Source organism: Thermobia domestica, chromosome 12 (assembly GCF_964235325.1).
Source record: "Thermobia domestica chromosome 12, izTheDome1.hap1.1, whole genome shotgun sequence".
In the NCBI taxonomy this organism is placed as follows: domain Eukaryota; kingdom Metazoa; phylum Arthropoda; class Insecta; order Zygentoma; family Lepismatidae; genus Thermobia; species Thermobia domestica.
Genome location: NC_137465.1, coordinates 182,201,442 through 182,273,530, shown reverse-complemented (window position 1 = coordinate 182,273,530; position 72,089 = coordinate 182,201,442).

The following is a 72,089-nucleotide window of genomic DNA, read 5'->3' as shown; positions in this document are numbered from 1 at the left end:
GATGACTTCAATAATGCGACTTTTAAATGTAGGGACATGAAAATTTAGTGTCGATATCAGATCCGAACAATTAAACTCGTTTTGCACTATTTTACGGAGAGGAATAAGATGTATCAGATTTCGCCTTTGTTCAAGTGTCGGGATACAGAAGTTGTTTACTAATGTTAGATAGTTAGATAGATTCCAGTTAAGGACTTATCTTGTATGCCAAGTATTTGATAAATTTAGATTGGACTTTTTCCAGTTTGTGTCGGAATTCACGACATTGCAGTATACAACCCATCAAATTTCAAGCTGAGGCTGTGAAATTATTATTTTTTTTATTAAAAAATAAATAAATAAAATACATTTTTGAATTTGGAAATTTAAGTGAATAAGTATTGGTTGAAACAACGCCAATTAGTTTTTTTTTAAAGGAATTTTCACTTTCCTGCTTTTCAGGATATACCCACCCAACTCAAGTACATGCTAGGTATACGTAAAGAATGTTCCTCGGGGTATATTGGAATATACACGATAGGTAGTGAAATTCACATGAAGGGAATACTGTACTTCCGCCCTAAAGTACGTACCAGAAACATATCGAGGAATGTACTTGCTATGTGCATATCACGTACCGGGTATGAACTTGATACATTTACTGGCATGTGCCAGGACTGTACTATTCATGTGTCATGATATTAGGGACTCTACGAGCTGTTACAAAGGCTACAGCGAAGACAATCTGCAGGCTAATCATATTATAATCCATAACAATTATACATCATTTGATATTTTCTTTTAGTGAATATCTACTGTAATATGCAAACGTTTGAATGGGTAAGTGGTATGGAGAACGTATGAAATAAAAACACGTCACGTACATACACTACTAAATATATAAAACAATAGTCGTAGGACATTCATACGTAATTTACCTCGAAGAAACGGAAATTTTGTAGACAATGTACCTAACTTATTTTATATTAATTAAACACAATCAATACACACATCACAATGAACTACCGCCTTTTTTCAAACTCGCCTTTCTCCTTGACTAATTGCGCCTGCATAGACCAATGAGTGTGGCAATGCAAGGCAACGTACGTACGACCGCGTCGTGGTACATGGGGTATGTGCTATTAACTTTCCTCACATTCCAGTAAAGCACGTAAAATACCTTTCAATTGTTAGAAATTCCTCGAAGAGTACTTACCTAACGACACATGCTGGGAACGTGAAGTGCACATTTCTCAAGTACCAGGTACGTAAAAGTTTGGTATGGACGTTAAATGGAACGTGCTTAGCATATACCTGGTTGAGTGGGTATATGAACTATCAAATGCCCCAACGTGTTACTGTTGGCAATATTTCGAGTTCTTCTTTTTGTTCTTTACATATAATTCGAAATTCAAACATCTCATATCGGCATGTTGGTGAACTACACAAACACAATTCCCCCCTTCTAGGTCAATATCGGTATTAAAGGAGGATGAAACACGTTTAATATTTTTAAATGAATGTTCAGACACCACTTCTATTATCTCTCACCTTGAGAGATTCCGAGATGTGGATATCTTATAATAACTGCAATTTACTCTCTTCTGACTTCTTTTCCTCTCTTCTAGAACAAATAAAAAAATTAATGAAATACGTGTTTCATTATTTTAAATGAAAATTCTAAATACCGAATTTCATAAAATCTTAACGTACTCCAAAGTATATGCATCTTGTTACAATAATCGTAATCCTCGCCCCCTTTTCTTCATTCTAATAATCTTTTTTTCCCTTCCAGATCAAACAAAAGAATGTTGAAATTTGGGTCTAATTATTTTAAATTAAAAGGTCATATACCAAATTTCGTGTCTCTAACCTTCAGAGATTGCAAGATATGGCCATTTTGGTTCCCACTTTTGCCAGCGAAATTTCCAAAAATCCTTCCTTAGTGGTATCTTACGTCACAAATCGTATGACCTGTCCAAATTACAAGTTTCTAGTTTAAGTGGTTTGGCCTGGGCGTTGATCAATCAGTCGTAGTAACTCACTCACTCATTCACTCATTTAGGACTTCTTCTTTTATATAGTACAGGATAGGATTATCAATTAGTATCAAACAGTGTATTCTTCAAAATGGGAATACCGGACATGTTAAGATTAATTTTTGGTTAAAACAGCGTCAGTCATTTCGTGACTTAAGTTGTTATTGCTTTTTTAATGTTGCTAGTTCTAGAAGGATAGGCTGTTTTTGCAGCTAAAATTCGCTGCACTGTTGTCTGATCATTTTCATGAAAAATAATGTGATTTCATATGATTTCATTGCAAGGAAGAAGATAGTGCAAGAAAGTGCAAGGAAATTGCAATATAAGTAATACTGATTGTGATAGAGCATTGATTGAAGAAGGTTTAATAGAAGAAGGCAAAGTGCAGATTTACAAAAATGAAATGCAATGAAACAATTGTGTGGGGTACATAAATTACAATGGAAAATTAATATTAGCAAAAAGACTAGGATTTTATTTTGGGCAAAGAATTTAGAATATATTTATTATTTTTGCATAAATGTGTCATGCATCAGCAGAAATGTTGGACATATTTACCTGGTCTGAGGTGCTTTCACATCAACAGACAATTTGTTTCGGACAAAACAAGAATCAAACATTATTTATAGCTAAAATTTTATTTTTGACATACATAAATTCGACAAAATTACGTTATTTTTTTAAATTTACTAGTGAAGGAACAACTTTATGTCATGCAATCGAGACTTTGAGGTTATAGTAGAAATTTTAGGAGATATTATAGGCATTCGTAATCCATTATATTACAAAACTTATAATCACAAGTGCTAACTCTTGTAAATTTTAGTAAAGGACAAGGGCGCCCATGTTGTGGTTTCCAAGGGGGAGCAAATATAAGCGAGGTTTCAAATCTAGTTTCAAATTTTGCTATAACTAATGTAAAAAATCTATTAGGCTTTCGATATTCCCAAGTACGATTTTCTCTTAAGGGTGCGAGTGCCCCACCTTGCCCCCCTGATGGGCGCCCTTGGTAAAGGAAGTAATAGGATCTGATATAAAATGGATTGAGGAGACTTTGTTTCGATATCCCTGAACTGTTTATAAATGTTTGTAGAAATCATTGGGTGGTATAGGTCTACTTTTAATTTTCTGCTTGAAAGTATATTGTCCTGCTAAAATATATTAAAATAATTCTTCCTCAATTTCAACCAAATTTAAGAGTATTGGAACATGTTGATTTGAAAGTATATATTATATAAAATCTGTAATTTGTTGAAACAATATTAGTCATTTAAAACAAAACAAAAAAATGTTCAAACGGACTATGAAATTAAGCCATAACATTACTATGAAGCAATAAATTATGTAATACTTTTTAAAATTCGAAACATAGTTTGGTTTTAATTTTATGTTTTCTTTAGTTTGCCGACAGTTAGTTTTCATGACTAACATCGTTCTAACAAATATTAATTCGATTTCGTCTTCAGTCAGTAGAAGAAAATGTAATAAAACATAAAAGTTTATTTTTTGGTCTTAAATTATATGTAAAAGAAAAATGATATAAAGTTGTCTCTTAACATACGGTTCTCTGTTCCAAAAATATCATTAGCTTCTTTTGCAATGAGTAAAGATAAATTTTTCAATATATATATATATATATATATATATATATATATATATATATATATATATATATATATATATATATATATATATATATATATATATATACGTGGTATAAAAAGGGAATCAAGAATATCGGGTGATAATATGGAAACAACAAATACCAGAGTATAAAACTCAAAGAACGATGTGCGTCTTTCTCCTCAGCCTCGTGACTAGTATAGAAGTTTCCGGGTTCGATTCCCGTGAGAGAATATCGAACGCACTAAAATGATTCAGATCCTACTTTAAGGTGAGTTTAAACGGCCACTAGTCGTCGAAAGGTAGCAGCAGGTACGCCTCATCTTTCAAATGTATTTTGTAGGGAGCAATAATATAGGATGTTTCAAAAAGAATCATCCGATTTAAAATGAAAATAGTGTTCTTAGTAGAGAGCACAGACATTTCAGATTAACCTTATATACAAAGCTAATCAGGAAGTTCTTTTACACCAGCAGTGCTCAATATGGCCTCCTTAGGCCGCACGCATATGTCCATACTATGATCAAGTTCGTTCCAAAACTTTTGCGATAATTTCCTGATGCACAGCTTCCATGGCTGATGTTATGCATCCCTGCAGTGTACGATCACCTAATGCTCTGAGTGGTACGACCTTTTACATTTGGGCATTGTCGACAAAATTCACACGGAACAGTTGTTATGGATTCAAACACTTCGTTAAGCGTAGAATACAAAACGAATTCTGTCACGCAATCACCATTCTGACAAACGTCGAAGGGAATGATGAATGAAGTGGATTACTGAACATACCACCAACTTGAGAATTTCTTTCCGGCTGTTCATTGTTTGCTCAAAATAGATAAAAAGCTATGTAGTTCAGGGGCGTCATTTAGGGGGGGGGCAGGGAGAGGCATTTGCCCCCCTCATGAGTTTGAGATGTACCGGTATATAGATTTTATTAATAGAATAGTAGTAAATCAGTGAAAAACGCGAAATTTTACTTATATCAAGGGGTCTTGTCCCCCCCCCAAAGCAAAATCTGAAATGACGCTCCTGGTGTAGTTATGATTGAAATCTTATGGTTCTTTTCGAAACACCCTGTATTCATCATAATTGAATGAAATTCAAGAGGTGAATATTCAACCTTTGCCCAAAGTCAAATTGAATCAATATTTAGAAAATAATCCGTGTACTGTTATATAAAGTTTTATTGTAGTAAGAATGCCACTGAAGACTATAGAAAAGTGCTGTGTACAATCAATGAAACGACATAATCAAAAAGTGTAAGATATTCGAATTGTTGATTCAACTTGTCTTAGATCAAAGTTTGAAGGTTTATATATTGAAGTTGATTGAGTTGTTGTGAATATTAAAGATTCTTACAAAATCGATTGGAAAGATAGAAGATACATTTTACCATGTGTTTTCGATAACTGACCCATGAAACTCACCCTTAAATGTAGGTCTTGCACTATATAGCCTCTCTACGTGTATATGCACCACACAAATAACATATTGTTTTCACTTTACTATGAGCATTATGCTCTTCTTTGTGATCACGTAAACAAACAAAACATCCATTTTTTTTTAGGTTGAGAGAGTGCCGATGAGTCCACACAAAGATCATTTTGAAAGACATAGGTATTATAGAGAGCTAGCTTGTTTACCAGCGGGGGCTGAGGTAAAGGGGAAAAAATTTCAAAAATTTTTCTGCCTGACTCTTGCAATACTCCCTTGCCCTCCTTCTATATGTCAGCGTTGCCAGTGTTAAAAATTTGTCACATGAATGTCATTCTGAAGAGTGTGTGAGTTGGTTATTTGTTGTGTGCTGTTGTGGTTGCGATTTTGTTGCTTATTATTCATTTGACAATGGCTTCACAGCGTAAGAGAGGGCAAACTATACACAGCGAAGCTAGAGAAGTAATAAGGAAGGCCATAGTGCGGTGCGACGAAGAAGCGAAGGAAAAAATCTGAAGCATTTGTTATCACAGCCTAATTTGCGTGTGTCCACATATACAGGGATCTTCGATAGGGATTGCATAATTGCATAAACTCTTTGAATTAAGTGAGTATTAGCTGAATTTTTTCACAACGCACTGGCAACCCTGCCCAGAACCGTCGAGTGACCGTTTCTTGGCGACGGGGTGGGGAACCTGCCAATCAACTCTGAATTCCTCAGCCTCGCATTAAAGCTAGCTCCCTATAATAATTGTGTGAGTGGTGATCTAAAGTCATGGTGTCATCGTACTCTATTGTATCGAAGACGAATATAGCAACACAACAACAGTAATAGTTAAACGATACAAAGAACAGGTCATAGTTTGACTTCATGCAGATTTACAGACACTTTGGGATCTGCATGATCTTGATTTGAATTAGCATTTTTTTTTTTCAACAAGATAGAACCACTGCCCGCATGAGCCAGAAAAATAAATTAAAGATACAGAAATTATTTCCAGAGATACTGTGTTTCTTTTCTCTCCTCGAAGTCCAGACCTACCAATAAATACAGGGTGGCGCAAAAGTAGGTGTACACCCCTGTATTGACGAAGTATATCATTCTAGTTTATGAGTTTATTTGCTTCGGCTCTTCCGAGCTTAAGATCTAAGTAAAAACACATTAAGAACAAATAAAAAAGAAACTAAATCTACCTAATGAATAACGATAGGAAATGATATAAAATGCAATGAACTGATCAGTACGGTACTATATACCTACTTTTGAGCCACCCTGTATATGATGCTTTCCTGTAGGAAATGTTAAAAGGGAAATGCTTTACCCTAGTCCCACGAATAGTGGAAGATGTTCTTGACTACATTCAATCAATAATTGAGCATATAATCCCTGAATAGTATTCCCGTGTGTTGTGAGCAATCAAAGAACACATGGAAGTTGCAATTATCCATGACGGACGGCATGTAGTACGTGTCATTGTGCGATAAGCATAATTAAACTAAAAGTACTAGGTTTCGGTTATTTCTTTTTTGCACTCCTTGTACTTTACACGTGAATTAATGTTATTCTCATATAGATGCACTTTGACATCTTAAACAGGAGAGGCCCAACTTTCAATACAGAGAGAATATATTGTAAATGTTGTGAGCTACATAAACTTAATTTTTATGTAAATATTCTCATCCGTATCATACTGAGAAGGAAATAAGTTCACCAAACACTTATCATTAGATGCACCTAAAGGCATGTTTTTATATATGTATATATAAATGTAACATGCATGCATTTTAACAAACGAGCAAAAAAAGTAGATTACCTGCTTCCTCAGAAAAACAAGTCATATTTCTATAAAGTAGTCCACAGTAAAGTATCAGGAACGATTACGTAACCAGTTTTACAACAATTACCATCTCTGGCCAACTTTAAGAGCAAGTCCCACCTGAATTTTTCTGTTAGTTCTTGTGACAATATGATCCTCCCATATCCTGTTTACATTAGCTGCTACAACTATCATTACCTTAGAAAATCGTCCAGACAACGGCAATAGGCATTTGTAAATTTTCTAGAGTACAGATATTAAGATGTATTATTTCTTTTGGCTAAATTTTAGCGAACGAGTCTCAGAAAAAAAAGAACAGCTTCATTTTGTTGTAAGACTCTGACTTGACATACACTTCTGTACAGAGTGGCGTATTTAGGATTTTGTTTCGAAGGAGGCTATGCACAACATGTGAATATGTACATATAATTTTCCCTTTGGGTATCGACAAATTTTAATGGAGTTTTGCATATAACAAATTTATTTCGGAAGGGTTTCAACCCGATAGCCACTGCTGAATACGCCACTATCTACGCATACGATTTTATATAGGTCCTATAAAAAGTTTGAAATATACTATTCTTTTCCAAGCTTATATCTTTCTTTTCCCACAAAATTTAGAAGTTTACGATTTCCCTCCAAAATCTAGAAGTTTACCATTTTTCCACCAAAATTTAGAAATTTACCATCTTTTCCCTCCAAATTTAGAAGCTTACCATTTTTTCCTCAAAACTTAGAACTTTACCATTCTGTTTCTTAAACTTTAGAAGTTTACCATTCTTTTCCCAAAATGTAGAAGTTTATCATCCTTTTCCCCCAAATTTAGAAATTTACCATTCTTTTGCCCAAAATTTAGAAGTTTACCATTCTTTCCCCACAAATTTAAAAGGTTACTATTCTTTTCCTCAAAATTTAAAAATCATTCTTTTCCCCAAAATTTAGGTTCACCATTCGTTTTCCCCAAATTTAGAAATTTACAATTTTTTTGCCAAAAATTTAGAAGTTTACCATTCATACCCCCCAAATTTAGAAGTTTACGATATCCTCCCAAATTTAGAAGTTTACCATTCTTTTCACCAAAATTTAGAAATGTACCATCCTTTTCCTCGAAATTTAGAAGTTATTATTTATTCCACAAAACTTTGAACTCTACCATTCTGTTCCCTAAGATTTAGAAGTTTACCTTTTCAGATCGACTTTTATCTCTGCTTCTCTATATAAATGAATGGTTTCAAAAATCAAGGTGGCGATGGTACGCAATAATTTTAAGCTATTTAATGAGAACAAGAAACGTAAAAAGGAAAAAAGAAATGTGGCAAATTATATTACAACGAAACGACTCACAACAGCTACATGTATGCCCACAGGACGGTACCAGAAACCTGATTATCATTATGACATCACGCAAACAAAATACGGTAAGTGAATTTTAATTGTGCGTGCGTGCGTATGTGTGAGTTTGGGAAATTCATTAAATAACAGAGAAATTCGGGTGAAAAGTAGAATCAAATTACACCAGTTATTTCCTGATATACCAAGCACGTTAACTAACTTTTTAATGACCAAGGAACTTGCAATCTGCCTTTCCTCCGCTATTTAGTTTTGAAAGGCCTCTTAGCTGTCTTGTGTTTATTTAATATTTTATATATTTTCATTAGCTTTGGAGGTACAAATACTGACATGCACACAAAATACAAAGTTAAGTAGACTTGCGGTTATTAAGGGATCATTGGGACCAAGCCAACATCATATACCAGTGTTGCCACAGTGCAAGCTCTGGAGTGGGCTGAAAAATAGTACCAAATTGAAACAAAAGGGGCTGAATTCATTATTTTGTACTAGTGTAATACAGGCTCTATAACACGAAACTAAAAGAGGTAAAGTTCACCCTTTCCCCCTTTTCCAAAAGTCCAAATCAAGAAAGTGTTCTTTTTAAAAATATTCAAAAAGGAGGACCCCGAACAAACTCGGAAGTAGATTAATTTTTTTCACACGTAGGAAGTATAACAGAGGCCGCAAATTAAAAGGGGAAACAGTTATCACCTTCGATATCTATTGTAAGGAAACCAAACGCGCCTCTATTTCAAAGTAACAAATAAACCGAAACGGTGTTATGGCCATATATGAAAAATTTATTTAAAACGAGGAACAAATCAATCATCTCCGAGTTCGTGTGTAAACGGTACGTCAAAAATATTAAAATATAAAGTATTGCACATTATTCTCTCTTATTTGTTAAATGGTACTGAATTGGGTAGAATTGTACCAACTTTTTCGCAAAAGGGTCTGAAAATACCAGCGTGGTACCAACGGGGGCCCATGTTCCGTTAAGGGGGTCCAAAGCTACGCTGGACCCCCTTAAGCTAAGCTAAGCTAAGCTAACCTAACCTAACGTAACGTAACGTAACCTAACCTAACCTACCCTAATATAACGTTATATTATGTAATCAAACGAAAATCAATAGAAAGAAGTGGTGTCAAAGACACTGGACCCCCTTAACGGAACACTGACCCCAACGGGCCAATGAATGACAAAAAGGGTTGAATTTGGTACAATTGTACGAAGTGTAGCAACACTGTCGGATACACAAGAACTTACAAGTTAGACAATAGAGAGATCAAGTGTTTTTAGGTTCTAGTAGACTTTCTGTACTCCAAATGTAAAAGAACATTTCTATACAGCACCGACTTATTCTACGTATAATAACATTTATGAACAGCTCAATAGTTTTTACATGCGTACAGTACGATATAAAAAATTTTAGAAAAGGTAAAAAGAAGGCAGTGATTATTTTCTGGGACATTTTTTTAGCTTCTCTTTGATGTTGCGATGTTACAGTGATACACGATAACAGACAGCTAAGCCCCAAGATTTGGTTCTTCGTGTTTCGGCAACAGCCAATATGCACGCCATCTCTTACAACAATAAATGTAGGGGCCGCGGTGGCTCAGTGGTAGAGCGTCCACCTCTGGTGCTTGGGGTCCCGGGTTCGATCCCAGCCCCCCCAAGTGAACTTTGTGGTGGACAAACACCGTGTGCGTGGGTTTTCCCGGGGTTCTCCCGTTTCCTCCCACTTTCTTCATTCCACCATTTCATTCATTACTCATCATCACCGTCTCCTTTAGTCTAACCGGCATAACCGTGGGACGTAAAACTCAAAGATTTCATTTCAACAATAAATGTAATCTGTATATTTTAAATTTTTAGACTGCCTCGGTTAATACTGAGAGGCACGGACACTTGTGAGCGTACTGTACAGCAGGGGCGGATCCAGGACGGACTTTTGGGAAGGAGGGAGGTGGGTTGTAATACTGCTACTTAAAACTTCTTTTAAGAGCTCTAAACTCTGGGATGGGCTTTATTTACATATAAAATTTAAAAAAATCCTCTTCCGGGGAAGGGGAGCGATAGCCTCGATCGCCCAACTGGATCCGCCCCTGCTGTACAGTCAAAATAACTGATACCTTTAGAAAAAATGGCTTCTAAGTCTTTGCATATATATATATATATTTATATATAGGCTATATATCAAAACATGTTAGTCGGTTCTTTGTCTTTTCTGGTAGCATGGGGATAACTTTAATTCATCAACAATCTATGATGTTTTTATGTTTACTGACTTCGTTTAACGATTCTGGAATCGAACTTGCGCCTTAAAGTCACGAAGACTAATCATTTGTATTGTATATACCATATAACGGTATCTTTCTCTAACGTATTAAATGTCTAAATAAATGATTTATGAACTAACATCATCATGTCAACATTGTTTTCAGGCAATTGAACACCTCTAAAATACTGTCATTTTGAATACCAGCAATAAAGGAAGCATAAGATCTAACCTAACCATGAATCTCACGTAATTGAAAATGATTATAACATTGTAGCTTGTATGGGCTGAGAAGAATTTTTTGGCACAGCCTTTTAGTTCTGAGTCTACAAGGCAAGAATTTGTTCCTCCTCTTGTGACCTCCTATTGACCTCACGCATTTTATCCTGCTCAAGTCGATGAACTTTGAAAATCTGTGTCGCACCGTCTGACATGACCTACGCACTGATACATGAAAAGCTATAAACCCCTCAGAGTATAATTTCAACTCGCGTACATTTTTGCTTCTTAATATTTTGAAAGGACAACATTACGTAGACCCTTTATATTGATGTAGGCAGTATTGGGAGAGAAAGGAGGAGAAAAGTTATTAATAATATAACGATACGATCATAATGATGTAATAATATTATCAATGTGTACCTGTTTTATGAATATGATCAGAGGCGCAATAATTGAGCAGAAATTGAATCGGAGGCGCAATATTGAAAAAGAAAAAGTTTGTTGATTAGGTTGTCAAGAAAAAAAAAAGATTATTATTCATAAGGGTGGTTGTCGTGAAGATATATAGTTGATGCCACGAAGAAATATATTTGACATATATTTGTGATGTAATGGTTTCCAGTAGTCATCTTTTGAAATAAAAGAAGTATAAGCTTTTAATAGCTCACATATTCATGGTAACTTATTATTAATATAATGATTATTACATATAGTTAAATATACATTACGTTATATTAAATGCAAAACAACTCGTTGTAATAATTACAATCTCTATTGGATATTCATAAATAAAGATTAATAAATATAAATAAAACTTTAATGTAATAGGCAAATATATAGCTTCGAAATGATAGTAAAGCTGTTGCTACGTGGTTCTTTGGCGCGGGAGCTTTCAGGTGCGATTCCTGGTGGGAGTTTGTGAATCAGATCTCACTTCGTTTAACGTTTGGAGATTTGATATCTAATATTTCAATATTCGTATCGATATCGATTTTCGATACTCAAATATGAAATATTAATCTAAAATCACTATCAATATATCGAAATCCAATATTTTAATATTTTTAAAACATTTCGTTTTCTACACGTTGTGTCAATTTGAAATCGAGATTGATATTTTTCTCGGTAGATAACGACACTATGCAAGCGTTCTGTGATCCAGGGCGCCGATCCCGGGGGGTCCGAGGGGCCCCGGCTCCCCAAAGCTCATGTGGGCCCCCGTACTATATTTGTAAATTTACAATATTTGGAATAATTTGAATGCAATGTGTTTTAAAATCCTCATATATGCTTTCTGCATCTAAATGCCCCCCCCCCCAAATTACAGAGAAATCGACGCCCTTGTCTGTGATGCTAATAAGTGAGGGCTGTATAACCAACAATCGATGCAGAGTTCGTTGTCCTTGAGCCAGGACCAGAAGGGAAACCGGGAAATTTCTCAGTGGTCCTGGACAGTGGTGAATTTTTTTAGTGGGCCCTTCGCCTCGTATTGTAACAAAAAGGAACACGTCATGCACTCCTTGCATACAAGACTAACGGGCAGTGTTCATAGGTTTCCTTAAGAAAATTTCCCTCGACTGAGGAAAAATGTTCTCTTTCCTTATGAAATTTTCCCTAGTTTGTTTAGTGTCCAATTCCTATGACAGAAGTTACGTAATAAAATCGAAGCAAGTGCCAACCACATGTGTTTTATTTATTTGTTTCTATATTTTACTTTTTCCTTCACTTGTTTTAAACAAAAATGCACACAGACACGTAGCCAACAATAGCTGCAAATTATGCTACTTTGAGCAAATATATTCTCTCTCTCTCTCTTTCTCTCTCTCTCCCTTACACACACACACACACACACACACACACACACACACGCATACACACACACACACAATTACTATTATATTGGTTCATTTCTAAAGAACAAAGAAAAATTTAAGCATGTATATTGGTCAGTCAGTCAGCCCGAGAATTTCCCTGGATTTTCAAGTTTTATCGAAGAAATTCCCTTTTCCCTTTTTGCTAACATTTACCTATGAAATTTCCCTAGATTAGAGAAATTTCCCACAAACTACGAACACTGCTAACGGGGTGAAGGACGATAACATGTCAAGTACCAGCAATACAGTCAGCTAACCCCAGCCCATCGTTGCCAGCCCATGATGTTGCGAAAACATCCTTTCACATTGTTCGTAATTTAACGATTGAAATGTTCCTGATTTCCCACTCTGCTTTATAATTTTGCTAATATTGAAGTATTCAGCTAAATTGAAATCTCAAGTGACGCCATATCTTGAAGTTAAACAATAATTTACATTTTACAGTACCACTGTTTTCCGCATAGAAAATATACAGGGCCAGATTAAAGTCATTGGGGACTCTGCAGCGGGAAAATACAAGGTGGCCCCATCAGAAACTTTTGTGATGGGCCTCTCTCTCAACATGTTCAAAACGATCCATGAATTATACAGGAGTGACTCATGTCATGTCTTTTAAACTTTTACGGTGAAAATATTTTCAGTAATTTTAAAAATTTTTAGGGCCCCCTTGGTTACAGAGTCCTGAAGCAGAAAATAATAATAATAATAAAAAAAAACGATCTGAATAACATTCAGCCTGTCTTTTATTGTCAGAGGAAGGAGAAGTACGTACATATGAGTGAACCAATTAGAAAGCACCTTCCTGGTGGACCCCCGAGTTGCAGTACGGTCCTGCCTTGAACGATGTTGCCGTATTGGCGGTATTACGTATGACCCGTGAAGACCCGTCTAAACTTCAACATAGAATTAAAAAAAATAGTAAGGTTTTGTGCTCGCCTGAGTAAAATTGTTACACGGGTACAATTGTTAATCCCGTACGTCTGTACGTACGATAGGTATTAAAATGGTACAGGCGTTTCAGTAAAGAATGGAAATCAATTAAAGACGACGAGCATTCAGGTGCAATAAGGACGCGAGAACATCCCAATCGGTTGTGAAAGTGAGCACAATCAGTAATGAAGACCGCAATGAAGACCTCTTTAAATCTTTGCTGAAGACATAAATGTGAAAAAAAAAAAATCAATGCGAACAATAGCACGTTAAGATCCAGGTATTAGGGTGAAGGCAATTGGTATTTTGGTCATGACAATGGCCTAGTTACAGGACTTTGATTATGAAGAGTTATTGGCCCGATAGGGAATCTACTGTGTGCTGACATGCCTAACGTATTCATTGAATCTGCCTCCGTAGGATTTTTTTTTTGTTTAATTTCCTAAACTGAAAGTCCTGCGGAAAAAAAAATTCTATTTTGATGATATACCAACAATCAAGAAAGGTATAACAAAGGTTTTAAAAGGATTACAAAATAATAATAATAATAATAATTCTAACAATCCTTCCGTATGATGCGTGGGAGTGTGCAACGGATGTATGGATGCAGGAAGGTTCTTCAAGGATCCAACCTAAACAAGTTTCTATAAACACTTGTTCATTTCTTTTTACAACACCAGTCGAGATTTCAAATTGCCGCACTGAGTATATATTTTAATGATCTTATAGCCTATTTATTACTTTAACATCTTTTTGATATCTTTCGATATTTTGAGTTTGCAATTTATTTTTGAATATTTACAATTGAGTCTTGCATATAATGATACGTTGAGGTATTTCGATATTTTCAATATTTCATTATTCGATACTTCTCGACAATTGATATTGGAGGCAAGGTATTTACCTCTAGTGCGTAGGATCCCTGATTCGATCCCCGGACCAAGTAAGTTTGTGGTGCACAACATCGTGCCCGTGGGTTTTCTCAGGGTAATCCCGTGTCCTCCCACTTTCTCATTCCACCAATTCTTCCATCATCATTCAGTTGCTTTAATCGTCGTCTCCTTTAGTCTAAAAAGATATAACCGTGGGACGTTAAATCGAAATATTTCATTTGATTTCGTTACGGCAGTCGATATTTCTATATCTTTTATGTATCAATTAAGTTTACACATTTTTAAAGGAATACTAGCTGAACCTGAGTTCTCTAGACAGCGCATCATTCACGTATGAGCATGAATCTCTTTGTCATTCCTCACAACGTCTGGACATGTACCTTTACAGACACAAGTGAAAGACATCTTAATGAAAATCGGTAAGGAAGACCATAAAGGGAAGATTTTTTTGGATTATTATTTTTTTTTAATATCTCGCACCGTTTGAAAATTTGAGTCTACTTCCGGTTGGAGTTGCTACTTCATGTAAGATCAGTATTTTCTTTCTTCTTGCATTTAGTGTGTAATAAACAAATACATTACACACACAATTAATTATAATGTTAATGATAGGGTTCATTGGGCAAAACACTCCAAACAATAAAGATTCATTCTACGTTAGACTGGAGAAATGGTTATCTTTCGATTTTCATTATCATTTGGAAATAAAACAAACGCCTGAGAGATATCTAGCCCCGTATATATATATATATATAAGTGGTGCTGGAATGTATAACTTCCTGTGTACCCCTAAAAATGTAATAAAGAAGTAACGACCATGCTTTTTTAAATATTCAACTAGAACTGAACAATGTACACAATATTTACAATCGATCAGTGAAAACGGCATCTTTCTAGAGCCAATGGTTCCCGAGAACTCACTGTCCAACGGATTGAAAAAATGAAAAGAAATTTTTGAGTTTCACGTCCCTCGCATATACCGGTTAGGCTAAAGGAGACGGTGATGATGAGTAATGAATGAAATGATGGAATGATGAAAGTGGGAAGAAACGGAAGAATCCCGAGAAAACCCACTCACACGGTGTTTGTCCACCACAAAATTTACTTGGCGGGGGCTGGGATCGAACCCAGGACAACAAGCACCAGAGATGAACGCTCTACCACTGAGCCTCTCCAAAGGATTGGCCACAAACATATAAACTTCTCTTGACCACAAATATATAAACTTAGCATTTTAATATATAGATCGACTTTTGATGCTATCTTTTTTTAAATATTACATGCTTCTACGTCTATTCTTCTTTACGTTTCCTTCCCTGAGTGGAGACAACTTGAAAAGTTACCAAAGGAAATAGGAAATATCGGGTAATTAATATGTCTATGTCTTGAATACGCAATTAGTCGCAATTATCCAACTGCGGCTCGCATTGTTAAAACTACGCCATTGAAAATGCAATATGAATGTATCATTAAAGGCTTAACTGGAACGGAAGTAGATTTTGCGGGACAGAATGATCACGTGACATCCAAAAGGACGAGACGAAATTGGTAACCACAATCGGAGCTTCTTCTTCTCATGGTAGGTATGTTTGTTGCTTTAATTATCATCTAACAGTGGTCTCCTTTTCTTCTTGTTTTTTATTTATTCTCCTCTTTCCAAGCATCATTATTCTTCGCACACTTTTAAGGGATCCTCAAGATCTTCTCATTGATTGAAGCAAGGTCTGAGCGACTATTACTAACGTCTTGACAGGTTGCCAGACAAGTTTTTTCCTTATTCCTTGTTTTTTGGAGTTTAAAGTCTTTGTAAAGTCCTAAAACTGGCAGCAGACAAAATAAAAAAAAACAGTATATAAAAAAGAACATATAAGAAGGATGTATTCAACTGACCTCCTAACACACCCAATATCATAGGTATTGAATGTAGTGAACGTACTTCTCCCTATCTGAAATAAAATATGTAGGACGTATTGTATTATACATTCACTGATGTTTCCAATCTTCTAAAATACTGTTATATATATATATATATATATATATATATATATAGATAGATAGATAGATAGATAGATAGATAGGAAAAACACCAAAACCGACATATCATTTTGTTTTTGGCTCATAAAGCTGAACTGAAGGGCCAGGATTATGAAGTAAATATATTTCTTTAAACCAGCAATACTGCTCAATAAAATTATGTAACAAGTTTTAAAAATTACCATATATTGCCACGATTATGACAGTTTGTTCAATTTCTCCGAAATCATATTTTTAGAATCATATACCGGGCTTATTAGTTGAAATGGATATTAGTTGAAATGGATATTAGTTGAAATGGATATTAGTTAAATGGATATTAGTTGAAATGGATATTAGTTGAAATTGATATTAGTTAAATGGATATTAGTTGAAATGGATATTAGTTGAAATGGATGTTAGTTGAAATGGATGTTAGTTAAATGGATATTAGTTGAAATGGATATTAGTTAAATGGATACAAAATGGGAGAGCTCCTTGAGTTTCAAACAGGGCAAATTGTTGCGGTGCAGTTAATTGGGGAAAGTGTACCTGAGAAGGCTAGTGTTATATTTTATGAGAAACAGTCTTACAGAACTTAACAATACATCGGCGAAGAGTAATAATAGCTGGAAAAGAAGCCTTAATGACAGAGATTGCCGAGTATTAACACTGAAGGTAATAAAGTGAATGTGGCAAAGTGACTTCAAAACTATTGAATAGGATCAATAGGAATATTGAATAAGAACAGGAATATTAAATAGGAAGATTGGGAATATTGAATGAGAACAATATGAATACTGAAAGGGAACAGTAGAAAATTCAGTAGAAACAATAGTAATGTTGAATGGGAACAATAGAAATATTGAATAGGAACAATACGAATATTGAATAGGAACAATATAGGAATAATCAGTACCTATTCCGAGAATGATAGCCCGACCGCTGGTTTAATCACAGGAATTCATACTTCACTCAATATGTCCATGTTCCCTGTTGAAAATATCTTCAAGAGTTTTTACTTCAATTATTTCTCTTATTATATAGTATATACTTTTACCCGCCGTAATTTTCATGTGAGTTCTCGTTTTTTACATTTTCGAACTGTATTACATGTAGAGCAAGAGCCCAGACACATTTATTTAACCCAACGAGGCCAAAAGGTTTGAAAGTCGATTCTAATGTGAAAAAGTCTCAGGAATTCGAAAATGTAACCCTTAAACCAGTCATGATACGCGCTACAGGGTGTTTAAGAAGTAAAAGTGTTACAATTGTAAGATTTCACCTCATATAATTTAAAAAATAATAATTTCATTATCGTTCAAGATAGAAACTTCTTTCTTGCTTTATTTCCGAGAATATACTCCAGATCTCAATCTCAATAGTAAAAACTTTTTGATATGGCCGCCATTTTAAAATATGGCGCCTGAAAACGGAAAAAAGTCATTTCTGAACTACAATTCTTGTGTTTCAGGACTAATAACTAGGAAACAACTACGTTTTCGAAAACAACTTGAAGTAAATGTAATTAAGCATTTTAAGAGATTGCAAATGACACCTATATCATTGCTATATATTTAAAAATAATTGAGCTAAATAATTTTATGTAGTGTTATGTGTATTTGTTTTTAACTTAAATGTCAAAAGTTTTAGGAGATTTATAGCAAGAGTCCATACACATTTATTTAACCTAAGGAGGCCAAAAGGTTTGAAAATCGAATATAACGTGAAAACGTCTTAGGAATTCAAAAATGTTACTCTTACAACTGTAAACCAGTCATAATTCGCGCTACAGGGTGTTTAAAAAGTTAAAATATTTTTAAAAAATGACGCTCTAGGAACATTTATTTAGCGCAAACTGTTACTTGAAACTGTAAAAGTAATTCCAAATAGAGTCATGTTTCAAAATGCTAATAATATTATTCTTACACAATATTTAACTTTTTGTGTTATACAGGGTGGTTCCAAAGATGCCTCTTAAAAAAGTAGTACTGTACTTTAGTGAACTAAGAAATCTAATGTATACTCCCACAATGCGAAAAATATTTTTAAGATGCATCAAATTTCAAACGTTTTGGCTCATGTGGATAAAACTAATTTGCTTAGGTGTACAGTTTACTTAGCGCAATAATTTGTACAACGAGGTATTAAGAAGAATTTTTATTATTTTTTTTTTCATTTCAGGTCCTGACATCAAGTCTGTACAATGGATGAAAATCCTTCACAAACTCTCTTGTGTGATTCATATTCATGGACAGGTTACAACTGAACCTATTACTCGATTTAACGAGAGGACGTGGGTTAAGGTTAAAGAAGCAGCATATCGTCGACATAAGTGTTTCAGAACAACGAAATATGCAGATGTGATAAAATCGTTATTGCTCGCTAGTGAGGCAAGTGATGTTTGTGGTTACCATCTTTCATGCTACAAAACCTTCACTGCAGTCGGAAAAGAAAAAAATGTTACTAAGGAAGAGCAACCTTCAACATCAATTTACGTTCATGACATCCAAACTTCAAGTACGGGAGTTTTTAAAGAGGTTTGTGTGTTTTGCAAAACAGTACAGAAAAAAAGCGAGGGCAAACTCGAGCTACTGGGAATCTGTGAGGATTTTAATACCGAAAAACGCATTAAAGCAGCCATTAAAGTGTTGCAAGATAACGTTCTAAACACACAACTAACACATGTTGATTTTGTAGCCAATGAACTACGGCATCATCATAGTTGCAGAAAACAGTATTTAAACAAAGCAGAGAGAATAGTAACAAAGCAATCTCCAAGTGTACCAACCAAAGAAACATTTTCAAGACGAGTTCATGAAAAAGCCTTTCTTCAGTTGTCTGAATACGTACAAAGTGAACTTATAGACGGAAAACGAGCAGAATTACTCACATCACATCCCTTCATACTCGTTATATGTTATTGGTTGCTGCAGAAGATGCATCTGACATCGAAAGCTATACAACTCGAAAGCTTGAATGTAAATTAGTGAATCGATTCAAAGATATATTATCATCAACAAAGCTATCAAACAAATATGGAAAAATCTGATATCCAATCGCTTTAGAGAAAGAAGAAACCATAAAACTAGCTCTTGGTGAAGCAGATTCGTCAAAGTGGAAAGTAATGGAAGCAGCAAGAATACTTCGTAATGAAATCCTTAAATTAAGGTCACCAGGATGCGATCTAACATAACCAGTAACTGCAGAGTCTATAGCAGAAGGTACAGCTAAACTTCCAGAAATTCTACTCCAATTCTTCAGAACATTGTATACTGGAAGAGCGACTGGAACGGAGGAGTATGAACATGTAGAGAGATTTGTACAATCATCTTCTGCAGATGCCCTATTTGCAACTACCAGAGGTCATATTAAGCCATCTAAGCATCTGTCTCTAGGATTTGGTCTTAAAAGTATGACTGGAAGCAGAAAGATCATTGATATGTTAAACAGATTTGGTCATTGTGTTAACTATCACATCGTCGAATCCTTGGAAACTGAAATGGGGTTCGCCATATCTGAAAAAAAAATTCTCTACTGCCAGATGGTCTTCAAGCTGAAAACAATCTATCCACCTGTTTAGCATGGGATAATTTTGATGAGAATTCTGAGATACTCTCTGGAAAAGGAACATTACATGATACAACAGGGATTTGCTATTAAAATATTTCAGTCAAACCTGAAGAATCGGAACATACTAGTAGAGAGCACCGACAAAAGATAACCCGACTCAGGAGAACATATACAGCAGAAGAGAAAGATCTCGAGCCTTACAGGAAGAAGCCTAAAATAACTGCATTCAATTATTCAACAAAAAGCATGATTGATTCAATTACGTTTCAACTTGGGTATAAGAAGAATGCTCTTTGAATGATGTTATTTGATTGTGTTTCAACAACACGTATGTGGATAGGTTGGAATTCCAGTTACTCTAGAGACAATCTTCCTAGACAGGCAATTGGATATATGGAAAATATAACGGAACCTCCAACCAGATTAGATGTGGTTGCAGAAACTTTGAAGATAGCCCAGAAAGTTGCCAATGAATGTGGTCAAGAATATGCTGTTGTCACATACGACCTCGCTATTGCTAAACCAGCAATGCAAATATTCAGGCTCAAGAAAAACCTTTGTACGACAACATATTCATATGCTTCGGTGCATTCCATATTCCAATGACTTTCTTTGCATGCCTTGGATATATAATTGATGAATCTGGATTACCGGCTTTGATGACTTCCGTTGATATTCTTGCCCAAGGTTCCCTGAAAGGTTTCATAAACGGAAAGCACTTTAACCGTTGTAAACGTTTGCATGCCATCATAATGCTTACCATGTGGAAACTGCATTTCAAACAGTTTATACAAAGCAATGAGGCTGCTGCCAGCTCAGTTAGACACCAACTGACCCGTCTATCCTCAGATCTAAGTGAGGAATCCATTACCAATATTTTTGAGTCTGAGACAATGAGTAGTTTCCTTGACAAATACGAGGAATACACTGCTAAAACAAGATCTGGTGAACGTGGTGAAACAGCACAGTTCTGGTTTATGTATATTGATTTAGTTCAACTATACTTCAATTTCAGTAGAGCATGTCGAACTTGTGATGTGGACTTGTTCGGGCAAGATGTGCTATGTATTCTTTGCAGTTAACCGTCCAAACTATGCACGATGGATTACAAGATACTTTCTAAATCTGCTTAATATGGACACAACACACCCTGGGTCCGTAAAATGCTAGAAGATGGTGGCTTGTCAGTTAAGAGAACAGCAAAGGGGTTTTCCCGTGTCCCAGTTGATATGGCATTAGAACAAACAGTGAATGCAGATGCCGCTTCTCGCTTCACAGGAATCTCAGCCTTTTCACAGTCCATATCTGCACGTAAAAGATGGATAATTACAAGAGCAATGAGAACTTCTATTGTTTCAGTGTTGATGGATATGGTTGGACTGTAATGCAAGGAAGATGTTTCTCAAGAGTGCAAAAATAATAGAATACAGAGAGACCACCAAGATGTTGATAAACTATCTGATGTTATAAACAATAGTATGAATCCTTTTTCAGAGGATAATGTAAAAACTTTATGCAATATATCAACTGGAAAATTTGTAGCTTCTGATGTCTCGAGAGACCTTCTTGAATGTATGGAAAAAGGACAAAACTGGTTCGATGGCTTTACAACGTAATGTTTTGAAGATCCTTCCTGATTTGAAAAACCCCTGAAAAGAAGGAAAATTAAGAATTTCACAACTGATTCAGCGAAATGTAGATTATCAGTGAAAAATAAAAAAGTCTTAGAACTCAAATGCACTCGTGAACTTCTTGGAAGATTACTTTTCCTTGCCTCAACTGCAAATACTGATCTGGAATATATGTTTACATATCCTCTGACACCAGTGCCTCTTACATTAGATCAATGTGATGGACCATTGAACAAAACAGACAAATCAAAGTTGGTTCATTATCTTGAGAAAAAGTACGAAAGCCAGCCTCCCATCCACATTGATGTGTGTCTTGTAGATGCAATGATTTTTATTCATTCTCAGACTAATTTACCATTAACGTATTCTGAGATTGCCAAGGTATTGTTGATTCGTCTGTGTCAATTAGCACCTTGTGCACACTTCATTTGTGACACATATCAAAGTCCTTCCCCTTAAGGATGTGGAAAGAGTAAATAGAGGCTCGTGCTCTTCATTATTTTCTGTAACTGGTGGACATCAAACACGACCAAAAGATTTATCAGCGAGCTTTAAGATCACCACATTTTAAGAAATCACTGTTTACATTTCTATGTATGGAGTGGGACCGAAAAATCAGTATGCTACAATCCTTGAAAACCATATTCTCTATCTAGCAATACAAGACAAGTTTCCTTCCAACAATGGAATAGTAACTAACATCATTAAGCCAACACTGTTGTGCCAACATGAAGAGGCTGATACAAGGCTTATTTGGCATGCAGTGTATGTGTGCAAAGAACTACAGAAACCCAATATATTTGTGTGCTCGTCAGACGCAGATGTTTGTATCCTGCTGTTGTTTCATCAAAAACATCTTGAAGGTTACATTTGGTTGGATGCGGGAAACAGCAGTAACAACACAAGAAGGTACATAGATATCAGTGCCATTGCCAACATACTTGGACCTGATCTTTGTAATGCTCTTCCATCATTCCATGCTTTTACAGGATGCGACTATACTGCATCTTTTGTGAGAAAAGGTAAAATTCTGCCCTTGCGCATACTGGAAGCTTCAAATTATTTTAAACAAACTTTCGCCACTCTAGGAAATTCGCAGGACATCAGTGATGATGTTATCAGAAATTTAGAATATTTTGTATGCTCCATGTATTCATTACCTAAGTGTACTTCTGTTAACAAAGCACGATTCGATTTATTTGTAAGAAAGTATGGTCCGGACAAAGGTAAAAACCCTCTTGGTAACATAAAAGAAGTTGATCAGAGTTCTATTCCACCATCACTACCAGTCTTAATGCAAAAAATAAAAAGAGCAAATTATGTCGCAAGTTTATGGAAAAAAGCCAACATCCAGAACCCTGTTCTCTTTAGGCCTGAAGACAATGGTTGGTGTATAATTGAAGGAAATTATGAATTTGTGTGGTTTGAGGGCGAACAAATTCCTCAAAACATAATACACCAGTTTTCAGCAGAACATGATGATTGTGACTATGATACAGATGAAGAAGTTCAGAGTGGATCTTCCAGTGAGGAAGATATTAAAAGTGAAAGTGATGAAAATTAAGAAAAAAAAAATTACAAGTCTGTCAATTGCTTTAACACATGTCTGTCAACAGTTTCAATTTGTATACTCTTGTATGATCCTACAGTTAATTTCGGTATTTATCAGAATTTGTATTAAAATGGCCAGTTTCGAACCATCTTGTATAACACAAAAAGTTAAATATTGTATAAAAATAATATTATTAGCATTTTGAAACATGACTCTATTAGGAATTACTTTTACAGTTTCAAGTAACAGTTTGCGCTAAATAAATGTACTTAGAGCGTAATTTTTTAAAAATATTTTAACTTTTTAAACACCCTGTAGCGCGAATTATGACTGGTTTACAGTTGTAAGAGTAACATTTTTGAATTCCTAAGACGTTTTCACATTATATTCGATTTTCAAACCTTTTGGCCTCCTTAGGTTAAATAAATGTGTATGGACTATAAATCTCCTAAAACTTTTGACATTTAAGTTAAAAACAAATACACATAACACTACATAAAATTATTTAGCTCAATTATTTTTAAATATATAGCAATGATATAGGTGTCATTTGCAATCTCTTAAAATGCTTAATTACATTTACTTCAAGTTGTTTTCGAAAACGTAGTTGTTTCCTAGTTATTAGTCCTGAAACACAAGAATTGTAGTTCAGAAATGACTTTTTTCCGTTTTCAGGCGCCATATTTTAAAATGGCGGCCATATCAAAAAGTTTTTACTATTGAGATTGAGATCTGGAGTATATTCTCGGAAATAAAGCAAGATAGAAGTTTTTATCTTGAATGATAATGAAGTTATTATTTTTTAAATTATATGAGGTGAAATCTTACAATTGTAACACTTTTACTTCTTAAACACCCTGTAGCGCGTATCATGACTGGTTTAAGGGTTACATTTTCGAATTCCTGAGACTTTTTCACATTAGAATCGACTTTCAAACCTTTTGGCCTCGTTGGGTTAAATAACTGTGTCTGGGCTCTTGGACTAATGCTCTTCCATGATCGGATTCTCTATTATCACTAACTTTTGAGTTACCCCATTCTCTCACAAACCTTTTCATTTTTTTCTTCTGCATTTTTTCGTCCAATAGAAATTTATTCATATGCTACCCGCTACCCATAATTAACCTTAAGTTAGACCGTTTTTTATAGCCGAAATAAATCAGGGTTGTAAATGAGTGCGCACATTTTTAGTGTTTTATCATAATTGTGAGCATGAGTTGAGCTTAACTCGAAATATACTTGAGTTTGAGCGCAAAAGCACGCTCAACTTTACGCTCAATTCACATTTGTAGCTAGTTTCAAGTTTAATGTTAATCTCTACTTGTGAGGTTGCTGTTTCCTGACCTCTAGGAAGACACTAATAGAAATCTACTTACAATGACGTGATATTTCAACTCTTTTAGGATTTCCACTTTTCGAGATAAATTTTAGACTTTCACTCAAACAGCTACTACATTCTTACTATTTGTCGTAGGATCATGGTTCATACCCCGTTTTTTCAGAGCAGAGCATACTTTCCAACGATACCACTTGCGTGTCCGTATTGTACACCAGAAATGGGAAAATTGGGAAAAACCGGGAGATTTTTCGAAAAAAAAAAATGTTTTTCGAAATTTTACTATTTAACCTAAAGTCATGGTTCAAATGTCATTTTCTTTAGTATAACAAGCCCTTTCCAACTATATGTTCGTGTCATACACCTGATTCGGAAAAATCGGGAAAAACGATTTTTTTCTGAAAAGAAAAAAATCACACCCTCGGAACGCTTACGCCTCTCGGGCCCGGCAAAACTGCAAGAAACTTCTTTTCATTCGCGGCGAATCTTCTTATCGAACTTTATCATGTTAAACTTAGACAAATATAGTTTGAAACAATAATGTAAAGAAGAAACAGTGTTGATGCTTCGTTGTTGTATTTATCATTTAAATTAAAACGAATTCAAGCTCCAGAAAAGAAGTGCGGAGAAGTAAATATATTTTCTAAGAGATCAGAAATGTATTTATTAATAAGAAGGATCATATACACGAGAAAACTTCCAGAAAAAGTATTCAGAAGTACTGAAAATATGGTTTAGCTTGCCAATTCTGAAAACTTCAAAATTCAAAATATTGCACATCAGCATTTGGAACGCGGAAGGACACCGTCATCCAACTTCCAAAAAATATCTATGGCGTCCCACCACTTCTTAAAACAATTACAATTGGTAAAGAGAGGCACGGGGATGGCATGACATCATGCGCCCCCTACCTTTTCAGATCCACTTTTACCCCTGTTGTCAAGGGCGCCGATCCTAGGGGGTGAGGGGGCCTGAGCCCCCCGAAGTTCATGTGTGCCCCTCTATTGTATTTATGAATATACAATATTTGGCATTATTTGAGTGCAATTTGTCTTAAAATCTTTATATATATATATATATATATATATATATATATATATATATATATATATTAGGGATGGCCAAAATTTTCCGGAATCCGGATTCCGGAAATTTTGTTTTCCGGAATCGGAAAATTTACTTTCCGGAATTCGGAAAAATTCCGGAATTCGGAAAAATTCCGGAATTCAGAAAAATTCCGGAATTCAGAAAAATTCCGGATTTCGTTAAAATTCCGGAATTCGGAAAAAAATCCGGAATTCAGAAAAATTCCGGATTTCGGAAAAATTCCGGAATTCAGAAAAATTGCGGATTTCGGAAAAAATCCGGAATTCGGAAAAATTCCGGAATTCGGAAAAATTCCGGAATTCAGAAAAATTCCGGATTTCGGAAAAATTCCGGAATTCGGAAAAATTCCGGATTTCGGAAAAATTCCGACATTCGGAAAAATCCGGAATTTAGAAAAAATCGGAATTTTTCCGAGATCCGGAATTTTTCCGATTTTACTTTCCGGATTCCGGAAAGTAAAAATTCTGTAATTGCCCATCCTTAGCTAGTAGCTGTTAAAAGGAAACACAATAATGAATAGGCTATATTCATATTCATATTCATATTCATCTCGTCTTTATTGCAGAAACTTCAGAGGACATCTAAAGCATTACAATCGTCAGATCTTAAAGTTACAGATTAAAATGCATATACAATATTTACAAAAGGAAAAAATTGGATACATAATATTTACAAATATGGATACAGAAAAGAAAGAAAGAAAAAATATATAAAGATATAACTGTAATACATATCAATTGTAATTCCAATACAAAGAATAACGATCACAACACAATACAATAGATAACTACTCGTACTATACATGTCTATTTATTTCTCTCATAGTTCTTCAATTTTTCACTTTAATTGCTTTGTAATTTCGTAAAACTCTTCTATATCATATATTGGATTATCTAATAAGAGTGATTTGAGTTTACTTTTAAAAGTACCCACTTCGGTATCTCTCAGTGCTTTTGGGAGAGAGTTGAATAATTTTGCGGACGTGCCAATAAAACTCTTTTGTGTTTTGGTATAATTGTAATACACTGCCATTATATTATCTTTGTATCTTGTGTTATATGAATGATACCTGGAATGTTCAGGGAAGTTATCTCTATTCTGTTTTACATACATTAAACATTGAAAAACAAAAATAGCAGGAAGAGTCATTATTTTGAGTAGCTTGAAACTAGGTTTGCAGTGACTACGAGTATTAATTTCTTGTAGTTGGATATGTCTTTATCATTTACGTAGACAATTGCTACTGCAGTTATTTACTACTTTATGAGAAAGGTCTTATTTTCACACACAAAAAAGTCGCCGGTATGTCTCAAACATTATCGCGTTCCCACCTGCAGCTGCTCCAAAGCACTGCAAACTACTTTTTAACCAGGCGAAAGGCAGTGAAGGAAAATAAATCTCAACAAATATTCTAATAACATTCGCTTATTGTCAACATACCTACAGTGAGCGCAGAAAGTGTTCGTACACCGTGCATACTTTATATTGAAAACAGCTAGCATGAGAACGGGAGGTGGAAAATATATATATAACCAGAATTAAGACTACACATTCATACATTTTATTTCTATATACAAGAGAAAGGCCAAACAAAACAATCACTGTTTTGTTCAGAAGAAAAGAGAGAATTCCTTTTTTGTAAACGCAAAAAGTCACCGTACACCTCTGCTTGAATTAATGCTTATAAAGTATATTACGTTATTTAATATTTTGTGGGAATACCCTGTGCGTTAATGATTGTCTGTAGTCTTCGTGGCATTGATTTCACCTGTAGTAGTTCGTAGTTCTGTAGTTTCGGGACTGTTTATGTCCCATTCTTCTTGAATAGCTTTTCTTAGGCCTTCTTTAGTAGACAAGCTGTGCCTTCTGATTCTTGTCTCCAGAACAGATCATAGATGTTCTATGGGGTTCATGTCTGGGGATTGGGGAGGTGTGCGAAGCTGTTTCAAGGTATTATAGAGTCAGGGGCGGATCCAGAGGGGGGCGATCGGGGCGATCGCCCCCCCACAAGAGAAAAATTTCTTATTTTATATATAAATAAACCCATCCATAACAAGTTTGGAGCTCATAAAAGTAGCAGTATTACCGCCGACCGCCCCCCCAGAAGTCCGTCCTGGATCCGCCCCTGGCAAACCTTGCAGACAGGCCTCGTTCAACAGTACAAACAATAATTGCGATGTATAATGTTTCTATCACTGTGCGAAACCATAAAAAAATAATAAAAAAATAATAATAATAAAAAGAACTGGAAGACCAAGAGTGTTGAGTGAACAAGGTAAACGTTACATTATTAGGGAAAGAAAAAAGGTTCCAAAAAGTAGTGCTGTGCAATTGGCAACGGATCTGGAAACACGCGGTGTTAAAGTATCAGCCAGTAATGTGCGGAATATTTGCAGGGTATCATGGTCGGATAGCCAGGAAAATGTTCTGGGTGAACAAGACAAATCGTATAAAGAGACTAAAGTTTGAAATAGAGTATAAAGATAAGGGATCAGGCTTCTTTCTGGAATAGGGTCATATTTTCGGACGAAAGTAAATTTAATTTTATTGAGTCCAATGGGAGGCGTATGGTATGGCGCAAGGTGAATACAGAGATGAATCCACAAAATCTCGTCCCTAAAGTAAGACACGGAGGAGGGTCCGTGCTCGTCTGGGGTTGTATGAGTGCCTCAGGAGTAGGGTCGTTTCCACCTTATCGATGGAGTGATGATCCACAAAGTGTATATTAACATATTAAAGGAATATCTCCATACTAGTGCGCAGAAGATGGTTCTTGAAAACAATTTATTGTTCAGCAAGACAACGACTCCAAACATACAGTGGAAAATACTCAATTGTGGCTACTCTATACAGGGGCGGATCCAGGACGGACTTCTGGGGAAGGGGCGGTCAGCAGTAATACTGCTACTTTTAAGAGCTCCGAACTTGTTATGGATGGGTTTATTTATATATAAAATAAGAAAGTTTCCTCTTGTGGGGGGAGGGAGCGATGGCCCCGATCGCCCCCCTCTGGATCTGCCCCTGAGGTTTGCTATCTTTCTCAAAGACTTACCCTTATTATGCACTTTAATAATTACTTTTCTTGTCTCCTCATTTGTTTCTGTTCGGTTGCTTCCCATTTCGACAGCCCACCGTGCAGTTTTTTCACTCCTATTCACAACTAAAGTTATTCTGTTACTCGTCATGCTATACAGAGGTGTATACTCAGGTGAATACTAGTGAACCCCAGTTGTGGTATCTTTGTTTCGTATTCGTACGTCAGGTGTACGATCACTTTTTGCGTCTACTCTATACATTTTCTACGGAATTTATTTACTTTCTGACCATTAAACTTGTCTTTGTGGTTCTTTATTGATATATTCATAAAGCTTAGTTTTCATTATTCATATTGTGTGTGTTATTACACTTCTTAAATTTTCTGTTTCTTTTTCGCAGGCATTCTCGTTTCAATAGCATAGGTGTACGAACACTTTCTGCGCTCACTGTATGTACAGTAAATAAAATTTATAATTTTTGACTTTACGAAGTATACAATGTCATCATCATAGGTATTCTGCCTTTATTGGCAGGTCACTTGCCGCAGCTGAGAACCTTCCATGCTCCACGGTCCTCCGCTAACCTTTTCGTCTTCGCGTATGATCTTTCTGTTTTAATATCATCCATTAATTGTAGTCTCCTTCGCCCCCTCCCTCTCTTTCCCGCCACCATACCCTCTAGGATGTCCCTCATGATACAATCTCTTCTTAGGCAATGTCCCAACCAGTTTCTCTTCCTCTTCCTAATAATATCTAGAAGTGTTCTTTTCTCACCCACCATTTCTAACACTCTCTCATTCGTTTTCCGCTCGACCCAACTAATTCTTTCCATTCTTCTCCACACCCACATTTCGAAGGCTTCCAGTCGATTTTCGTCACCTTTACGTAATGTCCACGTTTCCGCCCCATACAGTACAACACTCCACACGAAGCATTTTATGAGTCTTTTTCTCAACCCTTTGTTCAAGGTCCCACAAAACAGACTTTTCTTTCTTTTAAAGGCTTCTTTCGCCATTCCTATCCTTGCTTTTATTTCACGTTCGCATTTCATGTCATTACTAAGAATTCTACCCAGGTATCGAAAACTATTCACTTGTTCTATTTTCTCCTCTCCTACTTTTATATTTGACACAGACCCCTTCGTTCCAATTAAAACTGGCTTATGGGGCCGTTGCCACAGCAACCACTGTTGCCATAACAACGAATCCTGTCGCTGCGCGTCAATCTACAACTGATTGAGGAAAAAAAAATCTGCAACAAAGGTGATGCACAGAAATAAGTCGTGAGTGGGAACCCTTCACCCCTGGTGGGGATGTTCATGAAGCTATCAGCTTATGCCTAATTACATTGGAATATAATTTCCATTTCTTAATTTCGAACATACTAGGTTCGATCGAAACGAGAAAACTTTTTTTCGGACTTCTAAAGAAAATAAAGTAAAATAAATAAATACATGACCGTGTTTATTACATATAGAATTCCCAGTCACGACCCCCCTTCCAGTTTTATTAAAAAAAAATAGAAGAAGAAGATGAAGAAAAGAAAGAAGATAGAAGAGGAAAGATGTAAAGTAAGAAGGTGATAAAGGGAAAACTGTTACTAGATATTTTAAGGAATATGGTAAAGGAAAGCGAATAATTATCTAATTGTGATCATTTCCAATAGCTATTAGTTGAATATCTGGTATTAACGTGATCAACGGTAGACACATGTTAACCCATACATCCCCGATCTAGATCCATTTAACCCTAACTACCAAATTATCCCGATCTAGATCTGAGATAGATGAGAAAGTTTAATTCTACAGTTTATTCAATATTTCCACTAATATCCAATATTTGAAAAATAAACGACGAAGTTGATGGCATGTTAGAATCGACCACAAAGAAAAAAAAAAAAGTCAGAGTATTACATATTCGTAGAAGATTTTTGACTCTCACAGTTCTCTCATGATGATCATTCGTTCAGGCTACTTCAGTCCTTTTTACCTCCTTCATAGAGCCAACTTAAGTTAGTATTAACATTCAATGAGTTCAATTGATAACTACCAATAATTATAATAAGTCACATATGTATGACAAGATAATTGGTACACTTAATACTAAACCTACATTTCACTCACACACACATTCATACAGGACAATGTATACTTCGGGTTGTATTTGGTTGAATTAAACTAACCTAACTACAATGCTATAGACATTTATTACATTTCAATAGAAGGAGATGTAGTTTGACATAACAGAGAAAAAAAAATTTAATACATGAAAAGAATGTTTCATAAACATGCACAGAAATTCGCTACTTTCAACAAGATCAAATAACACATTTCTCTTTATATATATATTTTAAAAGTTGGATTACATGAAAAAGAATTAAACCAAAGACGAGACAAGAAAAAAAATTCAAGGGTCAATATATATTTAAAACTCAGTGCAACAAATACATATCATTGCAGGAAAAGAAAAAAATAATTGGTTAATCATTAAAAAAAAACTTTAGTAATATTTTATTGAGTCTTTGTCTCAATAGGAGACGTATCGACTGTTTTATGAGTCTTTGTTCTCACGTCGATAATAGCTCCTTTTTTTTTCTTTCTTTTCAACTCTCTTTATGCACTGTGGTTTGTGTCCGTGAGAGTATTCAATTGTTTTTGTCTTAACTATAGACAACTAATTGCTTCATATCACATATATGTATATCTATATTTCTCATTTCGTCACTCGACGCACTTTATCTAAAATTTCAAAGTTTGTCAATATTAAGGAAAACTTATCAAATCCAGTCACAGATATTGGGAACATATTTCCATATTCCGGTATTCGCATTAACTTATTAAACAGATTTCAGTTCGTTGAATTTAAGATCACTAAATTTTTCCCTAGTATAGATCTTGTAGTCAAAAATTCTAGATACTGAATAGTTTGGTGTCCGATCGTAGGGGAAGGATTTGTTCCATGTTTTACTGATGGAAAAAGTCGTTGGAGGGGCGCACTGTTTCGTAGGTTGCTAATTTCACTCGCAAAGTAAATTTGGGTAAGGATTAGGGTTATTCTTATTTATCTTACGACCCGCTACTTGTTTTATTCACATGCGGTATTTAACATTATATTCCACTTTAATAGTTACAGAAATTAATAACAACTCAACAAAAAGTAATTTATGACAATTTACGCGGTAATACTATATGTCACAAATAGTTGGTAAAGGTCGGGTGTCAAAAACCTATGGCAACCTAAACAAAACCAGGGTAAATACCGAGCCCATTACATACATACTCGTATATATATACATATATGTATTCATATTAATTAATACAATAAATTTCACTTTAATATCTATCTTAATATTTCGTCGACGTTTAACTTCTACATAACCGTTCATATTCGACAAGTATTCATATTTTATAAATATTTATATTTATTTGGCTCAAAGACAAAACAAAACCCTGACTATCAAAATTCACCTTTTTCCTTCATAAGGTTGCAACATTGTACTTTCTATGTATAAACCCGATAATCAATAATCATTTTCAATTTACTAAAGATCCGCATATATATATATAAAAAATAGTTGGTGTTATTTAGTGACATAAGAAGTGGAAAATGCAACAAATAGAGCAGGCACGTAACTTTTAAAACTATGTAAGTACATATATATAGATGTATATACAACAAAAAAAAATCAATGTTATTCGAAACTAGTGGGCCCAAACTATTAATACATACACACTATATGACCAATCAATAGAAATAAAAACCAGAAATCAGTAATCCATTTGATATAAGTTGTATGATCAATGAATAACAAAGGTCTCTAGGAATCTAAAAGCATAGTGTACCTTCCCGTCAATTTCTCCCGTGGTGGATTGAATATCGCGAAAATGGTCCCGAGATGTGCTGCAATACCTCCACGAATTGCATCCCTCGATGTCTCAGTTAGTACATACGATCGAAATAAGTTATATGAATATTGTACGTTTTCATGAGTTTCAGAAATCGGGGGGGGGCAAGGTTGAAAAATTAAAAAAAAAAATCTCTAAGTAATGAAGACAGAGAGAGATAGAGAAGAAGGAAGACGAAGAATAGTGGCGCCAAAGACTTAAGTGAGAAATAACTAACGCTACAAAGACAAAAGTCGAATTTCTATCTCGACAAATCCATAGCCAAAATATTCTTAACATGCCAAAAGGGTGGTCTACTCAAATACGTAGACTCAAGGAACGCCCTGCTGCCAAGGATGCAAGTTCTGTGTCCATCAGATCCCAATCCCACAAGAGTTTGGTTGTAAGATTGAAATCCGATCCCCGTATCCGGCCCAAACCAGCAGGTTCCCGGAAATCGTCCGGAAGGTTAGAGAAGGCGCTAATTTAGAATTTCAAGAAAAGAGAAAAAATCATCCGACCTCTTGGAAACTAGAAGATTCCAGAATAGGGATGAAGTTAGAGTAATAGCTAAGGTATCCCTAATTAGTAATTCGCCAAAATTAAAAAAAATTAAATAAATAAACTGAATTTTGGATCGGTGATTTCAATTACCGAAACATCACCGATGGCTACCCAGCGCAGACATGCCACCGTCTGGGACGTCGTTAATTTCCCTCATCTAATTAAACTAAGAAAAGACATGAAAAATACTTAAGGGGACTAGGGGTCGACGTCCGGGTACGCTAAATTTAGTAGCAGTTAATTTAATCGGATAGTCCGAACTGAGTTATATGAACACTGCACCATAAATAAATAAGGTAAGCAACAAAAAAAAAAAAAAAAATCTCGGAGAGGCTATGAATGTTAAAGGTACAACTGACCGAAACCTGTACTTTTCGATGATCACAGGAAATAGCAGTTGGTTTTCTTAATTATCATTTCTGTCAACCTTTAGAAGTAATTCCCATATGATACTACTCTATCTATTGAAAGGCTTAAGATCTGGGGCTGTTATTATGAGGTACATAAATGCAAAGTAACACACAATTCCCAACTATAATTTACATTCAAGTAGCAAACTCGGTTGGATGAATGCACTGGTGTGGAAGTCAAAACGCGAGAGATTTTTTTTTTTTTTTCGTAAACATATTCATATTTTCACTATATAAAATTCACTAGGCCTATCCATTTAAATATAGGGGTCGTCATCTCGTTCATATTATATATCATATTATTAACATATCATTACGTTCATTCATTATTTACTAATTTTCGCACGAAGTAATATTTTATCAACACCCTATTTCGTACATTTTCACGCAGGCCATACACATATTTACATTACGCAGTAATAAATATATATATATATAACTATCACAATCTATCACGCTCAAACCACCACACGATCACATTCATCGAACCACGTACTCTTTATTTCGAAGCACCCAAATTGTATTTACTTTGCAGGTTTAAAAAAAAAAAAAATCATACATGTATTTACGGAAAGTTAAATTGACAATGATTAATCTATTTCTGATTTGTTGATAAAACTGAAGCAACAATGGAATTTTCTACAGCCACGGGAGAGAAAAAGAATTTAATACTACATTTTTAAACAAACAGTAACAGCATATGGGTTTTACTTCTATTAAGAAAATAGGTGTTCTTTATTTCAGCGGATTATTCATTTACTATTGGACCTAGCAAACTGAAATTTTCAGTACAGTAAGATCTCATGCTATCTTATAGGAAGGTATACTCATCCGAACCGAAAACCATGTCCACGGGAAGTAATTTGAGAATAAATGGCCAAAATCAAACAATCTAGATCACTAAGTTATGCGATGTCGTAATGTCAACAAACAATTGACTACCGAAAACTGACGCTATGGCGCTGTAGTGGAGGCATAATTTACCGTGTACTGAAATATATACTTGTACTCATTAATCGGAAATTTAATATTTACTCTGGTTTATTTATGTTAGAAAAATGGTACTAAATTAAAGCATATTTATACACTGTCCAAATCGAAAATTCACACACTCACACAAACCTACTAACTACATACACCACTGTTAGTATTATACATAAAGACAACTAACTAAACTAAACATGCACCATTTAGTTACATGCACGTTGACGAAAATAACCTAACACATTAGATTTAAAATACATTACTCCCTCGTCGATATATATACAGTCGGCTCTATTTAATTTAAAGGGGGTCAAAAATGAGAAAGGTAACACTAGGTCTAATTGACCTGACCAATTGTTTACATAATGATTGCCAAAAATTGATGCCCGGGGGGCACCTTAACGAGGTTTATGGAGGGACCCTTCCCCTGAAAGGGGAAAAGGCCCTAAAACGAACAATAACTAACCCATTCCCCCGCTAGAAACTGGTTCAATTTGGAAAAGGGGATAGGAGCCCTTTTAAGCTAACTTAAGCTGCCATTATTATTATTCACTTTACAACCATCAAACCTACGTACATGCGATTACTGAATAAATAATAGAAAGTCACATTTACTTAATACACGAACAACATGCACCAAACAGGTCGTAATTTCCCTAATCCCTACTTGAGTTTGAAATAAAAAAAAAGTAAAGTCACTCTTTCACTGTTGTCTATTCTCGATAGGCAGCAAACATGGCTTCCTAGTAAACAGAACTGGAATTTGTTATTTCACTGAATTGCAGCTTCTTTACCAAAATTTGCGGATTTTTCGGGCTCCTATTCTGTTGTAAATCTTTAACTATTGGATTACATTATATGTTACCTTAGTTGTCCTTGTAAATTGGAATTCTTCCCGAAAAATATGTAGCACAAAATTCACAAGCTGCTCCTTGTAGGGTGTCGTCGATTGTTCTGATAACATTGCGCCGAAAAAGCCAGAGGTAAGAGAATTCCTCCAATCAGAAAGAAAACTTTAGCCGCGGAAATTACAAAGCGAATGGAAATTTGGTAAATCCAGATATAACCGGATCTGAAAGTGACTATGGACTAGTGAGAGGGGGTGAGGGAAAGATTAGGTACCTGGCCAAAATCTACATTGGTCTGAAATTAAGAAAATTTATATCCAATGACAGAACTATGTTTCGGTATGACGTCAGAATGGTAAACCTTGAAACTTTTCAACTTATATATCAGAAAATGGGATTTACACTTAATCAAAATGTAAATAAATATATTATACAGTGGGAATATGGTTACTAACAAAACCTTTGGGTTTATTATATTTAATTCGAAGTAAAGAAAGTAAGTAAATTGTGTAACTAAACCGAAATTGAATTAAAAAAAAATTGCTAGGTACAGGGTGCGTAAAAAAAAAATTGCCATTACTTTCAACTGTAATGGTATATTACAGTTTTCCCCGGCCCATTAACAAAATTTTGTTAGAATAACAAAATTTTGCTAATTGGGAATACCAACTAATGATGCTTGTTAAGTTAACACACTCATTCATCCCATTCAAACGTTACCAGTCACTCTAGGACAGTATATTATATCTACTTGGGGTATTGCGCAAGTAATTCACTACGTTTATCTTCTGTACAATTGAAAATCTTTAAATTTCGGAAATTGTGAGTTCCGATACTTTCACCTTTGAGATTATACAAAACAGCGCAGTTTTTTAATAATTTTTTCACGATAAACGGGCCAGTGAAAATTTTCATCCATTTGGCGGATTCCTGCTTTATTATTGACGATAAGTTGTGTAATTTCAGCATTACTAATTGACCTTCTTCCAGAGTAACAGAATGTGTTGACCGTTTACTAGAATTTCGTGAATTTATATCTATCTCCGTAAATTTAAACCTATTTTCAACGGAATCTAATTGTTTTGGCCATGGGAACACCTTCCGGTAGTTGTCAACAGCAGAGTAACTCAGAAAGCGTTCCGCCGGCGTGCAACCAATACTTGAGCAATAAGAATTATTAAGAAGGTCCTGTATTTTTAGAAGATATCTATACCAGGTGGTTTGATCTTCATTACACCATAACCGAACTAACCTATTGAGCTCTTTATGGCTGCGCTCTGTTATGCTGTTACCCTGAGGAGAATAGCTAGCTGTTTTCTTGTGTTTAATTTTATACTTAGCACAGAAATCCTGCCACAGTTTGGACTGGAACTGTGGGCCCCTGTCGCTTAAGAATTCTTGAGGATATGGTAAAAGGTGAAAATATCTTCTCTCTAGTACCGTTATTATTTCTTTAGTATGTGCTTTTCTGAGCGGAAGAAAAGTAACAAAACGAGAGTAAATATCTATTAGTGATAAAATATAATAGTATCCCTGGCTAGGTGGTAATTTCCCAATAAGGTCCACCCCCAGAGTCTCATGGGGTACATTTGCTCTTATGTGATATTCTTGCTGAGCTATGGTTCGGTTTGCGAACTTTGTTTCCGCACATTGGATACAGTTTCGGATGAAATTTTTTATGGTAGCCTTTTGATTTTTCCAATAAAAGATTGCGCGACAAAAGCGATAACATTTTTGAACTCCAAAATGACCTGTGGAGTGAACAATACTGATAATTTGGTGAATACAAGCCTGAGGTATTACTAAAAGCCATTTTTGAACTCGCAACGGTTTTATGTACATTAACCCACAATGCATTGCGATTCTATTCTGATTACCACTATTTTCAAATTGCCTTAAGAACGTTTGACATAATTCATCCGTTTCTTGATTTTTCTTGATATGATTTAAATCAATGTCAGCATATTGTGTTTTCGTTAGGAAATGCACATAATGGGTTTCGGGTTCAAGCAATACCTCGGGCGGATACCTACTAAGTGTATCGGCGATATTGTTCTCGCGGCCTGGACAGTGCTGAAATGTTAACTCAAATTTTTGTAATTTAAGTAGGATCCTGGTGGTTCTTGGTTCAAGGTTCTTCTGAGTGAAAGCATGAGTAACTGCTGCATTGTCGGTATGAACATACGTGATACGACCCATAATATATTGTTCAAAGTGCTCACATAGGAACAGAACGGACAGTAGTTCTAACTGAGAGATCGACAGAGACAACTCGTAAGGCTTTACCCGTCGACTAGCATATCCGATGACATTAGGATCTTCTTGACCTGGGGGATATTGTGCAAGATAGCCAGCCAGATTTTCCATACACGCATCACTGTGTATGTGAAATGGCAAGGAGAAATCTGGCTGACTTAGAGCAGGCGGATTGCTAATAAGCTCTTTTAACTTATGGAAAGTTTCCAATGTTTCATCGTTCCATGTGAATTTTTGATCCTTTTTTAGTAGTTGATATAATTTAGCGGTAAGTCCAGAAAAGTTTGGTACGAACTTTCTCCTCCACTCTATGAGGCCTAGGAACTTTTGTAATGCCTTCTTTGATTTCGGAACCGGGAAACAACGAATGGGTTCGTTTAATTTAGGGTCGACCCTTATCGTTTTGCCACTAATAATATGACCTAAAAATTTTATCTTCCGTGCGAAGAACTTACATTTTTGAAAATTTAAGGAAAAATTTGCCCTCTTGAAAATTTCAAAGGTTCTTTCTAAATGAGATAAGTGTTCTTCTTCCGTGACCGATTTTATCTTTAGTATAGTTGAAAAGCTTAAGATCTTGAAGATTGCGAGTTCACCTTTTAGGTAGCAGGAAAACACGAGGCAACCAATTCGCAATGTTCCCATCAAACGTGGGAAAACGTTCAATATCCCGGAGGGAAACTTTAGAGCTCATACTATACGGGGCAGGAAAAGAATCCAGTGGAATCAACGCGTTATCCTGAGCAGTTGGGGTTGTCACCGGATTTGCCACCGACGGAGTGGTCACTGAACTGAACGCTCCCATATGACCAAGAGAGGTTTTGTAATTTGTGTTGACCATGTAAGGTTCAAACTTACGACCCACCACGGTAGTAACCGACGGTCCGGCACATCTCCTTTCCCCTCCTGGCAGCACGCTGTACGATTGTACCATTCCAAAGGTAGAGTGAGCATTTACGCTAGTGACTGTTGTAGTCACAACACTCGACTGCATCGGTACATCAAAATTACTCAACCATGATTTCGAGGTTGGCTGATGCGGGGGGCAATACATTGCTGTGTCCCGTGCATCAGGCAACACTTGACTCTTACCCGGGAGGACGTTACTTGTTTCTGGGAAAATTTTCCCTGGAGAATCGCCATCAGGAAAAGGATAGGAGATATCAGACTTGGCGATTTGCAATTTAGTAATATTCCCCTTAATACTGTCTACTTCGGTTTGAATTCGACTAATTCTTTGGTCAACCGACTCTAGTTTAGATTCTATTGATAGGTCGGATACTACAACATTCAATCTACTTATTTCAGCCTGCTGCTGTTCAACTTTTTGTTCGATGTCACCAAATCTTTTGTTTGTACTCTCAAACCTTATATCTATTTCGTTGAATTTCTCATTTGTTTCGTCTCTGAGCTGCTCGGTGGACTGTTGGGCCCGGTATCTAACCTGCTCCAGTTCAGTAGATGTTTGCTCTTTCAATTTGCTCATCGAAGAAGCAAAGTCCAAACAGATCTGGTCAATTTTATTGTTTAATACCTCGAATCGAGCGTCGGTCTCTCGTTTCGAGGTATCAAACTTCTCATTTATTTCACGTCTCATTTCTGCATTCTCACGCCTCATTTCTGCATTCTCACGCCTCATTTCTGCATTCTCACGCCTCCTTTCTGCACCGTTCTGTTCTATTTTAACTTCCATGTTAGAAAATTTTTCATGCATCATTTCCATCATCTGGCGAATTAATACAGACGCGTCAGACCCTCCAGATGACATTCCTTCCTTCGGGTTTGCCGTCTGATCCCGAGAATCACTTTGATTTCCACTCTTTTCCTCATCGTCGAGGTCAGATATCTCCGCTGGAGATATTTGGCCTCGGTCCTTTTCACAGTCCTCACAATATTTTTCTATTTCGCCGGTTTGAACTTTTTCTGCATTTTCAGCAGTATCGTCCAAATTGGAACAAGCAAAGTGGATCCATTTTAGTCCACAACCGGTACATCTTATAAGTCTCCGCGGGGCGCGAGATCTTTTCTCTTTTTCGTTTAATATGCATTGAGTGCACGTGACATCACACTCGTCCTGTGACACAACAACCTTTTTTGTTGCCATAGTTTTGAGACACTTTACACTTTACAAAAGACAAGATATATATATCAGAAATACACATATACTATAAAATACTTATTCGCTATCCAGACAAGTATTATTCATAAATTAAAGGACTCCCATTCTCTTTCCTTCCTTGACACCCTTCTAGCGTTTAGTTCTATTTTAGAAAAATTTTGACACTCCTTCTCTTTTTCCCCCTTAGAAAAGGAAACAAAAATGACAAAGTAGCCAACGACTCTACTTGTTTCACTATAAAATTTCTCGTATTAATTTCAATGTTGTAATCAATTCAACATGCCTTCAACCTCACTCTTTAACATTCTTAAAAAATTTCAAATCTATCGGTCGCCATTTAAACGGAGATCCGTTGCCATGGGAACAAGCGTTGCCATGACAACCATTCTTGTCGCGGTTCACCAATTCAAACTGATTGGCATGATAACTGGTATTATTCAATAAGCATTTTCAGATCCGTTACCACAGTAAACATGCGTTACCATGGCAACAGTCCTGTCACGGTCGCCATTCTAAAACTGGCTTATGGGGCCGTTGCCACAGCAACCACTGTTGCCATAACAACGAATCCTGTCGCTGCGCGTCAATCTACAACTGATTGAGAAAAAAAAAATCTGCAACAAAGGTGATGCACAGAAATAAGTCGTGAGTGGGAACCCTTCACCCCTGGTGGGGATGTTCATGAAGCTATCAGCTTATGCCTAATTACATTGGAATATAATTTCCATTTCTTAATTTCGAACATACTAGGTTCGATCGAAACGAGAAAACTTTTTTTCGGACTTCTAAAGAAAATAAAGTAAAATAAATAAATACATGACCGTGTTTATTACATATAGAATTCCCAGTCACGACCCCCCTTCCAGTTTTATTAAAAAAAAATAGAAGAAGAAGATGAAGAAAAGAAAGAAGATAGAAGAGGAAAGATGTAAAGTAAGAAGGTGATAAAGGGAAAACTGTTACTAGATATTTTAAGGAATATGGTAAAGGAAAGCGAATAATTATCTAATTGTGATCATTTCCAATAGCTATTAGTTGAATATCTGGTATTAACGTGATCAACGGTAGACACATGTTAACCCATACATCCCCGATCTAGATCCATTTAACCCTAACTACCAAATTATCCCGATCTAGATCTGAGATAGATGAGAAAGTTTAATTCTACAGTTTATTCAATATTTCCACTAATATCCAATATTTGAAAAATAAACGACGAAGTTGATGGCATGTTAGAATCGACCACAAAGAAAAAAAAAAGTCAGAGTATTACATATTCGTAGAAGATTTTTGACTCTCACAGTTCTCTCATGATGATCATTCGTTCAGGCTACTTCAGTCCTTTTTACCTCCTTCATAGAGCCAACTTAAGTTAGTATTAACATTCAATGAGTTCAATTGATAACTACCAATAATTATAATAAGTCACATATGTATGACAAGATAATTGGTACACTTAATACTAAACCAACATTTCACTCACACACACATTCATACAGGACAATGTATACTTCGGGTTGTATTTGGTTGAATTAAACTAACCTAACTACAATGCTATAGACATTTATTACATTTCAATAGAAGGAGATGTAGTTTGACATAACAGAGAAAAAAAAATTTAATACATGAAAAGAATGTTTCATAAACATGCACAGAAATTCGCTACTTTCAACAAGATCAAATAACACATTTCTCTTTATATATATATTTTAAAAGTTGGATTACATGAAAAAGAATTAAACCAAAGACGAGACAAGAAAAAAAATTCAAGGGTCAATATATATTTAAAACTCAGTGCAATGAATACATATCATTGCAGGAAAAGAAAAAAAATAATTGGTTAATCATTAAAAAAAAACTTTAGTAATATTTTATTGAGTCTTTGTCTCAATAGGAGACGTATCGACTGTTTTATGAGTCTTTGTTCTCACGTCGATAATAGCTCCTTTTTTTTTCTTTCTTTTCAACTCTCTTTATGCACTGTGGTTTGTGTCCGTGAGAGTATTCAATTGTTTTTGTCTTAACTATAGACAACTAATTGCTTCATATCACATATATGTATATCTATATTTCTCATTTCGTCACTCGACGCACTTTATCTAAAATTTCAAAGTTTGTCAATATTAAGGAAAACTTATCAAATCCAGTCACAGATATTGGGAACATATTTCCATATTCCGGTATTCGCATTAACTTATTAAACAGATTTCAGTTCGTTGAATTTAAGATCACTAAATTTTTCCCTAGTATAGATCTTGTAGTCAAAAATTCTAGATACTGAATAGTTTGGTGTCCGATCGTAGGGGAAGGATTTGTTCCATGTTTTACTGATGGAAAAAGTCGTTGGAGGGGCGCACTGTTTCGTAGGTTGCTAATTTCACTCGCAAAGTAAATTTGGGTAAGGATTAGGGTTATTCTTATTTATCTTACGACCCGCTACTTGTTTTATTCACATGCGGTATTTAACATTATATTCCACTTTAATAGTTACAGAAATTAATAACAACTCAACAAAAAGTAATTTATGACAATTTACGCGGTAATACTATATGTCACAAATAGTTGGTAAAGGTCGGGTGTCAAAAACCTATGGCAACCTAAACAAAACCAGGGTAAATACCGAGCCCATTACATACATACTCGTATATATATACATATATGTATTCATATTAATTAATACAATAAATTTCACTTTAATATCTATCTTAATATTTCGTCGACGTTTAACTTCTACATAACCGTTCATATTCGACAAGTATTCATATTTTATAAATATTTATATTTATTTGGCTCAAAGACAAAACAAAACCCTGACTATCAAAATTCACCTTTTTCCTTCATAAGGTTGCAACATTGTACTTTCTATGTATAAACCCGATAATCAATAATCATTTTCAATTTACTAAAGATCCGCATATATATATATAAAAAATAGTTGGTGTTATTTAGTGACATAAGAAGTGGAAAATGCAACAAATAGAGCAGGCACGTAACTTTTAAAACTATGTAAGTACATATATATAGATGTATATACAACAAAAAAAAATCAATGTTATTCGAAACTAGTGGGCCCAAACTATTAATACATACACACTATATGACCAATCAATAGAAATAAAAACCAGAAATCAGTAATCCATTTGATATAAGTTGTATGATCAATGAATAACAAAGGTCTCTAGGAATCTAAAAGCATAGTGTACCTTCCCGTCAATTTCTCCCGTGGTGGATTGAATATCGCGAAAATGGTCCCGAGATGTGCTGCAATACCTCCACGAATTGCATCCCTCGATGTCTCAGTTAGTACATACGATCGAAATAAGTTATATGAATATTGTACGTTTTCATGAGTTTCAGAAATCGGGGGGGGGGGGGCAAGGTTGAAAAATTAAAAAAAAAAAATCTCTAAGTAATGAAGACAGAGAGAGATAGAGAAGAAGGAAGACGAAGAATAGTGGCGCCAAAGACTTAAGTGAGAAATAACTAACGCTACAAAGACAAAAGTCGAATTTCTATCTCGACAAATCCATAGCCAAAATATTCTTAACATGCCAAAAGGGTGGTCTACTCAAATACGTAGACTCAAGGAACGCCCTGCTGCCAAGGATGCAAGTTCTGTGTCCATCAGATCCCAATCCCACAAGAGTTTGGTTGTAAGATTGAAATCCGATCCCCGTATCCGGCCCAAACCAGCAGGTTCCCGGAAATCGTCCGGAAGGTTAGAGAAGGCGCTAATTTAGAATTTCAAGAAAAGAGAAAAAATCATCCGACCTCTTGGAAACTAGAAGATTCCAGAATAGGGATGAAATTAGAGTAATAGCTAAGGTATCCCTAATTAGTAATTCGCCAAAATTAAAAAAAATTAAATAAATAAACTGAATTTTGGATCGGTGATTTCAATTACCGAAACATCACCGATGGCTACCCAGCGCAGACATGCCACCGTCTGGGACGTCGTTAATTTCCCTCATCTAATTAAACTAAGAAAAGACATGAAAAATACTTAAGGGGACTAGGGGTCGACGTCCGGGTACGCTAAATTTAGTAGCAGTTAATTTAATCGGATAGTCCGAACTGAGTTATATGAACACTGCACCATAAATAAATAAGGTAAGCAACAAAAAAAAAAAAAATCTCGGAGAGGCTATGAATGTTAAAGGTACAACTGACCGAAACCTGTACTTTTCGATGATCACAGGAAATAGCAGTTGGTTTTCTTAATTATCATTTCTGTCAACCTTTAGAAGTAATTCCCATATGATACTACTCTATCTATTGAAAGGCTTAAGATCTGGGGCTGTTATTATGAGGTACATAAATGCAAAGTAACACACAATTCCCAACTATAATTTACATTCAAGTAGCAAACTCGGTTGGATGAATGCACTGGTGTGGAAGTCAAAACGCGAGAGATTTTTTTTTTTTTCGTAAACATATTCATATTTTCACTATATAAAATTCACTAGGCCTATCCATTTAAATATAGGGGTCGTCATCTCGTTCATATTATATATCATATTATTAACATATCATTACGTTCATTCATTATTTACTAATTTTCGCACGAAGTAATATTTTATCAACACCCTATTTCGTACATTTTCACGCAGGCCATACACATATTTACATTACGCAGTAATAAATATATATATATATAACTATCACAATCTATCACGCTCAAACCACCACACGATCACATTCATCGAACCACGTACTCTTTATTTCGAAGCACCCAAATTGTATTTACTTTGCAGGTTTAAAAAAAAAAAAATCATACATGTATTTACGGAAAGTTAAATTGACAATGATTAATCTATTTCTGATTTGTTGATAAAACTGAAGCAACAATGGAATTTTCTACAGCCACGGGAGAGAAAAAGAATTTAATACTACATTTTTAAACAAACAGTAACAGCATATGGGTTTTACTTCTATTAAGAAAATAGGTGTTCTTTATTTCAGCGGATTATTCATTTACTATTGGACCTAGCAAACTGAAATTTTCAGTACAGTAAGATCTCATGCTATCTTATAGGAAGGTATACTCATCCGAACCGAAAACCATGTCCACGGGAAGTAATTTGAGAATAAATGGCCAAAATCAAACAATCTAGATCACTAAGTTATGCGATGTCGTAATGTCAACAAACAATTGACTACCGAAAACTGACGCTATGGCGCTGTAGTGGAGGCATAATTTACCGTGTACTGAAATATATACTTGTACTCATTAATCGGAAATTTAATATTTACTCTGGTTTATTTATGTTAGAAAAATGGTACTAAATTAAAGCATATTTATACACTGTCCAAATCGAAAATTCACACACTCACACAAACCTACTAACTACATACACCACTGTTAGTATTATACATAAAGACAACTAACTAAACTAAACATGCACCATTTAGTTACATGCACGTTGACGAAAATAACCTAACACATTAGATTTAAAATACATTACTCCCTCGTCGATATATATACAGTCGGCTCTATTTAATTTAAAGGGGGTCAAAAATGAGAAAGGTAACACTAGGTCTAATTGACCTGACCAATTGTTTACATAATGATTGCCAAAAATTGATGCCCGGGGGGCACCTTAACGAGGTTTATGGAGGGACCCTTCCCCTGAAAGGGGAAAAGGCCCTAAAACGAACAATAACTAACCCATTCCCCCGCTAGAAACTGGTTCAATTTGGAAAAGGGGATAGGAGCCCTTTTAAGCTAACTTAAGCTGCCATTATTATTATTCACTTTACAACCATCAAACCTACGTACATGCGATTACTGAATAAATAATAGAAAGTCACATTTACTTAATACACGAACAACATGCACCAAACAGGTCGTAATTTCCCTAATCCCTACTTGAGTTTGAAATAAAAAAAAAGTAAAGTCACTCTTTCACTGTTGTCTATTCTCGATAGGCAGCAAACATGGCTTCCTAGTAAACAGAACTGGAATTTGTTATTTCACTGAATTGCAGCTTCTTTACCAAAATTTGCGGATTTTTCGGGCTCCTATTCTGTTGTAAATCTTTAACTATTGGATTACATTATATGTTACCTTAGTTGTCCTTGTAAATTGGAATTCTTCCCGAAAAATATGTAGCACAAAATTCACAAGCTGCTCCTTGTAGGGTGTCGTCGATTGTTCTGATAACATTGCGCCGAAAAAGCCAGAGGTAAGAGAATTCCTCCAATCAGAAAGAAAACTTTAGCCGCGGAAATTACAAAGCGAATGGAAATTTGGTAAATCCAGATATAACCGGATCTGAAAGTGACTATGGACTAGTGAGAGGGGGTGAGGGAAAGATTAGGTACCTGGCCAAAATCTACATTGGTCTGAAATTAAGAAAATTTATATCCAATGACAGAACTATGTTTCGGTATGACGTCAGAATGGTAAACCTTGAAACTTTTCAACTTATATATCAGAAAATGGGATTTACACTTAATCAAAATGTAAATAAATATATTATACAGTGGGAATATGGTTACTAACAAAACCTTTGGGTTTATTATATTTAATTCGAAGTAAAGAAAGTAAGTAAATTGTGTAACTAAACCGAAATTGAATTAAAAAAAAAATTGCTAGGTACAGGGTGCGTAAAAAAAAATTGCCATTACTTTCAACTGTAATGGTATATTACACAATCACCATGGCTTTTGTCTTTCTAACATTTATTTTCAAAGCTTTTCAAAGCCATATTCTTCAAAGCTTTTTCTCATTTTTTCTAACATTTTATTGATTTTCTTTTCAGATTCTGCAACAAGCGCCATATCGTCTGCAAATCTTATACATCTAATCATTCTACCTCCTACCGAAATACCATCATCATCATGTAGGCTCTTTTTCACTATCTCTTCTAGATAGACATTAAATAGTGTTGGCGAGAGGCAGCATCCTTGTCGAACTCCCCTTCCAATTGCACTCTCTTCCGTCAGTTCTTCCCCTATCCTAACACTTACTTGTTGGTTCATGTATAAGTTTCTTATTAGTCTTCTATCTTTCCATTCCAACCCTATCTTCGTTAGAACTCCCAACAACAATTCCCAATTCACGCGGTCAAAAGCCTTTTCAAGATCAATAAATATAACATACACCTCTTTCCCTTTTTCTATAAATCTTTCACCGATCGCCCTTAATAATCCAATTGCATCTCTTGTGCCCTTGCCTCTTCTGAGCCCGACCTGCTCCTCCTCAACCTCTTTATTTGTTCTTTCATATAACCTTCTGTTCAGTATTCGGAGCAGAATTTTAGCTGCGTGAGATATGAGACTAATAGTTCTATAATCCTCACATCTCTTTGGGTTCGATTTCTTAGCCATCGGTATCATGATCGTTTTTAGAAAGTCTCTTGGCCATTCTCCTGTTTCATATATTTCATTGCATAGTCGCCACAATTCTTTCTTTCCCTTGTCTCCTATATTTTTAATGAATTCTATTGGTATGTTATCTATTCCTGTTGCCTTTCCATTCCTAATCTCGGATATAGCCTTTTCAAACTCATCCCGAAGAATACTAAATCCTTTATCATTATGTAATTGTTCAATAATTAACATAAGCAGGCATTCATTAATTTATATTAATATAATAATTAACAAAACTAATAAGCGGGTGATTGATGACTCAGTGGTAGAGTTTTTATCTATGGCATTCTAACCCAGGACATGTGGGTTTTCGATGGCTAATTTTGTGTTCGAAAATTTTCCCGGTGGTACTCTTGGTTCCCTTTCTTATATTTGTTCCATCATCACTCATTAACGAATTTAGTTTATCAAAACTCTATAGCCATATATTCATTCTGTCCGTCAGTGAAACAAACAGTCTCAAGAACTATCTGATGGATTACCAATCAATTTTGGCCATGATGTACAGAGTCAATAGTTAAGAATCGAGTTCCTTGATGAATGTAATATTCAAACCGGAAGCGGTACAAATCAACCATTTCCGGTTTTAACGTTAATCATTATATAGTAAATATGGTAATAGATAGCGAGAAGCGGTTTCCAGTAATCGACATATATAACATTCATGTAGATAGAATGTTACCCAGTTTGTGCATCTGCTGAAAATAATGAGCTTAGGTATTTAGAGAGCATTTTCCGCTTTAGAAAATGTGTGCTTGGTAAAGAATGTAGAGAATTAGCTGAGTCAGTCACGTAGCTAGAATATGGTAATAGGAAGGGGGGGGGGTCTGTCACGAAATACTGTGGTTATTTACCAGGGGCTCAATCATTCTAAACTATTTTATTGGCAACATATATTGGTTCGTTTAGCCAAGATTTCTAATGGGGGCATGATATGAAATACTGTGGTTACACACCAGAGGCTCGATCAATCTAAATATTTTACTGACAACATACCCATATTGATTGGTTAGGACAATAAAATGAGGATATATTAGTAAGTATTTTAATAAGAAGCTATGAAGAAATCTCGAGTAAAAGAATATAAAAAAAAAGTATTGAAAAAGATATCGTCTTCCGAAGTCATTCGAACGGTGTCGAGAATTTTGCGTCTGGGAAATTTGCGCCCTACCTCAAGAACAGGGAAAATTGCGCCTGCGATGTACCTCCACCGGGAAGTTTGAGCCCTGCGAAATAAAAGAACCTATTGGAGCTTACGCATTTGCTCGGAGGGGCTGACATTACAGCATAAACAATCCTCCCCCCACAACCATGCCATTTGTGATTTATTTTCATTGTGGCTATATAAGGGGAGAATAAACTTCAATATAAGCCAAAAGAACACAACGGATCAACGCAATCACTGCTTCTTCCAGAGATGATTTTGGGGGAACACTGGCCTCCCCAGAGCTCTCAGAGTGCCCCCTCGGAGGAGACCAAAATAATACGTCTATAATATAATAATAAATAGAATAGTACCAGCAGTGACCCCCCTCCGGAATACTAAATGTGCCCCCCGGAACATTTTTCCTGAAAGAACGACTGAACGCAATTGTGTGTTTGAAGTGTAATTCCAGCAAGTAAACAGACTGTACATAGTTTTCTTGATAATATTACTGAACTGATTTTACATTCACTTTACATTTTCTTTTCTATATTTTGTGTCCTGAAAAGCCAAACAACTCGCAAGGATTGTGAACAGAGATATCTGGGTAGAGCCAAACAGCCTTTTGTAGATTAAATTATACTCTTTGATTATATTAATAAATAATTATATATCAGTCATTTATTGTAAATTGTTTATTGTTTATTGTAAATTTTGTAGTATAATGAAAAATTGTATTTGTATGGATTGCCCTTTAGTGAACTAAAATTGTATTTTTTTCATTTGTTCGGAATATTATAACGGATGGAGTAACTCACTGAGACGATGAGAGGCAAGCCTAGTTCAAGTGCGAGTGGAAGTTACTTTAAACAATACAATAATAAGTTGAATTGTAGGGCGCTAACATCCCAGTGCAAATATATAGCCGGTGCATTTTCCCCTGTTTTTGGGGTAGGGCGCAAACATCCCAGTGCAAACATATTGCGAGCGCATTTTTTCCTATTTTTGTGGTAGGGCGCAAATTTCCCGGGCGCAAAATTCTCGCATTCAAGGAAAATATAATGTCCGTGAAGTTGACAAGCCACTTATGTCAGACTCCAATTTCGACTTTAAACGTCGCTAGTGCTACGTTAGTGTTCGATAGTGACGCAAATCGTTAGTACTCCAACTGCATGCCAACACGCCCACTTCTAAGAATCATCTCAAAAATGAGGTTAACCGTTAGAGCAAGTAAGTGCTCATTGGTGCCATTAACATTAACGTTAATGCCTCCATCGTACGGCCCTTTGAGTAATAATAACACCACGTTTTTTGCTAGTCTCAATGCGTCCCTATATTCTCGCAAACATTCTGACGTGCCCAAGTTAGTTACTTTTTTGGGGGGGAAGACTATTGTTTATCTGTTATTGTTTATTGTTTATTGCTAGTCTGCAGAGTAGTCCTTACATTAATATGCCATTGTCCTTGATAATCATTGCGTATTTACAAGCAATTTGTTATTACTGTTAGAAAATATCAAAAAACAACAGATAAAATCTACTACTTAACGGTTCATATTTTTCTTTTACAGTACATAAATAATTAATAATAATAATAATAATAATAATAATAATAATAATAATAATAATAATAATAATAATAATAATAATAATAATAATAAGACTATTCCAGCATAAAAGTTATCAATTGCATCACACTGGCAACAAGCGACGCATATTTTAACTTCATAAAAAATCGTTTCTCACGATTTTCTGGAAAACTACGTATGATAACATCTTCATTATGTCAAGTTGTTTATCTCAGTGTGATATATGTCTTACCTCTGGACAATATCACAGTAAAACAAAAATTAAATATTAGGAGTACATCGTACTTTTGGACTACAACTCATTAACCATAGGAAGATTGAGTAGTGTATACTTTAGGACAGCCCTGGCCACGGCGAGCAGATAGTGGAAACTCTCCTCGTGAACGCTCACGAGCATTCTACGAGCAAATACCGTTGTTCGTGCTTCGTGAATCTTCGGGTTTTGTCCTTAGAGAAGCGGAAGTGTTGTCAACCTTGGCGGTAATCACTAGCTTACCAAATAAAAAAAAAAGTATGTATAGTAACTGATTGCCATTTAGTGTATAGTGTTTTTTACAATGTGGTAACCGTTAACTATAGACAACACAAACTGGTAACAGCAATCAAATGATAAACTATGTACGTTCCTTTTCTTCTTTTTTCTTTCCTTTTGTTAAAGAAGGATGTGGTGGAACCAAACCATCGCTTACATTTATAAAAATTTGCCAGTTTGCCCAATGGAAAACCAGTTTTCAATATATATATATATATCTATATATATCTATCTATCTATCTATATATATATATATATATATATATATATATATATATATATATATATATATATATTATCAAGTTCTTAATCCGAGTGTGGGTATGTTGTTTCGCTTTTTAGGAAAACAGATAATCTGTTGATACGAAAAAAAATACTGTAGCACTTGTTTGTAATTATCTAAGTATTATCTCCAGAAAATTAGCTTATGCATGTATGTGTGTACGAATAGGCTTAGCAAGGGGTTGGTTGTGGAGATTAGAAGCCACTATCAATAGGAAGAATAGTATTTCTTACTCCACTTTTAAAGTGGGGCCGCGGTGGCTCAGTGGTAGAACGTTCACATCTGGTGCTTGGGGTCCCGGGTTCGATCCCAGCCCCCGCCAAGTGAACTTTGCGGTGGACAAACACCGTGTGCGTGGGTTTTCTCGGGGTTCTCCCATTTCCTCCCACTTTCTTCATTCTATCATTTCATTCATTACTCATCATCACCGTCTCCTTTAGCCTAACCGGTATAACCGTGGGACGTAAAACCCAAAGATTTCATTTCATTTTTTCCACTTTTAATGTTACTTTGATCGCAAAGAATCAAACAAAATATTAAGAGAGCCAAAGAGATTTTCCATTTTTAAGAGTGACCATTAGTGGGTACCATTAGTTTTTTTTTTTTTTTTTTTTTTTTTTTTTAACAAAAAGTGTCTTTTTAATAAGGAAAAATATATTGTCCCTGGCTGGTTGCTTGCCGGTAGCTTGTTAAAAGTGAAAAAGAATGTTACATCATATCAACGACTGAAGCTACACGCTTGTCTTTCTTCGATAGTTACTGACTGGTTTTGAAAGTCACAATGTTGTAGGCCTACTGTAACAGCGTAAACTTGGAAGGGAACGTTCCAACTGAATGATACGAACAATTATTCCCAATGTCTTGAACATGAAACGTGGATTGCACGGATAACGCTTAAAGTGGGCTGGACTGCACTGGAATTTCCTTCCGGCAAATTAGTGTTTGGTCGGAACTCAGTTCTTCTGTGTAATTGTCTCTTAACAACATTTGAACATTTCTTTTAGATAATAATATCTAACTAACTCTATGGCCTATGGAACCCGAAGGTTCAATGCGGCGTTTACAACATATTTCCACTAACTTCTATCCTTAGCCAACTGGATCCTGTTTCTACACTGTACTCTTATTTCTGCAAGATCCATCTTAATATTGTCTTCCCATCTACGTCTAGGTCTTCCCAGTGGTCTTCTTCCAATTGGGTTTTCAGTTAAAATTATGAAAGCGTTTCTAATTTCTTCCATTCTGGCTACACGGAATGGCCACCTGAGCCTTCTACACTTAATGACCCTAACAATGTTAAGTGAGCGGTATAAACTATGCAATTCCTCGTTATGAATTTCCTCCAATCCCCATTTTCATCCGTCTTTGGTCCGAATACTACTACTACTACTACTACTACTACTACTACTACTACTACTACTACTACTAATAATAATAATAATAATAATACGCATTATTATTATTATTATTATTATTATTATTATTATTATTATTATTATTATTATTATTATTATTATTATTATTATTATTATTATTATTATTATTATTTTCAACCTCCCGTCGTTCTGCTATCAATCTAGCAACGAAAGGCGTTCACAACTTAGCAAACGTGAAGCGAGTGACAAGTTACAGACCGAGTGCTAATGTAATACAATGTCACGAATTGTGTAAGCAAGCTAAAAAAGGCCTGAAACAATTCGTTTTCGATTTTTGCAGTCGTTTTTACGTCTGTAAGCTGACATGTTTAATATTAGTTTCTTTCTTTCTTTCTTTCCTTTTCATTTGTTAGTTACTTCAACGCTAACTGTAACCTCTATCATGCGTCTTCCTGAATCAAAAAACGTACCAATTTTATTTCCTGCAGTGTTTTCGCGTCACTGCTTTCGAAATGGGGAGGGGGAGAGCACACCTGCACATTTCACGCTTGCGTCTGCTCAATGCTTCAACATCGTGCGAATTTGTGACCAGGCTTGGCCGTAGGTTTTTTACCATCATGTGTGGTTGGCAACACTTATCGGATGCAGTGGAAGGGGCGGAGCTACCAACACCTGTGCTCACCTGTTCTTATCTCCGCTCGTTGTCGCTCACGCTTCGGCTCCGGGAACCAATTCATGGGCAGGCCTGCTTTAGGATGTGTTTCAGCTTAACTTGCATCATACATTCTTACGATTACAAAAAGGAAATTTGTTCGTTTGCATTTGAACAAAATTCTTAGGATTACAAAAAGAAAAAAATAATTTTTCCGAATTCCGAAATTTTTCCGAAATCCGGATTTTTTCCGAATTCCGGAATTTTTCCGAATTCCGGATTTTTTCCGAATTCCGGAATTTTTCTGAATTCCGGATTTTTTCTGAATTCCGGATTTTTTCTGAATTCCGGATTTTTTCCGAAATCCGGAATTTTTCCGAATTCCGGAATTTTTCTGAATTCCGGATTTTTTCCGAAATCCGGAATTTTTCCGAATTCCGGAATTTTCCGATTTTACTTTCCGGATTCCGGAAAGTAAAAATTCCATAATTGGCCATCCCTAATATATATATATATATATATATATATATATATATATATATATATATATATATATATATCATATACCGGTATATTTTTCTACATCTGAATGCGCCCCCCCAAATTTACAGAGAAATCGGCGCCCTTGCCTGTTGTACATAGAAAAAATATGATTTATTGATGATATAGGGTATACTCTTGTTCAAAACTAGTACTTCCAGTACCTGGGAGATTCGTCTTAAAAATATTATCCTCCAATCTGCGTCTAAGTCTTCCTAATGGAAGTTTTCTGATTGAATTTCCAGTTAAAACCTTGAACGCGTTCCTACTTTCTTCCATTCTGGCCACTTGAGCTGCTCACCTGTGCCTCGTAGACTTGATGACCTTAACAATGCTCGGTAAATGATATAAATTATGCAGTTCCTCGTTATGGAGTTTCCGCCATTCCCCATTCCCATTCTTTTTAGGTCCAAGTATTCATCTCAGGATTTTATTCTCAAGTATTTTCAGTCTGCCTTCTTCTCTCAGAGTAAGTGACCATATTTCGTAACCATACAATACAACAGGCATGATTATCGTTTTATATATTTTAAGCTTCAACCAGGGGTGGATCCAGGACGGACTTCTAATGGCGGGGGGGGGGGCGTTCTAATACTGCTACTTAGAGCTACTTTTAAGAGCTCCAAACTCTGGGATGGGTTTTATTTATATATATAAAACAAGAAAGTTTCCTCTTCTAGGGAGAGATCCCCCTGGATCCGCCCTTGGCTTCAACTACTACTACTACTGCTAGTATTACTACTACTTGTAATAATATCACTAAGTTGAATTTGTTTCTAGCAAGACTTCTACATACCCTTGTACTGCAGTATTATACGTATTTTTAACCAGCTTTATTCTTAATGAAAGCGCACTCCTTACTCAGCAGTTACTTCATGTCTACGGTGTTGAACATTTCTTTGTTACAATGTTTGTAGTCATAGTTGTAATTAAAAATGTAGTTTATTTCTGTCAGTAGCTCACATCCTGCAAATGGGATATTACTGTCCTAAGAAAACAATTGAAAGCTACGAGTAGGCTGAAAGAAGTTCGCCAGTGACAGCTTTCGAGTGTACATCGTATTCCCATAGTACTGTGTAGAGGAAGGGAGTCAAGTGGGACTTTCTTAACACATACATTATTACACTTACACGTATCTTCTTTGTACACTCATTCGTTCATACATCCAATTCTTTCTTTTCCTTTTTCCAATCTTTTTCCTTTTTTGATCATGCATTTCCCCATTTTCCACACATTTTCAGCTTTGTCCTCCTTTGTCTGAGCTTCTCTACCCGATTTTGAAGTTTTCTTTTCCTGATCGTGAGATTTACTTTTCACGTTCTTTTACTTTATCTGTAAATTTTACTTTCTAGATTTTCTATACTTGTAACTGTCCATAAATTCTAAATTTCCACTAATCAAATCTTTATATTATACAGGTTTAATTGTCTTTGGAAATTGCCGACATGTTTTGTTTAAGACAGTGGCAACGTTTTTTGAGTCGTGGCTATAAACAAGAAGAACAGGATGAAGAGGCTGAAGGATTTGGGTGGGGTTAGATTTACAACACCACCCGTCCGTGACGTATTGTCACGTGGTATTATCATTGGGCAAAGGTGGAGTCAGAGTCAAACGAGCCCTGCGGGCTTCTAACCCCTTCGCTCGCTGACGCTCGCAGTCAGCTATATTTCGTAAATTACTGTATATAAATCACATATTTTTTTTAGAATCAATAAAGTTGTGTGTGCAAAGTGAACTAATTATCAAGTGATATTATGTCACGACCGCATGTTGCAACTAAAATTAGTCACTCCTGATCACCCATTAACTATAGATCTGTCTTATGCATTTATTTTTCTTTAGTAGCTTACACATTTTATTATTTACTCTTCCTACCCTAGTAGCAGAGACAACTTGCAAAACACTTGCTGTAAGCTTGAAGTGCAAGTCGTCAAGCTTGCATCCAGCTTGATTGGAAATCGTGCAAGCATGCTGCAAGTTGGATTCCAATAATGAAGTTACATGGGGGCAACCTTGCACTCAATGTTCTATTCAAGCTTGACGCAAGCTTTTTACGCTGGCGGCATGTCAATAGCCAATGAACGGCCAGTGATGCTATGACGCTCGGTAAAGAGTCTAAAGCATCGCTTGCAAGTACAACAAATATCAGATTGTATGAAAGCATGCGTTTCAACAGGCACGAAAACAGGATTTCGTGAAGGGGAGGGGGTCCGTGAGATGAAATGCTGTGGTCATCACTCCAAGGTTTCGATTATTCTAAACTATTTACAGGAACATATATTGATTAGTTTAGCCAAGATTTCGTAACGGGGGGGAAAGGGGGGTGACATGAAATTCTGGAAGCCTCGGAGGTCGATCAATCTAAACTACTTTACTATCAACATATATTGGTTTGTTAGAACAATAAAATTAAAGTATGTTGGAAGTATTTTAATAACAAACTATGAAGAAATCTCGAGTAAAATAATAAAAATAAACGTATTGAAAAAGATTTTACAATATTTACGTCCTTCCCCTCTGTTTATTCAAATATAACAATTTTCCTTTCATTATGACCTCAACTATTATAAAAAGTACAAATCCACTATTATAAAAACTACGTACTCAATAATGTCTTGTAAAATATTTGACAGAATCTGCGTTCCTTTCTCTGTTGAATCAAATGTTAACAGAACTTTCTATCCACATAAATTTTTGTTTTTATTATTCCGTCAACTACTATCTGTTCCAAATGACAGGTTAAAGGAGCAATAGAAAATTCTTTTGAAATAACATGTTTCATACTACAAGGATGCGATGACGAAAAGTTATGATAAAAAGTGTCCATGCTGATACAGAACAGTACTATGCTTTCAGAAACTTGAAATCTCCCTGACTAGCAGCAGAAATTCGGAGAATTCTGTAACCTTTCTAGAAATTTCCAATTCACTGACTCTTCCAGGATATCTCGCACAACTCGACACCCTGTATTGCAAGTAATACAAATCTCCTCAAGGAAGAGTAATTAAAAGTTTTCTATAGTTTTTTTTTTTAAATTTATTTTTAACACTGATCCCTCTTTTTCTCATTTCATTCTGTTTCATCCTTCCTTAACTTTTCCTCATTTCAGGTCTCGAAGAGGGGGGGGGGTCCGGGGGTCCATGCCTGGTTTCAAGTGCAAACGTAGAAAGTCAAAAGCCAAGCACGCGCCAACTGGCCGCAAGCTTTCTTGCTACTAAGTTAGGTATTGTTTCATTCACCTCTTGTTATGCTGATTCTATATATTGCTTCCTCATAGGACTGTTCTCCTGAGAAAACTTGTGCTAAATCAGTGCGGGCTTTGGGATGATTTTTGAGAAGAAATAAATTAATAAGCATAACTTTTGAAATAAATGAAACTTGTTAATGTTGTGAAATGACTGAGACTTCCGAAATATAGAAATTTAATATTGGAACCGGAACTGGTTTCACTTACAATTATTGGTTTTAATAGATGGAAAAAGAGCATATGAAGTTGAATTTACGCCAAAAGATATTTCTCTTTATCTCTTACCGTTTTCTCTCTATTGAGGACTCAGTATTGAAATGGGAGAAAGGTCTCTAACGCTCTTCGTTTCAACACTGGAATAGAACCCAAGATTCAACTTACTCTTAGGAAGTTGAATCCATATCAAGAAAACATTTCTCACTATATACAGGGGTAAAAACGAGGGGGAACGCCATTCCTCCACTTCCAGAAAATATCTATGGCGTTCCTCCACTTCTTAAAAAAATGCAATAACAAAGATATGAACGGGGGACAATGTGATGTCATGTATTCCCCTACCTTTTCAGATCAGCTTCTACCCCTTGATATATATTGCCAGTTTTGTTATTTGTTGCGGGGAATCGAAATTGAAACCGAAAATGGCGTATTTCTAACACCTTCTTGTTTCAATACAGGGATAAGTGCAAGAATGGAATGTTTTCTTGGGACGCTGGATTCATGACGAAAAGGATATCTCTCATCGTTGTTGTACTCATTCCTTTCGACAGTCGGATATGAGTATATACATAGCATAATTTGGAAGTCTGAAAAACTATGTAGTTAATTTAATATGATTAATTATTCAAGATTGCTAACATTATACCAACAAGCATGGACGTATTCAGGGATTGGGGGACATGGGGATCCGAACCTCCCCCTCCGAAATCTCAACTTTTCTGTAAATTTAGTCTATTTTTAGGGGTGATTTTACAAGTTTTAATGTATTTTTCCCCCTCATATTGAATTTCGACCCAAAGATTGCAGAAGATTTCTGAAATATTTTAAAAACTACAAATTAAGGGTTTTTTCTTTAATCAAAAAATGACTGAAAATTGTGATCAACTTGCGAGAAAAACATATATACACAAATCCCGTATGAAAGGTTTAAACCAGGGATGTATATAACCACTCGCCCAGAGCAGGTGGTTCATCTTTGCGGGCGAGTATGTAATATCATAACTAAGTAAGTAAATGATTTCTATTGTGGGATGCGGGCTAGTAAAATTTTGTTGCTTATTTGCATCCCTGGTTTAAACCTAAGTTAGCTAGTTTTGCAATTAACATACAGCTAAGAGTCTTTATTTTGTCATCTGTGCACTTAAGAAGTTTTGTGAGAGTATACAATTTTTTGTTACCATTTTAGGCCACTTTCTGGTTTGTTTTTCTGTAAAAGAATTTATCTATCGCACAGGTGCTTTCACTGTTATAGTCCACTTGGTCAATTCCTTTCCCCCCTGAAAAATTACACCTCTAAACGTACCTCTGAGGTTTCCCAATTACGTACGTATGCATACAGACGGAATTGGGGCCGCATAATATTTTGTAGGGACATTATCAAATTGGTGAATAACAAGTTCAATAATGTCTTTATGTCGCTGTACCCACCCCTAAAATACAAAACAATTAAGATACAATATTTAACATTAAGATTATTTTGTAACAATAACAGTGGAGGATCTAGGCCGGGGCCGGGGGGTCTAGAGCCTCTAGTTTTTTGAGTGTCAAAAATGATTGAAGCTATTGTTTGTATATTTTTGAAAGTTTATAGGCCTAGTAAATTTATGATATACCTATCATAGTCTGGATTCTTGCTGCCCCACAGTTTATCCCTTCTAGAACCGCCACTGGACAATACACATTATATTTATTTTCACATTATCCATCCTTCAAGGTCGAGCTATTCATATATGATTCAAACGCAAAATACTTCCTGCTGGATAGATGCCACTGCAAACTGAATTTTCCGCTGAGAGGATAGTTTGTCTTTAAAACTGAATTACTGCAATGTTGAGGCAGAAGCTTATTTGGGCTATTTTCTTGCTGCAAAGAAATATCTTGTATCACAATTTGACTTAAAATGTAATTAAACTTTTGTTTGCTCTAAAATTAATGTCGCCCTACTAAGTGCAGAAATTGTTAGGTAAAATAAAAATTCCCAATCATTATTTGTAGTAAATGATAATAACTCAGTTAAAAGTAGTGCTTGTTATTTTTCCTAAAATTATGCATGCATTGCTCCACATACTATCATTGTATTCAGTTCTGTGTGATCTATTGACGGGTGTACCTATATTGTATATTTGGGTAATGCAAGTAAACAAACTTGTTTCTCAGCAAAAAGGAAACCGACTTGACCAAATCTCCAGCGTAAATACGAGCTTAAATTTTGGACCTATTATATTAAGAAAATACAAAGGTATGTTATTTAATGAGTTTCATGTTTGTGAATGCTCCTTTTTTTATCTTTTTAAATTTGTGATTGTTCTCAATTTTATGTCATTTTTAAAATTAACTTTATTTGAGTGTTTATTTGAGTAAGTTTATTCTAAGGTGTCAGGCATTCATAATTTAAAATTCAAGTAACAAATTTAAAATAATATGTTTTATGATTCATATTGATAAAGTATTTAGTTCAGAAATAAATGGCTTCTGAATAGCGTGAACAATGCGTTTTTAGTGCAATTTTTAAAATTCAACACTTCATTCACAGTCAAATAATAAAATTGAAAATTTTAGATAGTTTTCTCCTGTATAGATGTATATTCCATAAAATAATATGTTTTTATTCCATGTCCCACCAGAGATATACTTCAAACTTGGCAAAATTGACCAAAGGACTCTGTGTTAATTCTCGTAAAAAATAATAGTTCTATTTGCATCGCTTTTTGCTGTATTCCTATAGATATAAAGGCAACCGTCAGGAAAAAAATATTTCAACGACACTGATAACTATTTCAAGAAAGTAGGGCCAAAATACCGCAAATGTTTATACTGGAGTATATGGGAAACTACATGTTATATTCGGATTTTTGTAGGTACCGTCCACAACTCTGAGATTAATGATTTGCACATATGACGTGCATCAGAGTACGGGACAAATAATAGGTAGAAACGAAAGTGGTGTTATGTTTTCTTTGGCTGATACAGGGTGTTGAAATTGGGCACCATCTGGTAGTTTAATACACTGTATGGGAGACTATTTTGTGGCTGGGAATTGTATTACGTACCATCAGCGCCTCCAAACTGCAGATCAAGATGATGTGGTGTTCCTCTCGAAGGCAGCGCTGTGACCCAAAAGTCCCTGGGCAAGGTGAACCCACGTTGGTTTGCTATTGCCTGCCATGAGATGATGACATCCGAAGGATGGAACCGACGGTTAAACAAGGGATTCGGACTTCCTGTGTCCCCACCGGCAATCGAACCTGGGATCCCTTGAGTACAAGGCGAAGAGCTTATTCATTCATCCATCGGGGACACATTCTTACAAATAAGACCATTGGCATTTTATGATATTTAATATTACGAAATAGGCAGAAAAGAAAGTGTTTGGGTCTGTCTCACACACGGACGCACACAGACACAGACACACAAATAAGGCATCGGGAACATAAAGATCACAAAGTGTTAAATTCTATGGGAATGGACAATATTGTTCGTAGATGTGAATGACAACACGACGATTAGTGGTCAAAATGTGCAGCAGATCTCCTTATAACCAAAGTTAAGTCATGCCTGGATCTTCATTACCGTGTATGTCCTTAGTGTCGAGAAAAATACCACTTAGGTGCGAAGTTGGAACATGAACAGTTTCATAACGTGCAACACCAAGATACCAAAGAACAGAAGCCACATGCGAGCAAAATCCGAGAACACGAGCTCCAGTGGGGCATTTGAAGTACCATCCAAGAATAGCGTCGGCTCCTGATTTTTCTGGATCATATTCAATGAAAAGTGTGTTCCGCAAACTCTGTACATGTCGAGATTGAATTTTAAACCTCAGGATGTGTAGAATGATATGTAAATGGAACAGTGCAAAACTACCATCAGATTTCATGTGCTCTGCTGCATATGCGTGAGGATTTTGGATTTGATAAATTCCAAGCGTGGATTTGAATAAGTCTTCTTCTGTCAATCGAGGGAAGTCAGTATTCTGTCAATCGAGGAAGTCAGTAATTGACGATCCGTCACACGGTTCCTAAATCTTTGCTGAGCGTTTGTCAATATCACCGAATGTCTGTAGTTTCTGTTCCCAGGTTCGATTGCCGGTGAGGACAGAGGAAGTCCGGATCCCTTGTTCAACCGTCGGTTCCATCCTTCGGACGTCATCATATCATGGCAGGCAATAGCAAACCATCGTGGGTTCACCTTGTCCAGGGACTTTCGGGTCACAGCGCTGCCTTCGGGAGGAACACCACATCATCTTGATCTGCATTTCGGAGGCGCTGATGGTACGTAATACAATTCCCAGCCACAAAATAGTCTCCCATACAGTGTATTAAACTACCAGATGGTGCCCAATTTCAACACCCTGTATCAGCCAAAGAAAACATAACACCACTTTCGTTTCTACCTATTATTTGTCCCGTACTCTGGTGCACATCATATGTGCAAATCATTAATCTCAGGGTTGTGGACGGTACCTACAAAAATCCGAATATAACATGTAGTTTCCCATATACTCCAGTATAAACATTTGCGGTATTTTGGCCCTACTTTCTTGAAATCGTTATCAATGTCGTCGAAATATTTTTTTCCTGAAGAGTTGCGTTTATATCTATAGGAATACAGCAAAAAAGCGAGACAAATAGAATTTTTATTTTTGTGGAGAACTTGCACAGGGTCCTTTGAAATTTTAAAGAATCATAAAGAATGTAATAAGCACTTGTCATCACTTGCGCAAATCCCGGGGTGATGAAGGGGACATGTTTTCTCCAATCTTGGAACTGAGGGAACTGTTTCTCCCAATAATCTGATTTGAAATGTGTTTTTTGGGGGGAGAAATATGATGATGTGTGTCCGATTGCAACAAAGGAAATTGAGATGAAATTGATGTCCCCTCCGAATAAGCCTCAAATCTGTCCGCCTCCCAACGTTGAAGACAACTCTTCTCCCCTGATCCTTTACAGCATTGTTTTTCAACTTTTAAAGTATTTTCAGCATCGCTTAACAAAAAAAGAGAAAAGAAAAAAGAAAAGAAACGGTTTTACTTGCCCCCAATGTTGGAGACAGATTTGCGCCGCTCCTTATCAATGTTGTTACTTCAGCTTCAGCTATAGTGAGTATAATACCATATGTACTTATAATTTAAAAAAAATCAACTTTGATATTTCACCCTTTCATTGTAAACTTGAGCTTTAAAAAGCGGAATTTATTAAATTTCGATACTAAACGCAGGGAGTAATTTTCACTTAATAGGGTTCAGTTAAAGCATTTCATGAGGCAGAAATAAACCAATGACAAAATTAAAGAAGAGAAAGTGTTGAAGAAAAGGCTTGTAAAGAAAGTATTAATTGTAAATTTAACAATCTATAGTTCCACGATATAGAAGTTAACGTTCACGTCTGTAAGTCATTCATTGGCACTCACTGCTCAATAAAAAGATACACCACTCACAAACGGGCTGAGATTAAACTTTTTTTTTTTTAAAGTGTTCTCAGTGTATATGGTAGAAGCATTAAAAGAATTTAAAATGATCAAGCAGCCCTCATTGGACCACTTCATATGGATTGACCCAACTTGCATACTCAATATATCTCCAATAAGTTACTTTGTAGTTTTATAATGTCAAGAAGTCAGATTTATCAGACATAGTCAAATTCTGCATTCTTGTCTAAGCCGGGAACGTTTGAAATGCTGGATCCAACTAAATGTGTTTTCTTACAGAAACTCTTCTGTAGCGTAATATGATGAGATCTTAACATTTTCCCGGTACGTCTTTCATTTCTCTGGCAAGTTTTACATTATACGATTTCATTTTCCCTCATTAAACTATTTCTTCTTTTAAAAATAATTAATAGAAATGAGGATACTTTTAAAACTTTTTTTATAAGTTAGTACGATTTTTGCTTAAATTGAAGGAACTTATTTCTCATACATTGTTAACCCAACTCAGCGATATAACTTAGTATTCAGAGAGGAAAAAGAACATGTTACGTTAGTATCTCTTATGTAACCGTCAACTCAACTCAATAATTAAGAATAATTTTGTTTTAAGAACTTAGCCTTTGTTTGTCAACACTGTCTCGATCATATCGCAGTTTCGATCGATCGTGATATACTGACGTGAAAAATAGTAGTTACTATGAACTAATAAAAGCACTAATGTCAGGAACAGAATCTACTGTGAACTAACAAAAGCACCAAAGTCAGGAATAGAAGCTACCGTGAACTAATAAAATGAACTATTGTCAGGAACAGAAGCTACTGTGAACTAATAAAAGCAATAATGTCAGGAATACAAGCTACTGTGAACTAATAAAAATAACTATTGTCAGAAACAGAAGCTACTGTGAACTAATTAAAGCACCAATGTCAGGAATAGAAGCTACTGTGAACTAATAAAAAGAACTATTGTCAGGAACCAGAGTTGGCGTGGGTCAATGAAAACTTGACCCACGACTCACTGACCCACCACCCATCGTGACTATGACCCACTGACCCACCACCCACTCTGAACCACTGTGACCCACCATGACAAACCACGACACACTGTGACCCACCATGACCCACCACCCACTCTGACCCACTACCCACCGTGACCCACTCTGACCCACCGAGACCCATCACCCACCATGAACTACTCTCATCCACTGTGACCTACTCTGACTCACCAAAATCCATCGTCATCAACTCTGAACACGGTTTACAAGCCAACTCACTACAAATTCTCCATATATATATATATATATATATATATATATATATATATATATATATATATATATATATAAAGTGCCCCCTTCCCCCCATAAAGAGGAATTTAAAAAAATGCTAGGATGTTTATTTTCAATAAAGAGTTAATACACTGAATTTCAGCTCCTTAAGTTTAACGGCTTGCGAGATACTCATTTTTTTCCGAAAAAATTCGGATTCTTACTACCTCCTTAGGATATTATGCATTATGATGAAAGCAATATAACATTCCGGTTTGGATTAAGGCCTAACTATATACCAAAAGTAATTTAATTTGACTTTGCAATTTGACCGTGATGATCAGGCACACATAGTTACATTCAATTTTTTAATATAATAATTTATATATTACAATGATTCAAAAATGTATTCGAAAGCCAAGTAGTAGTATAAGTCCTATTGCTATTATTACAATTAAAAATATCAATATCCAAAAGTGCCTAAGTTCTTTTTTCACTTGGTTAGATTTACTCACCTTAGGTAAGTAGACAGAAACAAATGGAAAAGGAAGGGAAATGAAGGTCTTGAAAGTAAAACGAAGACAAATTTACCAGTCTTCAGAAGATACGTACTGTCTACAATGCAGTGAGCAGAGTGGGTCGGTAGATCATACTGAGTCGGTGGGTCGCAGTGGGTCATAGTGGGTGGTGGGACGCAGTGGGTCACGGTGGGTGGTGGGTCATAGTGGGTCACATGCTGTTGACCTACGACCCACTGACCCACTCAGAAAACTTGACCCACTTGACCCACTGACCCACTCCATCTTTGTCAGGCACAGAAGCTACTGTGAACTCATAAAAGCACTAATGTCAGAAACAGAAGCTACTGTGAACTAATAAAACCACCAATGTCAGGAATAGAAGCAATTTTGAACTACTAAAAGAACTAATGCCAGAACAGAAACTACTGTGAACTAAGAAAAGAAGAATTCGAAGTGTTTGTGAATTTTGATGTGTCCTGCAAAGAATTTTTAAAGTATAAAAACAGGATATGGAACTGTTAACACTTTTAGTCCCAAAGTATTTAAATACATAACTCAAAAACCCAACCCCGAACACTTTGAGTGTTTTTGAACAAAGTGAAAATGTTACTACTTTTCCTACTTCCTACTTCAATATGCAAGTTTCATATATCAAAATAAAGTTATTTTATTCACCTTTGTGAAATTTATGTCTAAATCTAATAAGCATAATAAAGTGTTTTGAGAACATTATTTGTATGTGCATGGGACTAAAAAAGTGTTAAGAATGCATAAACTTCATTAAAATGCAAGTAAGAAGTAACAAAGTTTTATGTAATATGCTTGGTTGATTGAGTTTTGGATCCCTTCCCTCTTAACACCAAGACTAGGTGAGACGAAGACCTACAACTTAACATGGGATCAAAACCACACGTGAGTATACTGGAAATTTCAATGCACTTTTTATGTATTATATGTTGGAATTATTTTAAATGAAATTATCTAATTGTAAGTTTTCAATTAAAACTATTCTAAGTTCCTATGTGAAACTTTATAAATATTCTGAATATGCTGCATCTACCTTTTTTTGAATGAAAACTTGCAAACTCTGAGCCCCACTGTGGTGACTAGATAATAACCTAAGAATTTAGAGATGTATTTAGCGGTAACTATTATCTCGAAATTGTGATAGTTATATTAATAGTTCCGTCTTTACAGGAATTTCATCGTGTTATTTCTGAAAGTATTCTTTTGGGTAAAACTTTTTTTTTTTTTTCCAGAGAATACACATTTGTGCGATTCATTGAACAGCATTGTATGATTTTTGCTAGTTGATTTGTCGACAGATGGGACCAAAAATCATATATATTTTTTTCTTTTAACGCGTCTTCCTGTTGTAATTTTCAGATTGAACACGATTCATTTATGGCATTTCAATTTCCGCCTCTAATACTTCAACTTTTTCTTTTCAATCCGCTGGGAAGGAAACATTCTCTTTTCTTCAATAACACCAGACATCTTCCATTGATTTTCATATACACATGGTGTGAAGTCCCAAACACATTTTAAAAATAAAACACATACACATATATATTAAAAGACATGAAAAAATACGCGGAAAAGCGTGAAAATGACATCTAACATTAGACCTCGGAATCGTATAGGGCCTACTGTATAAAGTGTGTGCTGCCACCTTGTAACAGATTTTAGCTTTTTCGAAAGACTTTTAGAAATGTAATGTATGCTGCTGACATCTAACGCGTGGAATACGAACTTCCACGGCTTAAAAAGTATTTCGGTAATGCTGCTCTCTGGTGACAATTTGTAGAACTTCTTAAATCTATAACGAAATACTCGCTACGAAGAAAACCCATGAGCACACGAGATACCTTTAATAGAAATTGGGGTAGGTTTATCGTAATTTCTGGATACTAATTCAAAACATTGTTTTTTTTAGAAAGGGTTGAGTGTGGGGTTCAGAGGGTGTCTTCCTGTTATGCCTAAAGGCCCTCCAACACTTTGTAGAAAATATTTTAAATTATTCCGATTCTGCCTAATCTTTCAAGATGGGGAGTTCTTTGCAAGGGGGATTTTCTCTAGGAAATTTTTCTTTAGTATTTCTTACAGATTCTAGATTCTATAAGAAGAATAACTAAAACTTCAAGTTTCGTCATAAAGTTTAGATGTTATTCTACTTCTTCTTCTCGAAAAAATGACTAGGTACAGTTCTGTTATTAGCAGAGTTATTCACATCCACTTTAGTAAAGAAGAACATATTTTTTAATACCTGCAGGGAAATGGAAAATTAATTGACTCACACGGGAAGGTTCCGCAAGTTGTCGCTCAAATCTGATTGTCACATGTCGCTCATATCTGATAGAGCATCATGAGATATGAAAATGAGCAATTTAAGGTGCTATGGACCAGAAGGACAGGAGCTTCAGAATTTGAATATCCAAAAAATTATATCATGGAATTATGTACATTTAAAGTAAATATCTTGAAAACCGCTAAAGCAATCAAAACAAAAGTTGCACAATATAATGAGAACAAAATACCCTATCGAAAACCACAATGCTGCCAACTCAGCATAAAATATTTTATTTGAAATAGCACCATATATAAGTGTGCACAGATTTAAAATGCACTATTATCACTAATATAACAGTGAAGTGTAGTGGTATAGTGTTGCACACTGTTGGAGCTACGTGTGCTGAAAATGTTCAATGGATAAGTCTGATATGTGGCGACAGATGGTAATAAAGGAATGCATTAGAAAAAAAGTGACGGTTTTGCATTATACTGCTATAGCACTGGTGAATAAGTAGACAACTCGCGAAAACAAAATGATACACTCGAGGATAGGAACACTTATTTTCTAATTCTGTAAAATGGTTCCCCAGTATTGTATCAATATTTAGAAGAGTACTTTCTTGAGAGCTAGACGAAGAGTGCTTTGGGAGAAGGCAGCAGTTCTCCAGTAGCTAACTTGGCGGAAATCATAGTGATTGGTACGGCAACTTGGACATTAGTCTTAGCGTGATCAGCATGACTTTAACGGCTGGGATACTGCGGGGTGGAAGGCAACGGGAAACCACCACTCTATTTTCCCCTAGTTTGCTAGCAGTAAAAGAGAACATACGTACAATGGACTTTCACAGGTCAAAATATAGTTCCAGAGGTAAATACCCCCCCCCATTTAGATCTCCGGGAGGGTGATGGCCTCGGAAAAGGACTACTGAACGAGTAAGTAATAATGGGAGGAAGAGAGACAGAGAAAGAAAGACAGGGAAGACGAAAAGGTTTAGGATAGGGAAATAGAACATACGTACTATGTTACAGGGAGGAAAATTAGAAAATCTTAAAGAAGAAATGAAACAAAATAATCTAGATTTGGTAGGAGTTTTTGAAGTTAGATGAGAAAGTAATGGGGTGTTGAACAGCGAATGATACAGAATGTTTTACTCAGGTAATGAAAAAGGCGGCCTATGAATGGCTGAGGCTGTCTTCAACGGGCATCGTTGATTGGCTAGTTGATCCGACCAATGAGGGAGCAGATAGATTTTTGGTGCAAGTATATTAGCATGGTTGCATTGTATACAGATTTAGTGTATGTCTGATGAGGATCTTGGTTAGAATATTGAAACGTAACATGTAAAGTATTTATTTTTATGAATAGTACAGTCTTGTTCAGCAGTTCAGTGTTTTATTTCTGTTCTTATTTGCAAGACGTGTAGCAATGTTATGGTGTCAATATTATTTGTGCATATCAAGAGACTTGTGTCGTCATTAATTTTCAATTACATAGCCTATATTTTTCATATTGTGATACTTTACTTACATAATGTAAGGGGATGACTGATATAGTTTTCATACGTATTTAGGTATATAAGTGTATATATATATATTATAGTTTAATTTTAAATATTAGTATTTCATCTGGAAAGTCCTATAATGTTCATTTTTTCGATATCGGAAGTATAGAAAACGACTGCAAAACGGATGGTGGCTGTGTCGCACTGGGCGACAGCAAGATAGAAATATGTCTTTGTATTTGAAGTTCTGTGTTTCTTCATACGTTACTGCTAAAAATACATCAAACAATACGTGTGAAATAAAAAGGTTTTGATCAGTTTTAACGCTCTGGACTAGGTTTGCGTCCAAAATCTACGTGGTTTAAAACGAGCCTAGAATCTTGGCTCACTCTCCTTGTGCAGTTCAAATCATACAATGAAGGACCATTCCATTGTATCTACTTACACCCCTGTAGTTAATAAAACACAACAATCATCTCCTGCCATTATTATGTTTGCTTGAATATGTATAGGGTGCCCCAAAAGTAATGGCGAAAGTAACTCCACCCCTGTCCACTTCCGGACTATATCTCATATAAGCTTTTTTCTTGTTTTCATGACAGGAATATGTGGTTTTATTTTTCACCATTACTTTTGGGACACCCTGTACAGAAATTATAGTCATGCTTAGTTTATCTTAGGCGGATACTGTGCCTATCTATGTTGACATATACAAAGCTTATTAGCATACTTGATGTCCGGTCGTTTAGACACTGATCACTACCTGGTAGCAGCGATAATACGAGGGAGATTATCCCGTTGATTAAAATTAATATTCAATGTCCGAAAACGGAGAGATTTAATTTAAAGAAATTAGAAGAGAGCCAGGTAAGAGAGGAATAGCAGATTGAAGTTTCGAATAGATTCTCGGTTTTAGAAGATTCGGAGTGCACTAGTGTTCAGGATACTTGGATTTAAATTAGAGATAGCATTAAAAGTTCAGCAAAAGAAAAACTGGGACACGCAGAAATACGTAGGAACAAACCATGGTTCGACCAGGAATGGATTAAACTAGTAGAGAAGAGAAACAGGCAAAATTACACTGGCTAAAAAATCCGAATGAAATAGCTGCATAAAATTTCTCAGATATCAGACAGCAAACTTCCCAAACTTCTAGAACAAAGAAACGAGATTTTTTGAAAGCTAAAATTAAGGAACTTGAAGATAATAGTAAAAATAAAAATAATCGGGACATGTTTAAGGAAATCAGCGAATTTAAGAAAGGCTATCAACCTCGTGCTTATATATTAAAGAAAGCTGACGGAACAGTTCTCACTGATACGGATAGCATCATAAATAGATGGAAAGATTTCTTTGACGATTTGCTGAACACGCAGCCAAAAACTAATGTGCGTGGAGAAAAGAAGATACACACCGCAGAACCGTATATTCCAGAACCCAACCGAATAGAAGTAGAAACCACTATAAAGAAATTAAAGAAACACAAAGCTCCGGGTGTAGATGAAATTCCTTCTGAGTTAATTTTAGCTGGAGGCAAAATATTGTGGAACAAGATACACAAACTCATTCTCCTTATCTGGAACAAGGATGAATTGCCAGAAGAGTGGAAAAAATCAATCATTGTTCCAATTCACAAGAAAGGCGACAAAACTGACCGTAATAATTATCGAGGCATTTCTCGTCTGTCAAAATCCTATAAAATCTTTTCGAATATTCTATTAGCAGGATTGGCCCCATACGCAGATGAAATTATTGGAGATTATCAGTGCGGATTTAGACGAAATCGATCAACTATCGACCAAATATTTACCATTCGCCAAATACTCGAAAAGAAGTGGAAACACAATACTCCGGTACACCAACTATTTTTTGATTTTAGAAAGGCGTACGACTCGGTTAGGAGAGAAACATACAACATTCTTACAGAACTTGGAATACCGAGAAAGCTAATTAGATTAATTAAGATATGTTTAAATGAATTCCAAAGTAAAGTCCGGGTAGGAAAATTTTTGTCCACGAGCTTTCACGCCGAAAATGGCCTGAAAGAAGGAGATGCGTTGTCGCCATTATTATTTAACTTTGTGCTGGAATACGCTATAAGGAAAATCAAAGATAGCAACCGGGGCCTAGAGTTGAACGGGATTCACCAGGTTATGGCATATGCTGATGATGTAAATTTAATAGGGGATGACAGGAGAACAATAGAAAGAAATGCAGAGGTCTTATTAAACGCTGGGACATGGGTTTAGAAGTAAATGCAGAGAAAACTAAATACATGGAAGTCCGTCGGGACCGTAATACGGCAAATTATGGATGCGTTAAAATATTAAACAATACTTTTGTAAAATGGATACTTTCAAATATTTAGGATCAATATTAACAGACCAAATCATATTCACGAAGAAATTAAATGTCGAGTAAAAGCAGGGAATTCGTGTTACTATTCGGTTCAAAATCTCTTGTCGTCGCGAATTTTGTCGAGGAATTTGAAGCTTAAAATATATAAAACGATATTCATGCTGCTGTTCTGTATGGTTGCGAAACATGGTCGCTTACTCTGAGGGATTTACCCAACATTATTAGGCTCGTCAAGTCTAGGAGGCTTATGTGAGCAAGTCATGTAGCTAGAATGGAAGATAGTAGAAACGCTTTCAAAGTCTTGACTGAAAGACCAATCGGAAAACGACCATTAGCAAGACTTAGGCGCAGATGGGAGGACAATATTAAGATGGATCTCGCAGAGATAGGAATACAAAGTAGAAACTAGATCCAATTGGCTAAGGATAGATGTCAGTGGAGAGCTTTTGTGAACGCGGCATTGAATCTCCGGGTTCCATAGGCCATAGAGTTAGTTACTTAGTTTAGTTAGTTATACAAAGCATATTTGAATTAAATCTGCTTTTTTATTCTTGTGCCGAAAGGAAGAAAGTGTCACTGATGGAATGGCATTAACACCAATACGTGGTATCTACTTTAGCAGACGAGATTTTCAAAGAAAAAAAAAGAGTGTTCCATTAATAAGTTTATGTGTCATGCTACACACATCATGTAGATAGGTTTATAATATCATATAGATATGTTGTACGTGTATAATATTCATTGCTTAATCATTTATTTTGTCAGTAACTCGTAAAGACCTGCACGGGCCGAATTTTTCGGCCCGAGCCCAATCCAGCCCGAACGTACCTAGGCCCGGCCCAGCCCGGGCCCGAAAAGTTTTGGAGATTTTCGGCCAGAGTCCGGCCCGGCCCGATAAGTTTTTTAAAATTCTTGGCCCAAGCCCGGCCCGGGTCCGATAAATTTTAAAAGTTTTTGGCCCGACCCCGGCCCGATAATTTTTTTAAAAAATTAGCTCGAGTCCCAATCTTTCTTAAAACTTAGCACTAAATTTGACCTAACCCTCAGAAACATTTTCTAAACTCTGGTTCACAACCTGCCGTTTTCCTCCCGAGTGGTACCATTACCTCCTAGAACTTTGCCTGTCATCGAGAGAACAAAAACTCCATTCCCTGTAACAAAAATCTAAATTAATTGATTTTTAGCATAAAGTGAAGATGGCAATATTGTTTAGCGACAGGCAAAACATTCCCACCCCTTCTTGTTATATTTTGAGTTCAGTGAAGGTCAAGGTCAGAGCTCAATTTACCGCGTAATGCCTGCAATCCTCTATAGTGAAAGTGGAGCCGCTAAGCAATACAAACTGTAAATAGCTATTGCATTCTTTGTAACATTTTCACGGACACACTTCTTCAACGTTTGGCTTTATTCCAATTGATCGGCCCCAGCCCGGCCGGACCTGAAGATAAATCAGTGTCGGCCAGCCCAAGCCCGGCCCGGCCCAAAGAAATAACAGTGTCGGCCCGCCCAAGCCCGGCCCGACCCAAAGAAATTGCAGAGTCGGCCCGCCCAAGCCCGGCCCGTGCAGGTCTCTAGTAACTCGTAAATATATCCTGCAATAAGCAAGATGGCAGAGAGAGCATACAATGGTGTAGTTGGTTGTTTTGTCGCAAGACGTCATTGTCTCGCAGAAGACGAAATGAAAGACGTATTGCTTCTGCTAACACTTGTTTTGGTAAATTGTAGCCACAATTAACGTCAAAATTAATGTATTTAACAGTTAAATAAGTTAACAAACAAGGTACCACAAAAAATGTACAAGTTTCAGGTGTTGTACTGACATTTCGAAATCAGTTGACAACCTAGAATAATTTTATAATTAATTTTAAAAAAAGGGAAAAAGGTGCTGTCAATAGACACAGAGGCGCCATAGTGCATACCCCTTTCCTTTCTATACCCTGTCATAAGGATAGGTGACCGGCTAGAAGCGAGCCTGCCCATATAGGAGAATTGTGGTATGTTTAAATGTACTGAAGGGGTTATGAAAAGAGGTA